General features: G+C 37.0%; 3 protein-coding genes across 3 annotated transcripts; 2 read left to right on the plus strand and 1 right to left on the minus strand.

Annotated features, from left to right (window-relative positions):
* The first annotated feature begins 16,781 nt into the window (after window positions 1-16,781).
* LOC145057352 (sterol 3-beta-glucosyltransferase UGT80B1-like) lies at window positions 16,782-22,149 on the plus strand. The gene is made up of 14 exons (XM_079005168.1): window positions 16,782-17,833; window positions 18,069-18,229; window positions 18,358-18,600; window positions 18,739-18,850; window positions 19,627-19,797; window positions 19,902-19,965; window positions 20,099-20,156; window positions 20,241-20,415; window positions 20,534-20,664; window positions 20,782-20,884; window positions 20,961-21,037; window positions 21,149-21,196; window positions 21,329-21,478; window positions 21,652-22,149. The coding sequence occupies exons 1-14, from the start codon at window positions 17,623-17,625 to the stop codon at window positions 21,877-21,879; spliced, it is 1,932 nt and encodes a 643-aa protein (XP_078861294.1). The 5' UTR covers window positions 16,782-17,622; the 3' UTR covers window positions 21,880-22,149.
* A 4,460-nt stretch (window positions 22,150-26,609) lies between these two features.
* LOC145060405 (citrate-binding protein-like) lies at window positions 26,610-28,039 on the minus strand. Its single transcript, XM_079008078.1, has 2 exons — window positions 27,767-28,039; window positions 26,610-26,993 (listed from the first exon to the last, which is right to left on the minus strand). Exons 1-2 carry the CDS (start codon window positions 28,037-28,039, stop codon window positions 26,610-26,612), a joined length of 657 nt encoding a protein of 218 aa, XP_078864204.1.
* Window positions 28,040-62,625: 34,586 nt separating this feature from the next.
* Window positions 62,626-63,426, plus strand: LOC145060406 (uncharacterized). The gene has a single exon (XM_079008079.1). The coding sequence runs from the start codon at window positions 62,626-62,628 to the stop codon at window positions 63,424-63,426; it is 801 nt and encodes a 266-aa protein (XP_078864205.1).
* The last annotated feature ends 8,663 nt before the right edge of the window (window positions 63,427-72,089 follow it).

Below are 72,089 nucleotides of genomic sequence, written 5' to 3' on the forward strand. Positions count from 1 at the left end.
GGCGATTCATCCCATTGAGGCGGAAAAGGGGGAAGCCGGTGTAAGATGTGTTCCATGAAAGCATCATCCTCTCAGGTATGATAGAGGAACGTTAGCTGTCATGGACCTCTGTCCCTATCATACAATGAGAAGATGCGAGACCATCGACTGTGTTTGGAGCAAATAGGATTAGTCAATAATAGAAAGAAAAATAAAGATACAAGTGAAACATAAGGCGGTGATATGTGGCCGCAAGACGAAGCAAGATGTGGGCAGAAAGCGGAACGGGGTTGGAAAAGAGAGAGTGACTGACCTTTAGGCAGCTAATTGAGGTGGTGATGTAGTATACGTTAAAAGAATGGGCGACCAGAGCAAACCCACCTAGAAGCGCTCATATTTCTTCAGTTGAGCCTCAGATCTCCTCTTCGCTCAAAAGACCTGATCAGGGATTAACACACCAGGTCAAGAAATCCCGTTTGTTCGCTTTTATTCTTCTTCTTCTATCTTCTATTTTTCTTGTTGCCGACTAACTGATACATCATCGGAATCATCAAAAGCGTTATCCAAAAACTCATACCCAACATTGTAGTGAATGATCGTTCTAAATCAAAATGGAAGAGAATGTTGCTTAATTTTTGACTGATAACTATAAAGAAGAATATGACGAAGGCCCTAGGGCTTGGAAGAGGCGGGGGGTTTTAATTTTTGGGATTTAATAGGCGGGTGAAATCCCGCCTTAAAAACGCGTGTTTCATTAAAATTTTATAAAACTACACATTTAGAGGAGGCACGTTTTATGAAAGGCGCCCTCCGCATTTCATTTATTTTCTTTTCTGACGCTAATTTTAGGGCACGCACAAATGCGTATCCTCTATCCTTCAAATTTTGCAAAATTGACATTATTTTTTAGGGCACGTACAAATGCGCGTCCTTTATCAGCGAGTGTCATTGTTTGCGCGTCATTAAAGGGCTGTTTTCTAGTAGTGCAACAAAATCTATATGAACCCTAATATACTCAAAATACAATATAAGAATTAGAGTTACATACATTTGATTTGTTGTAGTAAATAAATCACTCCAAGCCCTTGTAGTTGTTGGTCTTGGAAAGCTTAGCACCAAAAGGGTGGTGCCTCTAATGGCTCACACTCAAACCCTAGAACTAGGAGACAATATAAGAGAGAAGAAGAAGGTATAATTTTCATTCACAACCTTTTAGGAAGTGAAAACCATGAATTGAAGTGCCTCAAGGGTCTTATTTATAGTTTAGGTAAGTTAAGGACAAAACAAGATTTGAATGATTAAATAATAGATTTAATCTCAGTTCAAATCTTTTCCTTATTTACTACCATGAAGCTTCTGGAAACCCTAAAAGAGCTCTCAAAACTGTCCATATGATGGTAGGTTCTAGAATTGTCTTTCCTTGCTCAACTATGAACAAATATAATTCACCCTTGCATATTTAGTTAATTCCAATTAATCCCAAATTAATTCCAGATTAATTCTGACTAATAATTAATTAATTCTCATTGATTTCATATTAATTTATTATCATATAAATTAACAAATCAATTATTTAAGAATTGATCTCATATTAATTTATTAATCACATAATAAATTAACAAATCAATTATATATTTCCAAGTAATATATTAATCATATAATATATTAACAAATCATTTCCTCATAATTTCCAATTAGTTTATTAATCATATAATAATTTAATAAATTATCATCTCTCAAAAAATGTCATTTTAACTAAGTTCTAGTTATGAGGGCAACTCAAAAAGGACTTTGCTTCTAATTACAAGAATATATCAATTTAGGTATGAGCTTATAATGGTTGAGTTCTATTTCTGAGACTAGATCTCTTAATAGAATTACAAAGTAAATATCAACATTTTATAAATAAAAATAAGTTCTATATGCAAGCACTTTTGACTTAAACTTGTTTTAACTTAAACTTATCCATGACATTGTTATCTTTATTGTATAAATGAAAACCACATATTCTAACTTCAAGAAATGGATCTTTGAAGACAAATAATGTAGTTTATTTGACATATGTGAATCTTATTTATATATACAAGATTCCTAATAATATTTTCACTAAAGTGTAGAGAAAATAATTAATAAGAAACTATACACTTTGGTGTATGACTTCCTTTCTAATGAATGTCTATGATTGAGCACAAGATACAACCCAGTAGTACCATCTAAAGCATTCGCCATAATAAAGGGTGAATTAAACTTTACTTGATATAGTTTAGTTTCTAATCGGTAGAAATGTCCTCCTTTTAACCTTTTTGGGATTATACTTCAATCACTATTAATTGTATATAGAATACAAACACCAATTAATTACATAATTGTAGAATATTCTAAAAAGGCATTTAGATTATTATATACAAACTCACCAAGAATAAGTTCATTTATTCCTCTGAAAGCTGAGTTAGCAGAAAACAAGTTTCTAATGACAAAGCAAGTGGGAGACGCGTGGAACTTGAAGCAGCTCAAGAACCATAGTCGGATGTAACAATTATTGGCGCTAGTTTCAATAAGGAATTGTTGAACATGAATAGTAGCTATTCATAAACACAAATTGTTTACAATAATGGTATAAATCATATATGACTTGAGAAATGTGGAATCTCTCATTGATGCATTCTTGATGGTTTCTAGTTAAACCATCAACTATCAAAATGTTATATCAGATCTTGGATTTGACAAATGACTTAGAGTCATAAACATTAAGATGTAATCCATGTTTAATAATCAAGTATGGGCTTGATTAATCTTCCTCTCTATAGCAAGGCTAGAAGGAGTAAGAGATTCTTCTAGAAAGAATATATACATGTGTATATATATATATATATATATATATATATATATATATATATATATATATACATTTAGTAATACTTGTTATATAAGGATTTTCTCATACTCATGTCATTGACTATAGTCCTTATCATACTCATGACATTGAATGTGATCAAACCTTTTCATAAGTAGCTATGATTAGATTAACAAGGATATTATTTACTATAACTTCATATTTTAATATGAGATATAGCAAATAGATTTCAAGAAAGACCGTTTTTCTAAATAGACATCTACTAGAAGATATCTATATAACTTAGCCTGAAGGTTTTCTTAATCCATGTTGTCATAACCAAATGTGTAACGCTTAAGATCCACTTGTGGATATAAAGCAAACATCTCAAGTTTGGAATGGACATTTTAATATAAAGATACAAGGTATGCTTTTATATCAAAATGAAAAAGAACGTGTGTATGTGTGTTTACTAAGAACTAGTGGGAGGATAGTTATATTCCTAATCTTGTATGAAAGAGACATACTTAATCATTTGAAATGACATTCCGCCTATGCAAGGTGGTTTTCACTTTGACTCGGAAAGTATTTATAAAATGAAAGACTTAGGAATGACAAGATACATTCTTGGAATGTAAAATCTATAAGAGATGGATAAAGATGAATGTTAAAGGTTTTTTAAATTCTTTTTGCATGAAATGACGATATCTTGAAAGAGGTCAAGATACAGGATTCCTTTGGATGACTCTTTGCATTGTTACATGACAACTTTTGAGTCTGTCTCAAAGGACCTAGCACATAGGTTGAGCTAGATGAAATGATTTATATTCTATTTGCTTGGCAAATGAGTCCATCATTTATTTCATATCATGAGATACAAAAATGAATACATGGTTAAGTCACTAGATGATTGTGAGAACATTCTAAGAGTACTTAAGAAGAGCTAAGAGAATGTATATGGGATAATTAGTTTAGAATAAAATCTTAATGTAAAGAGCTACATAGGATTTTGATTTCTAAGTAAATATGGATAATTATGAATTATAATTAGATTATGACTTAATTTTGGAATGAAGAGTAAGTTTAGTTGGAATGGGGTCCAAGCAAAACATAATGACACAGTCTACTACAAAATAAGAATACATAACTTTTAAAGTTAAAGTTAAATATGATTGGATGACTGAGTTCATTGAAAAACTATGTTGATTTCTGTCATTCAAGGATCACTTAGAAATCTTTGTGACTTCGAGAGTTGACTTATTCAAGGATCACCAATCATATATATATATATATATATATATATATATATATATATATATATATATATATATATATATGTTGGGAATTCTTTATAAATAAGATTGAATTTTTATAAAGATAATTTGTATGTATATATGAACTAGCCATGAGACAACTTTTGTCTTCTTTGTGCCTTGCCTTTTTTGAAAAATGAGAGGAGACCAAGCATGGTCTTCTTTTGAATTATTTAATCAATTTTACCATGCTTGTAAGAAACATGTCTCATGCTTTTGCTTTATGGTATCTTCTTGCTTTTTGGCCTTTGTATAAGGGAGAGCATGGAAGGTTAGAAAGGAGTTCTTGCAAGCATGATTCTTCTTCTTCTTATTTGGAGCCTAAAACCGAGAGCAATGTGCTCTCTATGGAGCTGCCATATTTTGGATGTTCAAGGCCCTTCTTCTTTTCCATTCTCTTGCATTTTGATGCTAGACAAAGTCCTTTTTTTGCTTCACCTTTGAACATATATTTTGGTATATATTTCAAAGGCTTATGAACAACAAATTACAAGTGTATACTAGCATGTTTTGATGGTTCTACTCTTGCTTGGTGGATACTTCTAGAGAACTCTTGTTTTAGAGTTTCATGCCACACTTCATCAACTTCCAACCTCCCATAAGGATTAAAGTCTTCAAAGGTTGTTATGCTTCCCTTCTATGGTTGTTTTAATCTTTCTAACTCTTGCAAAATGATCATTGGTGGGTAAAATAGTTTTAGTTTTATTCAACATTTTTAAAGATTCTGTAGTTATTTTTACCGGTTGTGAAGCCGAATTTTTAAATAAAAACCCAAGATATATATATACCGGGCAGGGCCTGATAACCGACAAATATGTATACCGAGTGGGGCTCGATGTCGAGGGGGGGGGGGGGTAATGGCGGGACCCATTAGATGTTTATTATGTATGGTATGTGGTATATTGGGGAACTCACTAAGCTGTGTGCTTACGGTTTTCAGTTTATATTTTCAGGTACGTCTGGTTCAAAGGAGAAGAGCCTAGGATGATTGCAGTGCACACACCACCTCGTTTCGCATTTTATGTTACTATGATGTATTGGGATGTTATTGATATACTTTGTTCGTTCACCATGATTTCTATGATAATGTTTTGGATAATAGCTTTATTAATTTATAAACGAAAATTTGTAATCTTAATTTTTGGGACGTTACAATAAGGTCGGTTAGGTAGACATGTTTCTTGAACGATTATGAACACCACAACCCCACAGTGGGCGCTAAATTGTTTTGGTCAAAAATTGACCAAGTGTAATTCGACCAAATTATATGAGAGACTGTGGTGTTAGTGCAATATAAGTGTAAAATAATGATCAAAGTGAGACAAGTGAGTTACAAGGAAAGCCTTTGATCGTTTATAGGATCTCCGACATAAAATATTGGGATGTCATAATGATCACCTGCCTTGATATGTTTAATTGATTTAAAACCGAAATAAAGATGATGAAGGTGATGTGAGTACAAGTGTAATGGTAGAGCTAATCGTATATATTGTGCTAAATACATGTGTTATTTATAGTCTAATGCTAGTAACAAGAAGTCCGAAATTTCTGGGATCCTCCTTGAACAGGTATTTGCATGTTGTAGGACTTAGTATCCCCAGGTTTTAAGCTTAGTTGAAGTGACTTTCCATTGAGAATGTGTTTTGTTTTGACTAGTTCTACACATGTGAGGAAAATAAATGAAAATATAGCCGTTATGCGTGTTAGAAATATAATGGTAATAATCAGGATCTGAGGCTTTAAAAATATTTTAGGATCCTAAATATGATTTTGGGATTCTGTCCCTAAGTGTAATTAAGCATGTTTATTTGAAAGTTTTGTTGATAATAAAGTTATATCAAAAAATTTGTTGTTGATTAAAGAAATTCATATTTAACATGTCTTCATTTTTGCCTATCACTTAGTATGACACATAATATGATCACAAGTGTATAGATCTAAATTTCTATTATTTTTTATTTCTTAAAATTTACTTTTTGTATTTTGTTTATACTATTTGAAGATAACATGAAATAAGATTTATGGTTATTTTGTTCAGTTCTATATGATTTGTGATTGATTTATCTTAAGATATAAAATCCATAATAATATGATATTTACATATTTGTATTATTATCAATGTTTTTTTATTTTCAGCGTAATAATCATAGATATTACTAAATGTGTTGTTGATGTGGTTATATTAACTTGTTGAACATATAATTATATTTGATGTTCGAGTTTTGTGATGGAAGTATAATTATTATTAGTTAATGTGCATTGTGATGATCATATATAATTTACAATTTGTTTTTCATATCATTATCATAGACTCATATATAATTTACAATTTGTTTTTCATATTATTTTAGTTTTGCGGAACGGCCGCGTATATCCTTACTATTTTATATAATAGGTTCAATAAAAACCAGTGAACAATTCGCCACTATCATCATTAGAGATATTGCATATTTTTGGGAATATGATGTATTAGAAATTTATTTTCTATATCGATATAAAAACAAATTTTGAGGCTGAAACACATGTTGTGTTAGGTATGGGCCGAAACACGAAATATTCAAATTTTAAACACAAAATGGAGACGATTTGTACGACATATTATATTTAAAGTGACAAGGAAAAAAATAAATTAAACAGCCTTTATTCATATTAATAAAAACTTTAACGTGAGTCACGATTAAATCAACTATGTGTCTAACAAATTACAAGCAATTGAAACGTGCCTTGTTCCAATTCGCTACAAATTGTATTTCATTCATGCTATAAACTAAACATAACTAATTAATAGGAGTATCTGAATTTTTGCTACCAAAACCAAGTTTGCAATTACTGCAACGAGATGTGTTTTGTAGTGAAAATAAATAAATAAAATCGAGGGATATCTTTAGAAGACGAGAAAGGGGAATGATCATCGTCTCCACAGAGGTGAGTTTTATATATTTGTGAAGATTGGATATATGTTAAACTTTTAACGTTTTACAGAATCATTCTTTGTATAAATTAATTTAATTATATATTTTTCCGCCGTTCAAAAAAATAACAATTATATATTTACTTGGTTTGTTTATATGCATGGTTTTACTGATACGTGCATGCGATGCGGAGTTGTCAAGTTGTAAAGAGATTTTATATTTCTTTTTTGAACATTGTGAACATATCACTGTTTTTGTGGTTATCTATACATGCCAAGGTTTTGATCAAATAATTGATTTGTGAATGAACATACATATCAAATATACCAAGACAAGGTATTAGCTGCTCATTAGAGCTTTGTACTATGGTCTATGAACAATAGAAACAAATTGATTTAGAGATCTTTTCCCTTGTTTATCAAAATTAGCCAACTACTTGACTAATGGGCTTAGATACATTTGCAAAATATAATAATCTTTAAAAGATAGGTCTTGTACCAAATTTAATTGTGTTTTATGAAGGGCTATATAAAGGTTGCAGTAGTGCCACTTTTGTTGTTGACAAAATACCTGAGTTCCCTTCCCTAGTTCTCTCATCGGTTTTAATGAAATCATAAACTGGACTTGCTAGAATTCAAGTTTTGATGCAAGAACTTAAATATTGATAGTTCATAGTTTCATCCTTAAGTCGGACGTTCGGAAACTATTGCATGTATAGGGAAGAAGGTCTATTAGATTTTTTTTTTCAAACGGATGAAGACTAATATATTGATCACAATTCTAGCAAATCGCTAGAAGAAAATAATCAGTTACAAAGGACTCAAAAGTCAAACATTCCAAAAAAACATCGGATTTGGAAGCTCGGGAACTTAACCAGAAAAAGACTCTATCAAACAAGTACTTCTCCTAATTTGAATCCCATCAAACACCACAAAATTTCAGAATCTCCAAATTATCCAACACGTAGATACGGCAATAAAGAAAACCTTTTCTTTTGAGAGATTACTTGGTCATCTACCCAAGAAAGCCATTCTTTAATCGATGAAGAGGACGGGAAAACTAACCAACACCACCGAGCAACAAGAGACCACAAAAACTCTGACACGTGACATGTGATAAAAAGATGGTCTAATGTTTCACCATTCAACCCACAACTTGGGCACATAATAGACTCCAAATCTACTCTTTTTTTTTTTTGATAAATTAAATTTCATAGGAAGTCTGTCAAGTAATAGCCTCCAAAAAAATGTTTACTTTTCTAGGAAGGGTATTAAACCATCTAGTAATTTGATCTCCACCCAACACAGACTTGTCGTGAATAGGCTCTCTTGTAGACTTGACCAAAAAGTCTATAACCGGATCCAACGACCACCAAAATCGATTAGGTGAGTCAGAAACAATACCCGTTAACTCTACCATCATCTGACTAAATTGTGTCTCTTCATAGCCACCTCTTATTTGTCTTATCCAATGCCATACCCAATTACCATCTTGCCATCTATCAGAAATGAAACATTCTTGATCAGTTTCTAGCCGCTATAATATGTGAAATATAAGCAGAAACTGTTGTTCTCCCAACCAAACATCACTCCAAAACTTTATCAGATTCCCTCTACCAAGTCGTCTTTTCTGGAGTGTTGCCATTGGAATGACATTAATAGTATCCATTTTGTGGATCGCAGCTACAATGTTTACCTAAATATATGGATTTCTTCATACACTATTGGCCATAACGCACCCCATCTTCTCCATGAATTGATTTCAACATTCTAGCCCATTTAGTATCGTCATCAACCATAAATCTCCAGTGCCATTTTTGTAATAATGCATTATTAAATGCCTTAAGACTGCCTAAACCAATGTCAACTTTTTCATGACTTGATAAAACTTGTTCTCATTTTACCCAAGCTAATTTACAGGTTTCACCCTCACCACCCCTAGAAAAAATGACTTCTCAATGCTTCAAGTTTTATATAACACCTTCAAGTAATTTAAATATCGACATATAATAGATACTAAAGGTGCGTTTAGTTGCGGAAAAATGAGCCGTTTTCCGGAAAAATTTTCCAAGAAAAATGAGAATTTTGAAAACACGTTTAGTTCGTCTATCTTTCTAAATTTTTCATGGAAAATGAAAATTTTCCGTTTTCTAAAATTACAAATAGGTTGGAAATTTTTGGAAAACTGATAATCATTGTTTTCTATATTTTTCTAATTAAAATTTTTTCTAAAATATAAACAGACACCCACTCCCACCCCATTCACCTCTACCTACCCCCACCTTAACACCCTTCACCCACACACACATACATACCCACCCCCACACACACCCACCTGCGCACACACACACACCAACCCACAAACACACACACATACATACCCACCCACACACTCACCCACCCGCACACACCAACCCACAAACACACACACACATACATACCCACCCACACACTCACCCACCCGCACACACCAACCCACAAACACACACACACATACATACCCACCCACACACACACACCCACCCGCGCGCACACACACACACACACTAACCCACAAACACACACACATACATACCCACCCACCCACACACCCACCCGCACACACACACACACCAACCCACAAACACACACACACACATACATACCCACCCACACACTCACCCACCCGCACACACCAACCCACAAACACACACACACATACATACCCACCCACACACACACCCACCCACGCGCACACACACACACACACACACCAACCCACAAACACACACATATGCATACCCACCCATCCACACACACACACACCAACCCACAAACACACACACACATATACATACCCACACACACACACACCCGCACACACACATACATACCCACCCACACACACACACCCACCCGCACACACACACACACATATATACATACCCACCCACCTACACACATACCCGCACACACACACATACATACCCACCCACCCACACACACACACCCGCACACACACACCAACCCACCTACATACACACACACCCTCCCGTACACACACACACACACATACATACCCACCAACGCAGCCACACACACACACAAACACACTCACACACATACCCACCCACACCCCTACAAACACACACCCCCACACACACAAACCCACACCTACCCCCACCCCCACCCCCACCCTCACAGACACACACCCATACACACACAAACCCACACGTACCCCCACAAACACACACATACACATACAAAAACACACACTCGCACCCCCAACCACCCAACACCACCACCACAATCACTGACCTACCACCACCACTACTAACCCGTCACTAGCACCACCACCACCGCTGCCGCCGCCATCACCACCATTACTGACATAATTGCCGCCGCCACCACCATCGCCTGTCATCACCACCACCGTCGTCGACCCGCTACCGTCACCGCCCCCACCCACACCCACATCCACACCCTACCACCGCTACCGTTTTCTAAAAATAAAAACCGATGGAAAAATACACATCTAAACATGTTTTCTAATTTTCTAAAACTGAAAATGAAAAACGAATAAGTTTAACTAAACGCGTTTTCTAAATTTTTCAATGAAAAATGAAAATCGAAAAGGGAAAACAAAAAACGGAAAATGAAAATTGTTTTTCCGTAACTAAACGCAACCTAAGGCTTCCAAGTACCGATTTTACTAGAGTAGATCTCCCACCTATCAACGAGCATCTAGCTTTCCAACCCGAAAGCCTTGACTGAAATTTATTTAGTCCACATCTATTATGTTTATATTTACTCCTAATGGAATGCCCAAATAAGTAAACAGTAGTTGACCTGCATTACATCCATAAGTATTTGCTACCTGTTTAACTCAATCCCACTCTACACTAACACCAAACAGAGTGGATTTTTGCATTACATCCATAAGTAAACGGTAGTTGACCCGCATTACATCCATAATAATGTCTATTAGAATATAATAGTATAATTTCCTTGTATCTCATATTTTCATATGTAATAGTTTTCTTATATCACTATAGATAAAAATCCTTATATTCGGTAGTTTACGCTTATAAATAGTTGCTTAGGGTTTCTTTGTACTGATAACCAGAACCATTATTCAAAGAAATATTTCATGTATTATCTTGTTTATAATATGGTCTACTTTGTCTGGTCCCCAATGTATGACTTGTTGGGATTAATGATACAAAAACAATTATGTAGTCATGCATGAAACAATTTGATAGTTTAAAATTCTATATTCTCAATAGATACGGATACAATTAGAACAAACTTAAATAAATAGATGGTAACCTTAGGATGTTAAAATTACCATCTAAAATATGTTGTTGTCTTTTACTGGCGAGCAATTATCAAGAACATGTAATGTAACATTCCAAAAATTAAGACCAAAAATTTCATTTTTAGTTTAATAATTCATAAAACCAATAATATAAAAACATCCCATGTCAAAATCAAAGCGTCAATAATCAAAAACATGTTATCATAAAACAATATCAGAGTGTAATCCAAAGATCTCATGTGCGGAAAACATAGTGTGATGCACTGCGATCACCGACTCCTTTCCTTTGAAAACGAAGTACCTGAAACCAAAATGAAAACCGTAAGCACGAAGCTTATTGAGTTCCCCAAATATCACATATCATACATATCAACATGCCACCTAGCATATTTGGATGTTGGCCTACCCCTTCGGTCTCTTTCAACCGGATACTACCATACATAACTGTGATCCATACAAAACAATCATATATCATAATCAAATAAAATGATATGTGCCAAAACATAGTTTTGCCATTATGCCATGGGCTGCAACGTGGTCTTTCGTGTCAGGCTGGGGGTCACTCCCTTTGGTCTTACAAACAAGTGCCAAGAGCCACCTCCTGGTCTTCCATGCAAGCATCACAAAGACAACTAGCATATATACTATTCTACTTAGCTAATCAGCATACAGTGTGTCAGGAGCCACCTCCTGGTCTTTCATACATATTACCTAGGGCTAACCCTCGAGTCTTCCTACAATACATAATAGCATACAGTGTGATAGGAGCCGCCTCCTGGTCTTTCATACATAATGCCTAGGGCTAACCCCAGGTCTTCCTACCATACATAAACTACATGGGTGGGAATTGGTGCCTTAGACTCATACAAACAGTGGGGAGACTCACCTCACACTGCTGAAGTCCCGCAAATAAATCCCTGGCTGCTGGCTGACAGATCCCCAAACTGGCAATCATCAAAACAGCATCCAATTAATGATTGGGTTCCAATGCATAACCATAAGTCCATACTTGGGGTAAAAATACCAATTTACCCCTAACCTAGTTTGGTCCAAAGCCAAGGCCCAAACTCAAACTCTAGAGGCCTAAAAGCCAAATAATCAACCAAGGCCCATTTATGGCCTAATTTTCCAAAATGGGCCCAAACCCCCTTACATGGGCCTTAGCCTAAAGCCCATTCAAAATCCTAGTCCATACACTTAGCATTTTCGATGGTCCAATATCTCATAATCATTAAGGCCCAATTATAGCCCATCTATGACCCAATTTTCCAAATTGGGTCCAAGCCTTTCCAATGGGCCTTATACTAAAGCCCGGAAACTTCCTTAATCCACAAACTTGTTCCCATTTAGCCCACGAAGGCCCACTACAACCTACTCCAAGAAATGGCCCATCAAGAACCCAAACCCAATTAGGGTTTTTCACATAAAATGAAAATTAGGGTTAAGTTTTCCTACTTAATCCATTAAGTCCATCATTCTACTAGGTAACTCATACGGTGTGGTCAAGTGTAATTCATTATTCAATTCTAATGGCCCAAAACGCAGGTCCTGATAATTCTAAACTAGCATATTCACAATTAGGGTTTTATAAACCCTAATTAGGGTTTCCAACCCAATTAAGTGCCAACAAAGTTCCAAATTAGGTTTTTAGTTTAATTAGGATTTCATTAGGCCGGACACCACCTATTGCCACCTCGGGCGGTGGTGGTCGGCTGCGGCTCACGGCGGTGGTGGTGGCGATTTTTGCCAAAAATCCATGCACTAACCCTACATGAGTAATCCCACACCAAAGCACACACATATAAATGCACACAACCACCTAATGCGGTGGTTGGCGGTGGCAGGAGGCGGCAGCCACCGCCTCACGACGGTGGTGATGGTTTTTCTTGATTTTTCGGCCGAGACACACCCACACAACGAACAACAACATCAGATTATACACATACATGCGACCCAAAAGCTGAAATGTCCACTGCAACCTCCCTCAGGGCGGTGGATGTTGGTCGGAGCAACAGGAACAAGCCCTACAGGCGGCGGTTGTCGTGACTGTGGCGCAACACCAGAGCAATGGAGGGGAAGTGTTGAGACCGCGCTAATAACAGCAACAACAGCGGCAGAAAAGGGCCCCACTCGGTGTTTGTTGACGGCAACGGAAGCATCCGACGTTGCTGGGAACGACAGTCGCGACGTCCGGTGGTGGTTCCATCTTCACGGAACAGTTTAGCGGCGATAGCATTCCGGTCGTTCATGACCCATGCATCAACGTCTACGTTTCCATCTCTGGCTTCGGTGGTTCTCTCTCTCCGCTGGTCACGACATCACCAACAATGGTTGTGGCGGTGACGCTCGACGGCAAAGCTGAGGGCAAAGGAACGGCGGCTGAACTTATCATTGTGGCGGCGACGACTGGAGATAGGAGTAGGGTGGCGGCTGGAGAAGAGCTCAAAGTGGCGGCTAGCAAGATTTTAGGGTTAGGATTCAACGATGTGGAAGGCACAGGTTTGATCCCGTGTTCCAAATGAAACATTGAAGCATTATTACAAGTTTGGCCCCTGATCCATAAAATCTTCTCAACTTTAATCCAATATTTACCATTCAGCTCCTAGCTTCCAAAAGTCTTTTCAATTTAAATCCAGAATTTACTCTTTAGCCCTTGCTTCCATATTTCCTTTCATAATAAGTCCTAATAATTACCAAGCAGCCCCTGTCTTCAAAAATCCTTTCAATTTAAACCCATAATTTACCAAACAGCCCTCAACCCTCAAAATTCTTTACAAATTAATCCGGAATTTACATTTTAACCCTCAACTTCTAAAATTATGACAGTTAACTCCTCAAACCAACACCTTGCTAAATTATTATTGATTTTAGGGCTACTATTCATTCATTACTTTGTCTATTTATTTATTTAATAAACGGCGTGTTATATGTAACCTTATATATGATCCAAATAGAACAGGAACAATAGTTGCTAGATTGACTCACAAATGAACACCAATCCTCCTTTGACAAACAAATAAGAGGGAAGGACAGGTTAACGGCGCCCCATGTAGGGAAAAGAATGGGGAAATAATTTTATACACTAGAAACACTATGAATACTATTACAACATGATATAAGGACAAATATCAAAGATTAAGTCTAAGCAATTTTATAGTAGTTAGACATAATTCGATCAAGAATACTACATGTATCATTATGTATCAATTCCAAAAGAATCATTGGTGTTTCTTCTAACAATATGGAGAATGCATGAATCAACCTTTCATAGAGCATGTAAATCAAAACAAGTATGAGTTGGATGATGTCAAGTTCTTTCCCACTATAAAAACTTGTTAGATGTTTATGTATTAATGGTGATTATGTCACAAATCAAAGAAGTGGTTCTGAAACCTTGCCATGTACATACGTCACAAGGATTACCACAAAAAAGACATTCGAGCGAAAGGGACATTTAATGAAAATGGATTATCAACCAATCTATAATCCATATGAAAAGTGTACATAATAAAGTAATGGTTTTCCAACCAAATGATGTCTTAAAACACGATTGGCATATGGAAAACACTAATTCTAAATTAAATGAGATAAAATTGATCATCACGAGTAACTCCAAGTCATGATGAGCTTCCTTTAACCCTTTTATGTTCCTACACATAACAAGATATGTTAATATCTTATACCCATAAATTTTGAAAATAAAAATCCTATCATATTGTTATACTTAACGGGATTTGTCTCACTGGCCTTTCATTTCTTCATCTTAGCTAGATAGGCAAACAATTTCTCTTTCAATTCCTTTTCCCTATCTGGTAGTAATCAACATCTTTCATAGAGTGTTTATTCTTCTTTGATTGAGTAGCAACCTCTTAGGCAACTCTTTTTTCCTGTGCCTTTCTTCTTTCCATGTGATATCTTCTTCGCTATTCCTTCCCTGATGATTAGTACTGAGGAAGTCTTAAGGATGTTCCTATTGGTAGTTTTAAGCATCACATACAACTACGAGATAGATTTCTCACATCCATTTATATTATAGTTGATTATATGACTTGGGAAAAGTATCCAAAATTAGTATGAATACTAATTTTGTGCCTATAGGAGACCATAACTCCTTAATTAGGTCAATGTACGTCTTCATTTTGAAAACATGAGTGTTAACATATTGACCTCCCTCAATCTTGCATGTGTGGAACAATTTAACTATCTCATACAATCCATGTTTATCTTGTTGTAGAAACATGTTTTTTTAGCTCGTTAAGAATCTCAAATATTGCATAGTTCTTCATATCCTTATGAAGGTCTACAGTCATTCATAAGGGCAAGCATTAGGCATATGACTTCATTATGCTCGTTGAACTTCCTAGTCCAAACATTTTGAGAAGTGGTAGGAGCATTTTAAGAGGTGCATCTTGAAAAGTATTTTCAATGACGTGTATCTTCTTTTCGTGTTTGATAACAATCCTCAAGTTACAAGTTTGAGCTAGACCTTGCTCGGACCGCACTATAATAGCCTTGGAACACGGACCGCTCATATCCTTGGCTGTCTATGTTTCGTTAGTTCCTATTAACAACACATGTGGTCCTTGAGCCTTGCTTCCTTATAACATTTATAAGGCTTTATATTGGTCGTGGTAATCAACCTATTTGTTCACTACTCACCCTAATTGTGCGACCCAATAAGCTAAATTGATGGTGGTAATAACATAAACACGTCATGCATATGAGCATATATACATACTCCAACATGTCTATCATGATTCTTACTTTGCCATGTCTTGTTTACATGGGATACATATCAATTTCCATCTCTTACAAACTCTCCTTTTTCATTAACATCAACAACACATGGATCAATACATAGTCTACTTGAAACTTTTTTTTTTTAAATAACTTACACACATCCACTAATCAACTCATAAATTTACATCTTCTGTCAACAATGAAAAATGAACCTGTAACCTTTGATTGATGAACACCTATCCATCAATTCCTGATACTGTTAAATCAAACACTTTTTGGTTTATTTCCTCTATAGGTATATGTATTGAACATCTTTATGGCATGAGCATGATAGATTTTGATGCCAGCTGGTGTAAGAGCTCCATCACATTTTCTACCACTTTTTTTTTTTTAACTTTGGCTCACTTTTTCATTAATTAGTCGTTAATATATCATAGGGTATTGATAATAGGCTTGTACCTCTTTATCAACTAAAGCTCTATTTAATGAAATAATGCAAATGTAATAAACAGTGCACAATTAAGAACAATAATATCGTAAAAGCTATCTATAGAGTATATGGCTACTCATTTAACAAAACTTTTATAAAAACAAGATCCATAATTTTCTATATATCATAGTTCTCCAAATTTACCCTACACGATATTACCTTTTTGCCCCTGCGACCATCATCGTTCAAAAGACCAAATATAGTATTATGTGGACCAGAAAAGAAAATGAAAATGCCCAAGAAGCAAGAGGTCCAGTTCATCACAAACACAACAGAGAAGAATAATTTCTATTGGTCAAATTTACTAAAAAACCCAACAAACAAATTTCCAGTCACATGTTCCTCGACAAACGCAGGAAGCAGAATTATAGCAATTCTCATATGTATCGCCATACCCACCATTCATTGAAGCTCAATCTTGTGGAACACCTTCAAGTCCTTTTCTTGATCTTATTTTATTATTAATTTTATTTTATTTTTTAATTATATGAATTAGTCGCACCTTAATTGACGGAGTAGTGGTCAATCGTTAATCGATATAATAGTTTTCTTGTATGGGTCTCTCCGAGTCCTCTGTTTTGTGTGTTTGTCGTCAGAAAAATTGCGTCTTGAATCTTTTCGCAAACAAGAGCGGGTCTGCTGATACACGCAATTGAAAATCTTCAAAAAGAAGGAAAGAAATTCAATTTGTGGGATTCTTAAATCGAGTTAGCTTGTTTTTCTTGCGTTGTTCATCCCGTTAAGTCCGCTGGGTTGCGTTTTGTTTAATAATTGTTGAATCTGATTCGAGAAGGCTCCAGCTTTGCGAATCTGCTACAACTCAGATTCGAAGGAAGCGTTTTCTTGAAGGGTTTTGGTGGGTTTTTGTTGACTTTTCATCCTTTTCGAGTATTAGGTCTACTGAGATTCCAATTCCTTCAAGGGTTTTGCTGGGGTTTCCTTAATTAAGCTCGTCGCATCAATTTGGGAATTGGGAATTCCAAATTCCTAGTTTCGTTGTATCGGAGCATTAGCCATTAGGTCAGAAATTATCTGTGTTCTTGAAGTCTATCAAATGAAATGGATAGTGATGTGATTGGGGAGAATTTAAGTACAGAAAATTTCGAAGTTAGAGATGAAGAATCTTATGTTGCTAGCACTTCTAATGAGATTGAAAACCTTAGTACAAGTTCAAGTAGTTCGCCAATGAGACATACAGATGTTTCATCACCTAAAGAGATCTTTAAATCCAAGGAATTGAGTCATAGTGCTCCACCACATCCTAGAAAGGGTTTGTTCCCAAAATCTAGTATTACATTTCATACCTTTTTGCTACTTGTTTATAATTTAACTTACATAATCTTGTTTTGAATCAATCCCACAACATTTCAAACCATTTTTTTGCATTATAGTTTATGCAAAATGGTTAATCTTTCGATGCATGTCAAAATCAGTACAATCTGTCAATCATGTCTTGTCTTTCATGAGTACTATTTCACTTACATAATCTTTAATCCTTTTTGAAGCCTTGGATCATAGTTCAACAGCACCTTCAACAATACGTAGAAATCTATTCCCTGAAAACAAGGAGGCTGCATATTCAAGGTCTATGACCGAAAAATGGTGGACACAATCATGGATTCCAAGACATGAACTTAAATTAGATCGATTGTCTGAACGTGAAAAGGTAAGCATTGAATTCAAAAGTTCAAAGAAACTTGATGTTAAACCACTATACTTGAGAACAAAATCAATTATCATTTTGTAAATGTTTGTATAATTTATATTTGGGTTCTTTTTCATAATTTGTTTCAGCAAAAGCTTATTGTGGAACTTGTGAAAATTCAAAGTGATGGAACAGTGGAGGTGGATCTATCCAAGAGTGCACCAGTAGCTTCAGAGTTATTTGAGTATCAAACAATTGAAGGGTTTCATCCAGACATGGAATTCATTGTCACTGATTCCAATAAATCGATTCCTAAATTAAACATTGCAGTTCTTGTAGTTGGAACAAGAGGAGATGTTCAACCTTTTCTTGCTATGTCAAAACGACTTCAGGCATGTCTTTTTTGCAAAAAGAGAACAATTTATTCTTTTTGGAAAATGTCATTTTCTATTTTTCATTGCCAAATAACATATATTTTTTTTGTTATTTATGATAATAAAAGGTTTTATAATATATATATTTATTTGCAGGAGTTTGGTCATCATGTTAGGCTCGCAACACATGCAAACTTCCGGTCTTTTGTAGAGTCGGCTGGTGTTGACTTTTATCCTTTGGGCGGTGATCCTCGTATTTTGGCCGGATGTAAGAGGTCTTTTTCATTATACAAATTGGGCCCCACTTATATACATGAGATCATGACATGACATGTCATGTCATTGTACCGTGTGTTCTGTCATGTCATGTCATTGTACATGACATGTCTGTCATGTCTTGTTCTTACATGACATGACATAACAAGTTTTTTGGTATGACAGAACAAGTTGTAATGTCATATCATTGTTCTTGTCATTGTACTGTGTTCTGCATGTGAGAACATACATGACATGACAGAACGCATGACAATTTGTTTTGTCATGTCATTGTACTGTGTTCAGTCATGTCAGAACAAAGCATACATGACATGGCAGAACAAGTTGTCCTGTGTTCTGTCATGTCATTGTATTGTGTTCTGTCATGTCAGAACAAAACATACATGACATGACATAACAAGTTGTCATTTGTTCTGTCATGTCAATGTATTGTGTTCTGTCATTGTTCTGACATGACAGAACAAGATTTGTTCTGTCACGTCACTGTTCTGACGTGATATGTGATGTCAGAACAAGTTGTACTGTATCCTGACATGGCATTGTACTAGTACCAATATCAGTGAGACGAAAACTACAATTTTTTTGTCCCACCGAAAAAGGTGGGACATAGACCCGCACTCGATCGTTCATCTGTGCAAAAGACATAAATGCCCTCCGTATATATAAAATGTATTTCGACTTGCTTTCAATGTAATCACAATTCACAAAGCAAGATATTTTTTTGGTGTCATTAGTTTAAGACATTGTTGTATTTATTAAAAACTTCAGATATGGCAAGGAATAAAGGTCTTATTCCATCAGCACCTGGTGAAATAATCATTCAAAGAAAACAACTAAAAGCAATTATCGAATCTCTTCTTCCTGCATGCACACAACCAGATTTAAAAACGGGTCAACCTTTTCGAGCTCAAGCAATCATTGCAAATCCTCCTGCTTATGGTCACTTCATATTCATATTTTCATATTATTATTCTTTTTTCTGATTATTATAATAATATTTCGGTGTCTAAATCAATAAAATGGTGAAAATATACTTTTGACAGGACATGCACATGTTGCTGAAGCTCTTGGTGTTCCTCTTCACATGTTCTTTACAATGCCATGGACGTAAGTTTTGATTAAATTTGTATCAAATACAACATTTTTGATGGATAATAATAATAATATAATTATATTTTAGTTTTTTTAATAATAAAGAAAAAAAAAATTCTTAGTTCTTACATCTCCTTTGTATAGGCAGGCCGACATCTGAGTTTCCTTCCCCCTTAGCACGGGTCCCACAAAGTGCTGGTAATTGGGTACGTTTTTTTTTTTTTTTTTTTTTTTCGTTTCTCCAAAATAATAATAAATTTATAACTATCTAATTTTTTTTGGGTATCTAGCTTTCATATATAGTTGTAGATCTTCTAATTTGGTGGGGAATAAGAGGATATATAAACGACTTTAGAAGAAAGTTAAATCTTGCTCCAATTGCTTACTTTAGCATGTATCGAGGCTCAATTTCTCATTTCCCAACTGGGTATATGTGGAGTCCTCATGTTGTATCTAAACCTAAAGGTATATACATTATACATAATTTATAATTATAATTACGTGTTGTATTTTAGGGTATTGTTTATATGATATGAGAAGAATTGAAGATGTAATTTTGTGGGTCCCATTTACTTGTATTCAGATTGGGGTCCACTGGTTGATGTTGTTGGTTATTGCTTCTTGAATCTTGCTTCCAAGTATCAACCACCCGAAGAGTTTATTCAATGGATTGGAAAAGGATCAAGTCCGATATATATTGGATTTGGAAGCATGGTATGTCGACTAAATTTAAATAAGTACAATTTTGACTTTTGAAGTCAAAATTGAGTAATTTTTTGATATTGAATTGTTGGTTGTAATGTTGTGTAAATTATTTTGTTTATTTTTAAGCCTCTTGAAGATTCAACGAAGACTACAAATATCATTTTGGAAGCTTTAAGAAGGACAGGTCAAAGGGGGATAATTGACCGAGGTTGGGGAGATCTTGGGACTTGTAAGTTTCTTCTCAATTAAAAATTAAATTAAATTGATTGTTTTTTTTTTATTGTTGGGTAAAATTGGAATTTCAGTTCCCGAAATCCCGGATGATGTTTTTCTTCTAGTGGATTGTCCTCATGATTGGTTGTTCCCTCAATGTGCAGCTGTGGTGAGTTATATGTTAACACGAATTTTAATACTGTTCTTGTTACTGATACTGATACTGAACATGATACTGATACTGATGATACTGATAAATTGAAATTTTTTGAATTTGTAGGTTCATCATGGTGGTGCTGGAACGACTGCAACAGGATTGCGGGCCGGGGTAATATTTAAATCTTGTAACATTTTTTCTAAGAAAAAGTTCAGTAGCTAAATTAATAAACTACTAAATTAATAAAATGGTGAAAATTACAAGTTTGTTTTTTCTTAATATGTTTGTAATATGAAAATGCAGTGTCCTACAACTATTGTTCCTTTCTTTGGAGATCAATATTTTTGGGGGGATAGAATATATAATAGAGGACTGGGGCCCACTCCAATTCCAATATCTCAACTTACAGTTGAAGCACTTTCAGATGCGATAAATTTCATGCTACAACCCGAGGCAAGTAAAATTATTAGTTTTTATTTTCTATTTTTTTAGTCATAAATCAACTTTTATTTTCAAACCATTTTAAATATGTTCGTATGCAATTAATTTGCAATATATGTTATTTGATTAAAGTTTGTTTTTATAAAATAACGTGTTTTCTTTATTTGTGGTTGGATTTTAAATAGGTGAAAACTCGAGTAATGGATTTGGCAAAGCTAATAGAGAATGAAGATGGTGTTGCTAATGCAGTCAATGCATTCCACCGCCACCTGCCGCCAGATATGCCGCTGTCACCACCGCCATCTTCAAAGCGACATGATGATGATGATGGGTATGATCATGATGATCATCCGACTCTTTTACAATGGTTCTTTACTCAGATCGGATTACATTGTGGCTGTGGTTCATCTTGAAAATAGAAGACGATTTCAAATCCCCTATTTTTTTACAACTTAATTATTGATTTCTTTGGGTTTTGGGTATTTTTTAAAATTTGGTATTTCATTCAATTTGTTCATGGTTTTTGAGCACCAACGAATAAGGGTTTATCTACATATGGTGATGGTTTGTAACGAGATTTGTTTTGTTATGTTTTTCTAGGGTTGTGTCAGTTGTACATGGTGCATGGACAGTTGTACATTTGTGTAGAAATGGTTTATTTTATTCAGTTTTGTTTTTCTTTACTCTTAGTAAACAAGTTTTTTCAAATAAGTTTTTGACTACTTTGTTAAATACGATATATTTTAAACGATATATTCTTATATCAAGCTTATTATTTGGTAGTATATCTTCACTTTAGTAAAATATTTTATAGATGATAATTTTGTCTGTATTTCTCAATGTATTTTTGAAGATCATAATGTTGTCTATATGTATCAAACTTATTTGGTAGTATAATCTTGTCCAAAACTCATTGAGCTTTTATAAGATTTAAACAAAATTAAGGGTTTTTTTTTCAATAACCATCAATATTGCAGGTTTTATTTGCAAATTTGGCACAACTTTACAAAATCATCAAAACGACTTTAAAAAAAAATCGTACGTTTTACTTGTGAATAAGCAAAAAGCTTTTTGTTACTTTTTTATTTTTATTTATTTATTTATTTATTTTGTGGTAGAATTCTTTAAAGACAATTTATACGTCAAGAAAGAGCTTTCAAAATGAAGTGGTATATTGAGAAAGGTTTCAACAAAAATATGGTATACAAATGAATAAAAAATTTATTAGGTCACTCGGCCAATAAGGCCCATTTTGAAGCCTACTATTTAGTATTTCTCAAAGAAAAAACACACCCTTTTTTTTTTCGAACTCTTGTAAACACCTTACTATATTAGAATAAACTAGATTATGACCCGCGTTTAACGCGGGAGCACATAAATAAAATACAAATTTATATAGATATTATAAAATAATTATAAAAAAAGTAGGATTATTGGTATTATTGAAATGTATAGAAATTACACTAAAATAGGTAAATATGTATAGCGTTGAAGGACCTCTTTATAGACAACATTTTTTGTTTTATTAGTTCTATGACATTGCTTGCCACATATAAGTATCTTCAAACATTTTTTACTTGTGACACGGAAAACAACTATATATAGTCAACCATGCGTGAAAATGGGTCTACACAAGTATAATCCAACATTTGACAATGTACTTTCAAAATACATTGTTATTTTATGGCTATATTGCGAAATATAACTATTTATTTCAAAAAATAGCAACTTATTTATGTTCTTTCAAAATGAACCAGATAAAACCCCCCACAATATTAAATATAAAGAAACTATAACCAATAAATCTGCAACGAAGCTAATTATCTCCTCCACTTCATCTCTAATATCAGGTCTTTTTTTTCCTTAATCTAAGTTATTGTCACTATCATCGGCAATGTTAAGATTTATTGATGGCTTCTTTTTTATTTTAGGGATAATATGACAGAAATCATTTATCAGGTCCATCATTTATGTTTATATCTTCGTTTTTTTTTTTTTTTTTTTTTGTTGATTTTGATATGCCTTCTTTGGTTTACCACCATTTTTTTCAGGCTCCTTTTTTATGAAATAACATTTTTTTTTGTGAAATTCGTTCTCTGGTTTTGAGTATGTGCAGGTACATTGATTTTTTTGAAGTAAAGAAAGTAAGGTTTTTGTTCGATGTTGGTTCCTAGGTTTGGTTCTTATTTTTTTGTGATTTCTCATAATCCATTGTGTTTTATTTTCCATCTTTATCTACAATCTTTATGTATAAAACACTTTATCCATATAGTCCTTCACTACAGGGTTTAATGAAGGAAAAAAGAAACACCCCCTTAGTTTTATTTACTTTGCAGATTATCGAGCCTCCATGCAAAGCTTACAACATAATGAAAAAAAAACAAAAAACTCTTATGAGGTAAATGCCAGTTACGATTCTACCCCTTTTCCTCTTGTAACAATTATCTCAATTCAAAACATCTGTTTTTGTGTTTCAACATATTATTGATAGCATGAAAGATCCAAGCATTGTTGCATTTTGGTTATTCAAAATACCTCAAATTATGGGAGGATTTAAATATGATGATGAGATCAAACATAAAATATGGTGGTAATACAAGGTTCTTCTTCTTCTTTATTATTTATTTACTTATTTTTTAATTCAACTTTATTACGAAAGTAAATAACTTCTTTTGTTGATATTAGTGTTTCTTATTTAGAAAAATATGTGATTTGATCAACTTCGTGATGCTATAGCAATGAGAAAACTTGGATGAGTAGGAAGTGAGATAAATTTATAATTTATTAACTTCAATGAGAAATTAATTAATTACAAATTTGTTATTGAATTTGAAATACAACAAGGATTATATCAATGGATCATGAACATGCAAGAAATGATCCAGTTGTAGTAAAGAACATTCCTTACTATAAAGCAAAGTGCAAGTTAGAGGCAGAAGTGACGAAGCTCAGTCCACCACCATGACCTCAAAACTGAGGGGGGGGGGGGGGGGGGAGGATCAGTATAAGCAAAAGTTTTTTCATTTATCTTTAGTAATTTACATATTTGGTCCTTGTATTTAGTTGATTTTTTTCGTTTTGGTCCCTAAAAGAATGAGGTTGTAGTTTTTGGACCTTGTTTCACTGTTTCATAAAACTTTTATGATTGTCTAAGTTAACAGCCTAACTATTAGTTTTTTTTTTTAAATGACCATTTTGCCTTTGAACCAAAACTAAAAAGCATATAGCATAACAACAAAATTTATATTTTTCTTTTTTTTTTTTATCTTTTTTTTTTACTTAAGTTTAGAGTAGATTACATTTTTGGTCCTTGAGTATACCTGATTTTTTTTTTCTAGAAGGTTCTGAGGGGCGTTTTTTGGTATTTCAGGGTCAAATGTTGACTCTAGTTGAGTACACACTTCTGTTATATCGTGCATTCTTACCTGCCCATGTATGGTACCAATTCTTTTTGAACACAGAATATGGGAGCCTATTTTCATCTTTCACAATATGACTATATTTAACTTTAAATCTCACATCAATTGTTAAGAAAGTATATTTCTTATTCTTATTTTGTTACTACCGGAGACATAAGAAAACTTTCTAATGAGGGCGTTCATGTCTTTTGTACAACCCGTCTGTTATATTATGTCATGTCATCTCTTTTCTTATCAATTGATTTTTTACAAAGGTATACACACACATGTAACATCATAATTTCATTTTATATAACATCCAATTTTAACATTGAGTTTACTGTTCCCGAAAATAGGATCATAGTTACCGATTAAAAAGATGGAACCAAGAACCAAGCACGACATCAATTTTTTTTTTTTCAAAAACAACATTATACATCCAAATTATAAGTATTCAATAAAGAACCATACGAATGAGTAAAAACATATAAATTCGAAAACAATATCAAACTTACAGATTAAAAAGATTTAAGGAAGAAGTACATACATTTATTCAACTAATTAGACTGATGGGAAGGTTGAAGTTTTTTTTGCATTTGTTTTCTGCGGAGGAATTATGACATAATGTTTGTGTAAATCGATTATTAAAAAGGTTTGAAATATATATACAAGTAAATATGATGAAAATTAGCAGATAATCAATTGAAATCCTATTTAAACTTAAAATAGAAGATATCATGCTTGAAAATGTATTGGTTCATAATAATATCGGAAACTTTTGAAATTTGAAATTAATAGTTTCCGAGATTTTAACATATAATATATTTGGAAATCAATTTTGAATGGAAATAGAGCTTAAATTTAAGGTTTACATTAATAAGGAACCAATTTTGTAGTTGTAAGTTTGGAAATAATTCAAGTATCATTTTCATTCAATTCCTACATTTAATTTCCTAATATAACGTGTTGACTTCTTGTTTGATCAAGGTGACGTAAGCAAATTGATCTAAGGGTGTAAAACATATAAAGAAAACACAATCAACGGTTCAGATTGTTTTAAATGATGTCATAAGGTTTCTCTTTTAATAATATTTAAAGATTATATTTCTCTACATATATTTGGTTTTACGAGTATACATGATAATAATAATGATTTTTTTTCATCCATTTGTCCATTATAAACCTTGGTGATTCCTTCTATAAAATAAATAAAACAATTAAAATCGTCTTTTACACAAATACCTTATACTAGTTAAGTTCAAATGACATGGACTCTAATAGAAACCCTAACCCATGGTATGTAATCTTGACAAAATTAGTCGGTAGCTTCTATATAGATAGCAAGATGCTGAAGGTTGTAGCTTCTGTATGGGCATAATTGTTCGGAAAATATAGCCTTAAGCTTTTGAAAGGTGTTAAATGATATAAATCATAAAAGCTAGAAGCTATCTGGAATAAACTTTTAGTTCATGAGTTTTTTGTTTAAAATAAAAGTTTTAAGGTTATTCTCAGGAACACAACTTTTTCTTTAAATCATTTTTTTGTTATAAGCTACAACTTTTTCAAAAACATCATGTTAAGACCAATGGGCGAGGCAACATGAAACCGTTACAAACACAATTTACCTTTTTTTTTACATACACGTTCAACTTCAATAAAATATCATGTACAATAATACTTTCATAATATATATAGATCACATATACAACATCTAAATTCTTCTTATATACATATCATATACATGTCTATGACTTCTTGTATATTTTGATGTCTCTCCACCTCGATTCCATATATCGACTCGTGTCACTCGGTGCACCATAAACACCACACTTAAAATACAAGTCTCCGGGACCTTCATCATGTGATTCAAACTTCTTCACGTCATTGATGTAAACCATTATTTTTCCTTCATCAACATTGTGAATTAAATTCACCTTGAACCATTTATCATATAAATTAGTAGCAATTACTTCCCCATTGTAATACCTCATGTCTCCATTATAGATCCTTAGTAATATTGTTGTGTTACCTTCGGCTGCACCATGGATTTGCACAATCGTAGCACCCGAAGTTCCATGTGGTATGAATGCATAGCCTTCGAATTGCCAAATCCCCGAAGTGTAGTCTGGCTGCATAGTAAAACATCAAAAACCCGTATTAGCAACAACTTTATTCCACTATAAATATAATACAGGTAAAAAAAATTCAACTACGAATCACTTTTGTTATCCAATTTGTCACGGGAAAATCACAAAAATAGCAAAAGGGGGGAAGAGTTTTTACAAAATTACCATCTTTTTAATAAGATGACTGCGAAATTGTTCTTTTAATGACATAACAAGTATAAAATAAGCAAATTCATTGGAAATTTATGTGTTTTACAAAGATATGAAGAATTTCACAATAATATGATTTTTTATTTTGTGTTCTATTGTGAAATTGATAGTTTTATTTACAAAGAATGTCGTATAATCTTATATGAATGATACCTTTCAATAAAATTTTCAAGCGTTTTTTAAACCAAAAAGTTCTTTAAAGTTGAAAAAACTATCGAAGGAGCTTCTCAAACCAAAAAGTTTTCAAAGAACTTGTTAATTAACAAATATTTACCAAGAGTTTTTTCACTGATCAAGCGAGTGTCATATGTTTTCAACCAATTATAAATAGACAATTTATTGTGGGTTTTATTGTTTGTAAATTGAAGAGCTCACTTATTCCAAATATAAAAGAGAGTTTTTCCAATTGTTATTTATGAAAAAGCCATTCTAGTTTGAATGCTCTAAGGATTTTAATAAAAAAAATCTTTGGTTATATGACATGTATTGATTACTTGTACCGTACAAGCAAACAATGCATATCCTTCATATCCCATGTTAGAAAAATTTGATTAAAAAAAGCTTACTTTTATTTGAACTTCGGTTCTGGGTCGTGTGTTGCTTCCACGCTCGAATGGCTTATCGTTTGAATAGACCCAAAACCGACGAATACCGTTATGGAAACTGTATCTGTCTGTGAGTGGGACGTTGTACGGTTTCTGGTATATGAAGCTACTTGGTGTCAAGGGGACATTGGTAAACCCTTGTGTGGGATCAATAGCAAACACCTTTAAACCATCATTTAGTAAACTCAAATGTACAACTAAGAGAAGCAGGCTGCAACCACAAACTCTCTTCATTTTCTCTCTAGGGTTTGCTTGATGTACAAGTGTTGTTGATACATAGGGCAAAGTTAATCATGGTTTATAGGAGGACAGGGAGAGAAAGGTGAATTGTTTTTATGGGTATTGTACAAAAGTAGGGCAAGAGAATTTGAAGGTTGTTTGGTCTGATTCTTCCTTTTGTTTGGTCTGATTCTTCCTTTTGTTTTATTTCAATGATTATTTCTGTATAAAATAATATTTGAAATACAAAGTAATTTATGTTAACAATAACTAATCATATGTGTAATTTATAGAAAAAAAAAATAAGAAACAGTAACGCAATTTAAAAAGCCGATATTATAAAATAACAGTTAAATTATGAAAAATATAATAAATTTAGAAAAAGTATACATGCATACATATATACAAACACATCATATCATATCTATTGTAATTAACTATTGGCATTATATTTTGATAATAAATTAATAATGTACTAAAAATGGAGAAAATCACAAAAATCATATGTAATATAACAAAATATGTAATATACCAAAGGATTTTGGCCTACCGACATCAAATGTTGTTGCCTAGTTGGATTGTTGCTCCCCAACCAAATATTGAAGTTCAAGTCTTGCTGAAGACAATAGATGTAGATTTCGGAATAGGATGGTCGGTATGTAACAGTTCAAAAAAAATGTTATATAACAAAATAAAAATCTTAATAAATGTTATCACAAAACCATCACACTCCTAAAAAAAATGAATCACCAACAACATTTTTTTGTTTTTTTAAGATCGAGTGACCATGGATAAAAAAGCTCTTAAAATCGTTTGAAATCTTTGGTATTATTGTTGGGTAATGCTGAAATTTGATATGATTAACTAAATCGTTGAAAAATCTTTGATTTTTTTTTGGCTTGATTACACACTAGTAGTGTACCCAACTATAAGATCTTGAACTCGGAGTCCGGGCTAAGGCGCAAACTTTTCTAGCATGAACATATTACCGTGTCTCACCCACTATATGAAACAAGCACATCAGACAAAACCTTCAAAAGAGACAGTGTATCTTTAGATAATATGTAGACCTTATCTCCCATAAAAAAACCACTATAAATACTACCCTCATGGGAAGGTATAAGCAACATCATGCTCTCTCAACTCTCGTAATATTTTGAGTAATCACCCTCTAACTTGGGTGTCGAAGTGTAATAATGTATCCATCTTGGATTACGATCGACCATAGCCTCTCATTTGTGATCAACAGGTTAGGAGAATCATGTAGACACATCATCCTTTATACTCAACTATCCATTAGATACCCTCTCCCGGACACAATTGCTACACACATCTCCACAATGTCTTTGATAACAGTAGTTTGCATCAAACATTATAATCTTTCACTTGTTTAGATTTGTACAGATAATTATTGTTATACATCATGTAGACAATTTAGTTTTGACTGAATTATTTCATATATATTCTTGATAAACATTAAAATATGATGATATCCAGATAGCACAAATTTGACTTATTGAGCCGGGTACGAATCAACTTTTTATATTACAACAGGCTATTAATGGTGACCATGTTCTTCAGAGTCATAATTTTTGTTTTGTTTTGTTTTTTTTTATTTATTTTATTTTATGAAGTTTTAGTTTTGAAACACATTTATTATTAGCATGCAGGTAATATGTTAATCAATAATCAAATCGAAAAAACAAGTTAACCAAAATCATATTTTTCGTTTAGATTTAGGTTTAAAAAGTTAATGAACCATTCTTCTCGGTTAACCATCCGTAATGCAATTTTAGTTTGGTTAATCATCTATGAATGTCCCTTGATAGAACTATCGAACTTAGAAATGCCCAACATCCTTTTATGTCATTTAGTTATGTTATGTCTCGCTTAATACGAAAGTGTGTCTCGCTTAATATGAGAGTGTAAATGTAACCCATTTTACAATGTATAAGTTGCTTATAAATTTAAATTACGATCACATGATTTAATTAGCCGATACTTTAATTTAATAATACATACTTACCAAATTCTTATAAAATTAATGAATTAAGAATGTATATAATTATGTCATTGATTATATAAAGTATAAACCAAGTAATTATTAATAAATCTATGCCCCTAATCGGAATGGATAAATGGTTCGATTATATAAAGTACAAACCAATTATTTGAATATGATATATACATGTCATTTGTAATGTAGATATAAAGCTTACATATATCTAGCATAATTAAACATATATTCATATCTTATCATATATGATTTACTTTATTCATATATATAAATACATATCGCACAATAATTATGTCACTTCGTAATACATATCGCACAATAACTATGTCACTTCGTATATCCCCATTGCTTTTCGTCGACCGAACACTTATGTGTATTCAAAGTTTTTTGACAACTCAGCATATAAAATCAAAGTGAAGTAAGAAGAAAACCATAAAACAAATTACGAAATCCATATGTATATAAGCAATTTTAGGGAGTCAAAAAAGCATACGGAGAAGGATTATAATCGAGATGAGTTCTTGTTGCCAATAGTTAAATGATGGTATCAATATGTTGACCCACTTCAAATGAGGTTGCTTTGTTTATTTCATATTAAATTGAAATAATAGAAATTTGTATAAAATTAAGAGTTATGTATGAAAATTTATTAAATGTAAGTTATGTTGGGATACTCTTTAGCATGATAAAAAGTAGAAATGTTAACGGGGGCAAACAAGACGGGAAGTGCATCCCTTGCTCCCATCCCTGAAATTTCCCTGTTCCTCCGCTCTCAAATTTATTTTGGGCTGCATTTTTTAGGCTAAAAGAGATTGTTTGAGCTAAAAGAAACTATTTATAGATAACAAATATTTATTTATAGAAAAATTTTACGTGTTAAAAACAAAAAAACAAAAGTTATGGTATTTTAAAACATTATACTAACAACTTAAAAACATGTTTTCTGTTGCCTCCGCCTCCATCCCCATCCCTTAATTTTTTTTAATAAATACCACCAAACAGGACCCTTGTCTCATCGAACTTTTTGACATCCCTAATAAAAAGAGTGTCTAGGATGTTTAGATAGCCAATGAAAGATGAATGCCATAAAATTAACTAGTTAACGAATGACGTGAAACAATTTTTTTTTTTTAATAATTATCGGAATTTCATGTATGAGAAAATTAGGATTAGAAACATCCAAAATCTCCATCAAAGTTTCATATAATCAGCTATGGAGAAAACTGATGATGAAGTGATGTTTTAAAGATGTGGTAATAATTAAAACTTCATTGAGCCATTTAGAAAAACCATAAATTTTAGATTTGACTCAACCTCCAAACCCTAGATAATGGAAATGAAAGAATTATGAGAGAAAACTATATTAACTCACTAGAAGATAGAGATACAATGATTAGTTGTTCAGTACTTCAACTTATCAAATCCACCATTCAAGAATGAAATTACCATTTCTAGAGCTCCAAGCTCTCGTTAAATTCAATTGAATGAAAACGAGTGAAATGGAAAAAGAGTTGGATTATATTTATACTAGGTGTGAGATCCATGTATTACAAGAGTTTATTTAATATATATATATATATATATATATATATATATATATATATATATATATATATATATATATATATATGAAATTTTAACAATTTGAAAAGTTTGAATTTGTAAGAAAAATGAGAATTTTTTTGAATTATTAAAATTAATGAGGCTTTAATGTATTGAATACATTACATATATACACCATTTTTAATAAATTCCTTACATATATATTACCTTACACATTAAATGTGGAATTTTAATTTAATAAAATGAAAAATACAATAAAATAACAAGTGGAAAACAGAAAATTTAAAAATTCTACAAAATGTCATGTGTCCAAATAAATGAGAAGATGACATGTGGCAAAAAAATCTTCATTTATTAAAGTAGATACTTATACATATTAAACTACTAGCTATGAAACCCGTATATTATACAAGTTGATTATAACAAAATGTTTAATTAGGGCTGGCAATTCTCGACACGACACGCGACACGACCCGCGACACGACACGAAATAAATGGGTTTGGGTTGAGTTTTTCAACCCGCCAACACGCTAACCCGCCAACCCGCCAACCTGTTTATTAAACGGGTCATATATGGGTTTCTCAAAAAATAAACGGGTTAACCCACCAACCCGTTTATATTCTTAATAAAAAAAATTATTTTATTTTTAAATTTATTTATGTATCAAGTATGAATATTTAATAAGTATTATATAATATATACCATTGATTCATAGACCATTTGACTGTTTTGACATTTTGACTCGTGGTGGATGGTCTAAGGTCGTAAGTCGTAACCTATTAGGCTAAGTCTGTAACATGTTTCTATGAATGTTTTTCATTTTTATTTGGATGTTTAAGACTTAAATGTCTAAAATTCGGACCCACGAACCAAAATCTGACCCACAAACCAGCCAACCTGTAAACCCGTATAAATAAATGGGTTGGCGGGTCATATATGGGTTTATGTTCCAAACCCGCCAACACGTGACCCGCCAACCCGTGACCTGTATATTTAAATGGGTCGTGTTTGGGTTGGCATATTTTGACCCGCCAACCCGCCAACCCGCGACACGCCAACCCGAACACGACACGATTGCCAGGCCTATGTTTAATACGAATGATTAAACGGGAAGTTTATATGAATTTGAAATTTGAAATAAATGAAAATTATAAGAAAAAAAAACATGCCAAAAGAAATTTAAAATTAAGTGTTTAGTTGTCAGACCTGTTACTAAACGAGTTAATTATAACAAAATATTAAATATGAATGTTTAAACTTTAAATTTATTTAAAATTATTATAGTCTTTATGGGATGTTTAATTTACTAAACTAAATTAATAATATATTAAAAAATAAAAAATAAAATAAATAACAAATAAAAAATAAATATTTCAAAATAATAACAAAATAAAATATTACAAATTGAATGAAAAAACAATATCAACAAAACAGATCTTTATTTATTAATTTATTAGTATAGATAACCCCATTTTAAATCTCTCATTTTAATCTTCAAGCCACAAGACTTTTAATGTAAATATATAATCTAGACCTTTATTAACTTATCTACTTATCTTCTTTTAATTCTATTACTTTGTAAATTATTTATTTATTTTATTTTATTTTCAAAAAAATAATAATTTCATCAAAATGCAAAAACTAGGCTCCACTTGAAGATGTTATAATTATCCATCACTTATGGTGCATGGTATATACTTCTTCGAATCCACTCAACATACTTATCACATTAACTCCACATCAACTCTAAGCTTTATGTCATCTCTCATATTTTTTATAGCTTTTCCAGCCCACTACATATTGAAACTCATATTTCCTATCTTTTTCAACTCATTCAACCTATTTGTAAAAAAAAACACAATTAAAGAAAAAAACACAATTAGAATCCTAAAATGATAATTTAAATTAACTAGCAAAGTAATATCAGATTAGTAGTTCATCAATCTTTATACGATCTCTTTGGATTGTGTTTCTTGTATAAATATTGCTTGAGTTGACATTATTCTGAAACAAAACATGTGCAGTACGAGATAATACAACTACCAAATTAGTGTTGGCAGGTCCATTGTCGGATGAAGATGAACTGTTTACGATGCTTTTCATTACTATTTTTCGGATGTTTTGAATTCATTTTGTTAAAAGGTCAGAGAAAAAGAGTGTAAGTAAAGAATGTTGGAATGAAATTAAGAGAAAATAAAATGAAATTGAGATAGAGTGAAATTGAATTTGATTGAGGGTTTGATGGGTATATATAGGTAAAAAAATTAGAAAAATTATTTTCTTTGACCTGTCAACGTCAAAGAATGGGAAATAAAAGAAAATTCCAGCAAAAGCCAGCCAAAGTCACGAGTTTAACAACCCGTAAATTGCTTCATCCTCGGGACCGATTTATGGTCGAATCAAACCATCGGTGGTACCGCCAACCCAAATCTTGAAGCCGTTGTTAACACCCTCGACCCTTAGGAATAATTTTGTCCTCAGAATCATTAGGGAAGCTAAAGGTAATCATTTTTCTAGCTTAGATAAAATAAATACAAAATTACATAAATGGTCAATTTGGTTTACTAAAGGTCACATACTCAACCATTGCTATTTTTTTTATAAACATGGTCCATGTGGTTTCCGAAACTTGCGTGAATGATCATTTTTGCTAAAACCGTTAGTTTTCGTCCATTAGTGTGAGGGTAATTTTGTCTTTTCACGTAGCAGGGACTGAGTTTGTGACCATGGGTATAATAAATGACCATTTATGTAATTTCTTCTATATTTTATGTTTATAAGTTTGTGGCTTGTCCACCCTTTTATTTTTTAAATGTCACTTTGACCCCTTCAATTTGAACTTTGTAAAATGTTATTTTCACCCCACGATTTTTTAAACTTTCGTATTTTTCTCTCGTAGTATAATTTGATTTTAACAACCCGATGATGAGGTATTTTCAATTTTAACCCTAAGCTTATTTGCATTTTAGCCCTTGTGTACGAGAAGTGTTGTAAGATGGCCTATAGTGGCATTTTTGTAAATTATGGGCGGAGCTCACGTACGCTAGGCATACATAGCATATGTTGGGCGTACGTGCCAGAACCTCATCCTTAATTTTTAGGGTTTGGACCCTATTTAGGTATCCTTAAGTCCTCAACCTTCCTTCTTTCATTAGCATCCAACCCACTTTATCCCCAAGAAAACCCTAATCCATTTTAGAGCACTCTTGAGCATTTTGTGTGTGTTTTGGTAACCTTGAAGGAGAAAAGAAGAAGAGAATATCACATTGGAGGAGTAGAACTCTTTAGATCCATAATAACATCATCATTTGGCATCATTTGGAGGTAAAAAGCTCTAAACTTGATTTAGAGTTTTTTAGATCTTGTTTAGTTATGAAATGGTGTTCTTTTGGTGTAACACCATGTTTCGAGTCGTTCCATAATTTGGGGCCGTAACCCGAAGATCAAGTATCATAAGGCTTCGAGCTTTAGGAAAGAGAGGTTTAGACCCATTTGGATGTGGGTAATGTAGATTATGTGATCCAAAAGTTTGGTTTGTGCTTTTGAGTTAAAGGGTAAAATGGGAAAAGTAGTGTTTCAGAATTCTCTTATAAATTAAGGGTTTTAGTTCGATGTATTTTAAATCAAAAGTAGTTAGATAGGGTTGTAGATCTCCTCAATACCTTTTCGTAGATACAAAGATCGTCGAAAACGGAGTTGGAATGAAGAAGTTATGACCATTATAAGTTAGGAAGGTTTTGGACTTAGTCTAGTACATTGGGCGTACAAGAAGTACGTTGGGTGTACTAAGGCATCCTTGGTACATTGGGCGTACGCAATCAGTGCCCAAACCCTATTTTCGTGGTTTGAGCCTTATTTACCTCCTTAACTTCCCCAACCCCATTTCATTCTCAGCCTCCACCTCTCCAACACCCTCCCTTTCAAAACCTAACCCTAGTTTGAGCCTTTTGAGCAAAAGAAGGTGTTCTTGAGTGCTTTGGAGTGTTCTTGGTGCGTCTTGGAGAAGAATGATCTCTTTGGAGAAGTGTTGGATGCATTGGAACTTGTAGATCAAGACTTTGTTCACTTTGATCTTTCTTATTGAGGTATAAAGCTTGAATCTTAGTCATAGTCTTTCACTACATCCAACCACCTCCTCTGTCTCATATTCAGGTTGGGCTGATCCATAGGGTACTTCAGGCTCTTATGGTCTGTGTATATGGTACATCGGACACCATAAAGATAGTGGCACCAAATCTTTTGGGCGAATACCACCGCCCCCAGCTCCAAATCATGGGTGGGATACCTCGGCTCGTGAGGCTTCATCTGCCTCGACGCATATGCTATCACGTGTGCCCTCTGCATCAACACGACACACATCCCAGATATGGATGCATCACAATAGACTACAAAGTCTTCTACTCCCTCCGGAAGAGCTAACACTAGGGCTTCGCACAATCTTTGGTGAAGAGTCTCGAATGAAGCCTGCTGCTTGGGCCCCCAAACAAAAGTATCACCCTTCATGGTTAATCTGGTGACAGGAACGACAATCTTGGAGAAATCTCTGATAAACCTCCGATAGTAGCTTGCCATGCTCATAAAACTCATGATCTCGGATGGGGATCTCGACACCTCCCATCGCATAATTTCCTCAATCGTGGCCGGGTCGACCAAAATCCCATTATGGTTAATAAGGTGTCCCACAAACTGGACCTCTCATAACCAGAAATCACACTTGGAGAATTTGGAATAAACTCTCTCCATCCTCAACACTCGAAGAATCTCCCGCAAATGCTCCTCGTGTTGTTCCCTAGACCTTGAGTACACCAAAATGTCATTGATGAACAAAATCATCGGCCGATCCAACATGGGCCTGCACACCCGGTTCATGGGGTCCATGAACGTTGTCGGTGCATTGGTGAGCCCGAAAGGCATCACCACAAACTCATAATGCCCATAACGAGTCCGAAAGGCCGTCTTCTGAATATCCTCCTCGTAAAATCTCATCTGATGATACCGAAATCTTAAATAAATCTTGGAAAACCAAGACGCCCCCTGCAACTGATCAAACAAATTGTATATCCTCGATAGTGGATAATGGTTCTTGATTGTTAGCTTGTTCAACTACCGGTAGTCGATGCACATTCGGTGTAAACAGCACGACAAACTACTCGGTCTAATGAAACCCTTCCCCAGTAGCTCCTGGAGCTGCGAGGATAACTCCTACATCTCGGGCGGCGCAAGGCGATAAGGTGCCTTGGCAATAGGCACTGCACCCAGAATCAGATCAATTCGGAACTCCACCTGTCTCTCAAGAGGCACACCCGGAAATTCCTCAGGGAAAACATACGGGAACTCATATACTACTGGAACACCGGAAATAGAACTTGGCCTCTCAGTGGCAACTCACGTATGCTAAAAAGCCCATGCACCCTAGCTGTAGACTCTGCCTCGCCCTGGCTGTAGAGCAGAAAGCTGATCCCGATCTAGTTTCCTCACTATACAAAGTAAGTACTCCCCCACTAGGGTCTCGTATGGTCACCATATGACACTTACAGTCAATCACGGCTCCAAACTGGCTCAACCAATCCATGCCCACTATCATACATACATCACCATCGCTATCAGCATCAAATCTATCGGAAACTCAACACCGAAAATCTCTAATACACATTCCTGGAATATATCAGTGGAAAAAACCGCATGCTCATCAGCTATAAAAACCCTCAATGGTCGACTCAACGCCTCGCGTCTAACACTAATATGACGGCTAAAGGATAAGGACACAAAAGATCGACTCGCACCCGAGTCAAATAACACCAAGGTAGGCACAAAATTCACAAGAAAAGTACCTATATGAAACACAGTATAAGCATAAACAAAAGACCAATTTGTTTATGCTTTATAAAAATCATAGTACTTCTTTTGATAAAAATGTTGCGGAATTGGTTCCCAATAAAACATGATAAATACGTTATCAAAGCATTTATGAAAAAATGTATTTTTATTCATTTTAAAACATTTGGGATGTCATTGTCAATACAGAACCATAAGCATAAACAAAACTTACATTCATTTACACTAGTGATCTATACCTCTTTAATCTCTTAGTGTAATGTAACTTCGTATCGGCACCTGTGATTCAAATAAGCTTGAGTGGGTCAGGTTGGGAAACCTGGTGAGTACATAGGGTTTTCAACCCTTAATAATATAATTGTTATGTTTAAACATCAAACAATCAACCTAATTACCCATCCACATTATCTTCTTTACTCTTAAGGATCTACCCTAAGAATCAGCTATTCCTCGTTCATTTATTCCTAAGGATCTTCCTAAGGAATTGGCACAAAGTCCATCGTTGCCACGGTTTACACAACATGCACTAAGTCTGCATAGTCACCAGGGCTTAGGCACTAAGTCTGCATAGTCACCAGGGCTTAGGCACTAAGTCTGCATAGTCGCCAGGGTTTAGGAATCAAGTCTGCATGATCACCAGGGTTTAGGCATCAAGTGTCACACCCCAAAAACCGAAGGCGGAAACATTTCCGAGGTTGACTCCACGTTGAGTATCAAATCCAATGCACATAGTAAGTAAAGTAAAACAACCATTACATTACATTATAAAGTTTTACAGTTGTTTCAAAAGTAAAGTTTATACAGTTGTAATACATAGTATATATAGACAAAATGAAACGGGTCTTCATGTACTCCATCTTCTGATCAAAAGAAAACTTCGGGTACCTGTTCTAACGCTGACCTGAGAACACAAGCGGTTTGAAAATCAGCATAAAGCTGGTGAGTTCATAAGCGGTTTTGTTTGTGAACATGATTCGAGTTTCCTTTCTGTTTCTGAAATGTCGAATGTACCAAGAGAATCCCATATTTTTTTAATAGTTAGTTATTAATTCACAAATGAAAGGTATGATAAGTTTGTACATTGAAAATATGTTTATTCATGTGAAAATGTATAGCTGGTTATCTGACTGATTAAACTGATCTGTTTGCTTATCATGTGTTACCAGGAAAGTCCCATACTTTCCTTATTGTATATTACAAATTGTAAAAGATGTAATGTTATCCAGTTTGTTACTCTTTCTAGTTAGGTAAGTGTTACCCAGAAAAGCCCCATGCTTTCCTGCATGTTGGTTTCAAATGTAAACGATGAAAAGATGTAAAAGATGTAATAGTGATTGGTTTCCATGTTTTCCCCAGGAAAGTCCCGTACTTTCCTGAATGTTGGTTACAGTGTTACGAAAGATGGGAAGGATGTAAAAGATGTACAAAGTGATTTATTATTACTATAAGTAAATCTCTGTCATCCCAATTGCGAGTTCCATAACCATACAATAGACTAAAACCTGTGGCAATAAGTAGTCCACATGTGGCAATAAGTCGTCCACATACTTATGACTTTCGTCACCCTTGAACCATTTCGGTTCGGCTGTAGCTAGCAGCCAGGTGTGGGGTAGTCAGCCCCGTATAGATCTATACACTCAAGTCACGCTCTCTAAATACCAGAGATTCTGGTTATGGGTGTAGTCCTCCACTCGCGTACCTTGGTGGAGTGTTCTCCAAGGACGTGTCTCCAATTATACAGGATTAACAAATTTACTAGTAATAATATGATAGTCCTCCACTCGCGTATATGTGTGGAGTGTTACCGAGGACAAAACAGTGTACAGGTATTATATTCAAATGTCTTATGTAATGCTTTTAACTGATAAAATATGGAAAAATCATTTGTGAAATATATGTAAAACATAACAGTTTAAAGACCTATTTCACAAATATATGTTAAATGATCTGCATGTTCAAATGGTTATCAGTTGTGGTAATCAGTAACAAAAGCATATGAATTAATAAACACACATCTGAAAACATGTTTTGAGTACAAGAATTTCCTTGTACTTTGCTTGTGTTCCCCCCTAAAAACAGTGAAAACAGTGAAAAGGGTAGGGGTATGAACTCACCGGACTCGGGAACGTGTCGGTTTTGAATGCTAGTCGTTGGTTCGGGGTTTGATTACTCACGATGACCCTATGTAAAATGAAATAATGTCCATATATACAATTAGGGATATATTCACTAATCATATGGAACATTACATTCCAATGTGATTAAACACCTTAAAATGAGCGTTTGGATTGACCCGGGTGGCGATTAAGGACTTGCAAAGGCACTAGGGACTTGGGACTTGAGTTTACTCTCCATAAGTAAACATTTAATGAGTTTACAACCACAAAACACACACATACATGAGTTTACGGCCGTAAACTCATGTGGGTGTGGTTTTGGGTGTTTAAATGGCTTAAATGGCTTACATGGACATGGGAAATGATTCTAGGCTTTGATCTAAATGCATGGAATGGATTAAAATCACCAAAATGATTAATTTATGGGAGTTTACGGCCTAGCATAGGCTCCTGGCCGTAAACTCCTTAATCCTTATGAAAATGATGCTAAATGGTGCTATAACAAATCACATGTGATTGGTAAAATTAATCCAAGGCCTAACATGAGTTTGTAGAGGATTTTTTGGGGGATTTATGGAGTTTACGGCCCATGAAACCCCCTTCATGGCCGTAAACTCTTGTGTGTGGTGTTCCAAGGTGTTTCAAGGTCTAGAACATGCATGAAAAGACTTCTAAAATTCATCTAAGGGCCTTAGGGGTGTGTAGTTTGCATTCTAACACCAAAAATTTTGGAGTTTACGGCCCAAGAACAGGTCTTGGCCGTAAACTCTTAGAAACCCCATAAATGTTGTGTTTTAGGCCCTCAAAGTATTTTTGGTTGGTCCCTTGATTTATTCCAAGGCTTTTGGTGGTGTTGGATGGCTTTCTAACAACTTAGAATGAGATTTATGCCAAGTTTTGTGGAGTTTACGGCCCAAGAACTCTCCTTGGCCGTAAACTCATCTAAGTCCCTCAAAATTAATGTTTCAAGTGTCCAAATGCAAGAATCAAAGTCCTATAATTCATATCTAAGCTGTAGGGGTGATTTGGAAGGGTTTAAAGGCATGAAAAACACCATTTTCATGAGTTTACGGCCCAAGCTTATGCCTTGGCCGTAAACTCCTTCAAAGTCCACAAAATCAAAGATTTACATGTTCTAAGTCCATAACTTGAAGTCCCTTAGCCATATCTAAAGTCCAATTGAGTTTTGGAAGGAGTTTAAGAGCTTAAAACCCCATAAAATGGAGTTTACGGCCCAAGCTTGCTCCTTGGCCGTAAACTCATGTTCTTGACCCTAAAACTCAATTAATTCATCAATTTGAAGGCTAAAGATGTTGAATAACATGCTAGAGAGGTTACCTTAAAGATTTGAAGCCTTAAACTTGAAATTTGGACCTTAATTCTAACTTGGAGGAGAGAGGTTGTAAGAGTTTAGTGTGAATTTGGCCAAAGGCTTCAGATTGAGTCTAAATCATGTTTATATAGTGTTCGGGAATTGGACACGATAGAATTCTACCCGATACCAACGTTAAATGAGGTTTTTGGTCGTACCCGATTGAGTTACCGTAGCCCGATACGGTAATTTCTAGAATTATTCTGATCACTAAAGTTGGGTGTAAAAATGATTTCTAAATGTATTAAGACACCCATTAAGTCATTTTAAATCAATATAAATTAATGACTTAATAAAATGGCGAATATTGGAAACTAAATTGGGAATGACGTTTGGTTGATCGGATCAAATTACAAGTTGTGGTACAGGATTTGACATGAAATTTCGGGTTGTTACATTATCCCCTCGTTAGAGGGAATTTCGTCCCGAAATTCAAAGTTTAAAACAAAAGACAAGATACAAATCATGGATTAGAAAAGAGTTGTGGATATTTTTGTTTAATCGAATCTTCTCGCTCCCAAGTGAACTCCGGTCCTCGCTTGGCATTCCAGCGAACTTTCACCAATGGGATGCGACTCTGTTTCGTACGTTTGATTTCTCGATCCATGATTTCGATTGGTTCCTCCACAAAGTTAAGGTTTTCATTGATTTCAATCTCGTCTAATGGAATCGCTAGGGTTTCATCGGATAGGCACTTTTTGAGATTTGAAACATGGAAGACAGGATGAATGTTACTGAGTTCGTGAGGTAGCTGAAGTTTGTAAGCAACTGGACCGATCCTAGAGAGGATCTCAAAGGGTCCAATGTACCTTGGATTAAGTTTCCCACGCTTACCAAAACATACAGTGCCTTTCCAGGGCGAGACTTTTAACAGAACCCGATCTCCAACCTGGAATTCAAGGGGTTTCCGACGATTATCAGCGTAACTCTTTTGACGATCACGTGAGGCTTTCAGTCGGTTACGGATTTGAATGATCTTTTCGGTGGTTTCGCGGATGATTTCAGGTCCAGTGAGAGCACTGTCGGGAACTCGACTTCTGGCTAACTGTGTATCCCCCACTTCGGCCCATCACAGAGGGGATCTGCACTTACGACCGTATAAGGCTTCGAATGGAGCAGCCCTAATGCTGGTGTGGTAACTGTTATTGTACGAAAATTCGATCAAGGATAGATGAGTGTCCCACGATTTTCCAAAGTCAATGACACATGCCCTAAGCATGTCTTCCAGGGTTTGAATTGTTCTTTCACTTTGTCCATCGGTCTGAGGATGATATGCCGTGCTCATATCTAGTTTGGTTCCAAGGGCTTTCTGAAGGGATTGCCAGAATCTGGAGGTAAACCTGCTATCTCGATCAGAGATAATGGATACAGGTACACCGTGTAGACGTACTACCTCCTGGATGTAGATTCGCGCAAGTCTTTCCATTTTGTATGATTCTTTAATTGGAATGAAGTGATCGGATTTTGTCAAACGATCGACAATTACCCAAATGGTATCGTACCCACTAGAACACTTGGGTAGTTTGGTGATGAAGTCCATGGTAATCATCTCCCATTTCCACTCGGGAATCTCAGGTTGTTGAAGTAGACCTGAAGGTTTCTGATGTTCGACTTTGACTTTGGCGCAAGTCAAGCACTTGCCCACGAACGTAGCTATCTCAGCTTTCATGTTTGGCCACCAATATTGTTTCTTGAGATCCAAGTACATCTTATCAGAACCTGGGTGAACAGAGTATTTAGTTTTGTGTGCTTCTTCCATGACTATTTCTCTGAATCCTCCGGACTTGGGGATCCAGATTCGATTCATGAAACAGTGAACTCCGTCACCTCTGATCTTAAGTTTCTTTTCCATTCCTCTCAAAGCTTCCGCTGGCACATTCTCAGGTTTCAGAGCATCTAACTGAGCTTCTCGGATTTGCTTGGGTAGGTTGGAATGGATGGTCATCGTCTGGTTTCTCACTTTGTGGTCTGCACTATCCTTTCGGCTAAGGGCATCTGCTACCACGTTGGCTTTGCCGGGGTGGTAACGGATTTCACACTCATAATCACTGAGTAATTCAACCCATCGCCGTTGCCTCATATTTAAGTCTTTTTGATTAAAGATGTGTTGTAGGCTCTTGTGATCAGTGAAGATTGTGCACTTGGTTCCGTAGAGATAATGTCTCCAAATCTTTAATGCAAAGACTACGGCTCCTAGTTCCAAGTCGTGTGTAGTATAGTTGACCTCGTGTGCTTTCAACTGCCTGGAGGCGTAAGCAATCACCTTTCCTCTTTGCATAAGCACACAGCCTAAACCTTGATTAGACGCATCGCAGTAGACGACGAAATCCTCTGTCCCTTCAGGCAGAGACAGAACAGGTGCGCTACATAAGGCTTTCTTCAACGTTTGGAATGCAGTTTCTTGCTTATCATTCCAACAAAAGGGTACACCTTTCTGTGTTAGAGTGGTTAAAGGTTTGGCGATTTTGGAAAAATTCTGAATGAATCGTCGATAGTAGCCGGCGAGACCCAAGAATTGACGAATCTCTGTGGGTGTTTTTGGTGCCGACCAATTCTCTATTGCTTTGATCTTGGAAGGATCTACATGAATACCTTCCCCACTCACCACGTGGCCGAGGAAAGTTACCTTCCGTATCCAGAATTCACATTTGGAAAATTTCGCGTATAGTTTTTCGGATCTAAGGGTCTCCAACACTAGCCTCAAGTGTTGTTTGTGGTCTTCTTCGCTTCGGGAGTAAACGAGGATGTCGTCAATGAACACGATGACGAATTTGTCTAAGAAGGGACGGCACACCCGGTTCATAAGGTCCATGAACACAGCTGGTGCATTGGTTAGACCGAAGGGCATCACTACGAACTCGTAGTGTCCATACCGAGTCCTAAAAGCTGTTTTGGGCACATCACTTTCATGAACTCGCAACTGATGGTACCCTGACCGAAGGTCTATCTTAGAAAAGTAGCTGGCTCCCTGAAGTTGGTCGAAGAGGTCATCTATACGTGGAAGAGGGTATCGGTTCTTAACGGTCAATTTGTTCAGTTCACGATAGTCAATACACATTCGAAAGGATCCATCTTTCTTCTTGACAAACAGAACCGGAGCTCCCCAGGGTGAGGAACTCGGCCTAATGAATCCCTTACTGAGCAACTCATTGAGTTGACTGGATAACTCCTGCATTTCTGCCGGAGCTAGTCGATACGGAGATTTTGCTACAGGAGTAGCTCCAGGAATTAGGTCAATACGGAACTCGACCTGACGTTCGGGAGGAATTCCTGGAAGCTCTTCAGGGAACACATCGGGAAAATTGCAGACCTCGGGGATGTTCGCGAGGTCTTTAACTTCTTGATTCTTGTTGATCACATGAGCTAAGAATGCAATGCACTCCTTTCGAAGGAGCTTTCGAGCTTTGATGCAAGAGATGATATGAAGATTGGAACTGGGTTTATCGCCATAGATTACCAGAGTTTGATCCGAAGGAAAATTGAGACGGATAGCTTTTTCGTAACAAAGAATGTCAGCATGATTGGGACTCAACCAATCCATGCCAATGATAACATCAAAGCTCTTAATGGAGACGGGCATGAGATCTATAGGAAATGAGTGATCGTTTAAGGTAAGCGTACAGCCTATGAATATATCGTTAGCGCGTTCTTTCTCACCGTTAGCCATCTCGATGGTAAACGTTTCAGTTAATGGTTGAGGATTTGGTTTTAGATTATGTTTGAATGCATGACTAACAAAACTCCTTTCAGCACCCGAATCGAAAAGTATACTAGCATATGAGTTGTCGAGAAGGAACGTACCCGAAACAACAGTGGGATCAGCAACCGCTTCCTCTCGTCCCATGGTTAGAATCCTTCTAGTGTTATCAGCAGTTGACTTCTTGGGACAGTTCCTTTTAAAATGCCCAACTTCTCCACAGTTGTAGCAGGTTTGACTAACACCTGCTCCCGATGATTGGTTGGCTGATTGGGTAGGAGTTCTGCAGAATCGAACTGTGTGCCCTTTCTTACCACAGCTGGTGCAAGACAATTCTCGGCAAGGACCAGGATGATGATGGTATTTACACTTGTCACACAGGGGAAGGTTACCAGCATATTTACTGGTAGGAGTTGAAGCTGTGGATCCTATAACAGAAACTGTAGTGACAGGAGTAACAGTAGCAGCATGGACTGTTACTGTCTGATGTTTCTTGGAAGATCCTTGAGAAGATTGACCCTTCTTCTTTTTCCAGAATTTCCTCTTTTCACCACTCCTTTGAGTCGGTTCAGAAGTGGTAGTGATTTCCTTAACGTCGTCGCTGTGATCAATCAGAATTTGAGCCAAAGTCTTGGCACTATCATAAGTATTCGGACGAGCAGCCAAAACATGACTCTTTGTCGGTTGAGATAACCCCCAAATGAACCTTTCGATCTTTTTGTTTTCAGGGGTGACTAATCCCGGGCAGAGAAGTGCAAGGTCATCAAATCGGGAAGTATACACAACAATGTCAGAACCTTTCATCTTCAAGTTCCAAAGCTCGTGTTCTAATTTTTGCATTTCGCCACGGGGGCAGTACTCAGCAATGAGAAGTTCTTTCATGGCCTCCCAGCCCATGGCATTGGCTACAGGTAAGGTCAGAGATTTGACTCGGCCATTCCACCAAGTCAAAGCTTTATCCTCGAAGGTACAAGCCGCGAATTTAACTTTATCAGACTCTGCACAAGCACAGATTTCGAAGATGGATTCGATTTTCTCGAACCATCTGGATAAGGATATGACACCTCCAGTGCCATTAAAGGAAGTTGGTTTCGCGTTCATGAAATCCTTATAAGAATTTCCTCTTTGATGCCCCTGACTACTTTCAGGGTTTTGAGATTGGGAACCACCTCCTGAATTATTAGAGTTCATTTGCGACATAGCTGCTACCATTGCAGCTGTCATCATCGTCTGGAGTGTTGCTAGGTCAAACTGGGGAGGGGGTGGCGGTGAAGAGGGATTATCGTTGTTCTTTGAGCTGGGTCTTTTTCTTGGAGGCATCTTGATCTAAAAAGATCAGGAAAGAGAGGATCATAAGTCCTCTAAATTGAATCAAGAGATATGGGACAGGAGATATCTCATCAAGGCAATTATAGCATCATACTAAACGAATAAGCAGAAAGGAGTTATATATATAGAACATTTTATCGCAAGAGTAATAATCTAGGATTAACGCGTATACAAGAATTTCTACAAAGGAACGACTCAAGAAATACTCCCATAGTATTTCATGGTTTACTGCAGTGACGATTTGTTGTTCGGGATATTGGGTAAGTTTTAGGCATGCCGCATATTACAGTCACTCCCAAGCACATGTTGGCCGTGTCTCGAATGAATATAGTTGGCCAGGCTATATTGACCCTAGACACGACTACATAACTGCCCAGGTTTAACCATAATACACAACACCCAATTATTTATGTTTGGTTCTACTTGTAGTTACGGATAGCGACGATTCGGTATACTTGTATACTTTTTGAAAATACTTGTAGTTTGAAGATACTTTTAATTCAGAGCACTTAGGCCCTTTTAGTGTTTATAGTTTTATACCATGTAAGGTTTGGTATACTTTATTCACTATAAACAAAGGCTCTGATACCAATCTGTCACACCCCGAAAACCGAAGGCGGAAACATTTCCGAGGTTGACTCCACGTTGAGTATCAAATCCAATGCACATAGTAAGTAAAGTAAAACAACCATTACATTACATTATAAAGTTTTACAGTTGTTTCAAAAGTAAAGTTTATACAGTTGTAATACATAGTATATATAGACAAAATGAAACGGGTCTTCATGTACTCCATCTTCTGATCAAAAGAAAACTTCGGGTACCTGTTCTAACGCTGACCTGAGAACACAAGCGGTTTGAAAATCAGCATAAAGCTGGTGAGTTCATAAGCGGTTTTGTTTGTGAACATGATTCGAGTTTCCTTTCTGTTTCTGAAATGTCGAATGTACCAAGAAAATCCCATATTTTTTTAATAGTTAGTTATTAATTCACAAATGAAAGGTATGATAAGTTTGTACATTGAAAATATGTTTATTCATGTGAAAATGTATAGCTAGTTATCTGACTGATTAAACTGATCTGTTTGCTTATCATGTGTTACCAGGAAAGTCCCATACTTTCCTTATTGTATATTACAAATTGTAAAAGATGTAATGTTATCCAGTTTGTTACTCTTTCTAGTTAGGTAAGTGTTACCCAGAAAAGCCCCATGCTTTCCTGCATGTTGGTTTCAAATGTAAACGATGAAAAGATGTAAAAGATGTAATAGTGATTGGTTTCCATGTTTTCCCCAGGAAAGTCCCGTACTTTCCTGAATGTTGGTTACAGTGTTACGAAAGATGGGAAGGATGTAAAAGATGTATAAAGTGATTTATTATTACTATAAGTAAATCTCTGTCATCCCAATTGCGAGTTCCATAACCATACAATAGACTAAAACCTGTGGCAATAAGTAGTCCACATGTGGCAATAAGTCGTCCACATACTTATGACCTTCGTCACCCTTGAACCATTTCGGTTTGGCTGTAGCTAGCAGCCAGGTGTGGGGTAGTCAGCCCCGTATAGATCTATACACTCAAGTCACGCTCTCTAAATACCAGAGATTCTGGTTATGGGTGTAGTCCTCCACTCGCGTACCTTGGTGGAGTGTTCTCCAAGGACGTGTCTCCAATTATACAGGATTAACAAATTTACTAGTAATAATATGATAGTCCTCCACTCGCGTATATGTGTGGAGTGTTACCGAGGACAAAACAGTGTACAGGTATTATATTCAAATGTCTTATGTAATGCTTTTAACTGATAAAATATGGAAAAATCATTTGTGAAATATATGTAAAACATAACAGTTTAAAGACCTATTTCACAAATATATGTTAAATGATCTGCATGTTCAAATGGTTATCAGTTGTGGTAATCAGTAACAAAAGCATATGAATTAATAAACACACATCTGAAAACATGTTTTGAGTACAAGAATTTCCTTGTACTTTGCTTGTGTTCCCCCCTAAAAACAGTGAAAACAGTGAAAAAGGGTAGGGGTATGAACTCACCGGACTCGGGAACGTGTCGGTTTTGAATGCTAGTCGTTGGTTCGGGGTTTGATTACTCGCGATGACCCTATGTAAAATGAAATAATGTCCATATATATACAATTAGGGATATATTCACTAATCATATGGAACATTACATTCCAATGTGATTAAACACCTTAAAATGAGCGTTTGGATTGACCCAGGTGGCGATTAAGGACTTGCAAAGGCACTAGGGACTTGGGACTTGAGTTTACTCTCCATAAGTAAACATTTAATGAGTTTACAACCACAAAACACACACATACATGAGTTTACGGCCGTAAACTCATGTGGGTGTGGTTTTGGGTGTTTAAATGGCTTAAATGGCTTACATGGACATGGGAAATGATTCTAGGCTTTGATCTAAATGCATGGAATGGATTAAAATCACCAAAATGATTAATTTATGGGAGTTTACGGCCTAGCATAGGCTCCTGGCCGTAAACTCCTTAATCCTTATGAAAATGATGCTAAATGGTGCTATAACAAATCACATGTGATTGGTAAAATTAATCCAAGGCCTAACATGAGTTTGTAGAGGATTTTTTGGGGGATTTATGGAGTTTACGGCCCATGAAACCCCCTTCATGGCCGTAAACTCTTGTGTGTGGTGTTCCAAGGTGTTTCAAGGTCTAGAACATGCATGAAAAGACTTCTAAAATTCATCTAAGGGCCTTAGGGGTGTGTAGTTTGCATTCTAACACCAAAAATTTTGGAGTTTACGGCCCAAGAACAGGTCTTGGCCATAAACTCTTAGAAACCCCATAAATGTTGTGTTTTAGGCCCTCAAAGTATTTTTGGTTGGTCCCTTGATTTATTCCAAGGCTTTTGGTGGTGTTGGATGGCTTTCTAACAACTTAGAATGAGATTTATGCCAAGTTTTGTGGAGTTTACGGCCCAAGAACTCTCCTTGGCCGTAAACTCATCTAAGTCCCTCAAAATTAATGTTTCAAGTGTCCAAATGCAAGAATCAAAGTCCTATAATTCATATCTAAGCTGTAGGGGTGATTTGGAAGGGTTTAAAGGCATGAAAAACACCATTTTCATGAGTTTACGGCCCAAGCTTATGCCTTGGCCATAAACTCCTTCAAAGTCCACAAAATCAAAGATTTACATGTTCTAAGTCCATAACTTGAAGTCCCTTAGCCATATCTAAAGTCCAATTGAGTTTTGGAAGGAGTTTAAGAGCTTAAAACCCCATAAAATGGAGTTTACGGCCCAAGCTTGCTCCTTGGCCGTAAACTCATGTTCTTGACCCTAAAACTCAATTAATTCATCAATTTGAAGGCTAAAGATGTTGAATAACATGCTAGAGAGGTTACCTTAAAGATTTGAAGCCTTAAACTTGAAATTTGGACCTTAATTCTAACTTGGAGGAGAGAGGTTGTAAGAGTTTAGTGTGAATTTGGCCAAAGGCTTCAGATTGAGTCTAAATCATGTTTATATAGTGTTCGGGAATTGGACACGATAGAATTCTACCCGATACCAACGTTAAATGAGGTTTTTGGTCGTACCCGATTGAGTTACCGTAGCCCGATACGGTAATTTCTAGAATTATTCTGATCACTAAAGTTGGGTGTAAAAATGATTTCTAAATGTATTAAGACACCCATTAAGTCATTTTAAATCAATATAAATTAATGACTTAATAAAATGGCGAATATTGGAAACTAAATTGGGAATGACGTTTGGTTGATCGGATCAAATTACAAGTTGTGGTACAGGATTTGACATGAAATTTCGGGTTGTTACATCAAGTCTGCATGATCGCTAGGGTTTAGGCATCAAGTCTGCATGATGGCCAAGGTTTAGGCATCAAGTCTGCATGATCGCCAAGGTTTAGGCACCAAGTCTGCATGATCGCCAGGGTTTAGAGTATACCGGGTGAACACATCGTTCACAACACCTACAGGTTGCGAGCCTGCTAGTGTTCCACTGGACTGTCTAGAATACTCCGTGGTTGTCATCCATACTCTGCTAGATGACGGGGCATCACTTGGGAAAGGCTTCTCACATCGTCCACCTCTCACCCTTACATCATGGTCTACATCACCTCTCAACTCATCATCCAACTCATATTCCATTTATTACATCTACCTATGTTTTACCCAATATATTATCATAGATATAAAATACATATATAGTTTAAATCATTTAAAACATGTATAAAATCGTTCATCCAGCATAAATATCAATTATACAGATAATATGCACACATAACACGTAGTTTATATAAAATACTTCATATCGATGTGTAAGATGAAAGGAACCATGCACTCACCTGATTAGGTGGTGATTCTCTCTTCAAACAACGCTTCGTTATCTCAAAACAATTATCCCTCGATAAAACCTAGTATTAATGTCACTAGGGTTTAGTCTAACGTTAACCGTGACTAATTAATAGTCTAGCTATTATTACTATTATATAAGCGTTAAACAATACTTATATAACCCATAATAAAGCTCAAGTACTGATTATAAGTTCCTAATAACGTTACTATAATTAAATAAAAGCTATATTAAAAATAGCGTAGGCGTAGCTCACTTACATCGGGTTTTAAAGAAAACATGGCTTTGCTCGGAGCAGCGTTTATAAACTGAAAGACCCTTTTTCTCGGGACTCCGGGAGCCTTGGGGCTTCCTTCGAGTGCTAGGGGGTTTACCTAGGCTTAGGAGGGGGTTAGAAACCCTAGAGAGAGAAAGTAGTGAGAGAAGGAATGAGTTTTGGTGTGAAAATCTTGGTTGCCTTTGCAGCTCTATTTATAGGTGCGAGGCCTTGCAGGTATGCGCTGCGTTCCCTTTGTCTACGCGGGGCGTAGCTTTGGTCGTACAGCATGTGTCGTGGAGCTGCTGGGGCGACGTGGACCTCCTCGGATCGCATGAAGGATACGAAGTACGCGTAGCATTCCCTGCGGACGCAAGGCGTTCTTCGGACGCGCTGTGTTCTTCTTGTACGCCCTGCGTAGCGAGCTAGCTGTCACCCATCCGAAGCGAGTCCGTGGTCAGGAAGCAACGCCTGAGATGCGGCCACGTCATTACCCCCCTCGCAGATTCGCAACTTTCCTTCCCGACTTCAAAAATTCATATCTTTCACATACGAGCTCCATTTTCGACGTTCTTTATATCCACGCGTAGGCGGGAACGTACTCTATAACTTTTGTATAGACTATGTTGGCTAATTTTAGCTTTATTTTAAATTTTATATTTTTAACAGGCCGGGACAAGATTGGTCCGTTAAAAATCCATAACTTCTTCATCCGGCGTCCCTTTTTGTCTGTCTTTTTACCATTACGCTACTATTAACGAGATCTTCGATTGTCGTTTAGGCTGTGTTGGCTAGAAACCGCTCGATCTAATATTCGAACTTCAGGTTGTACACCGCTAAGCCGAAACTTCGAAAAATCATAACTTCCTCATACGAAGTCAGATTTGGGCGTTCTTTTTATGGACGCTCTTGGTTTAACGTATTCTATGAATTTCATTTAAATTGCTAATGCTAAAAGTCACTTTATCATAAATTCACTATTTATGCTTCCCGGTATCGTGTCGGTTCCATCGCGAAACTACGACGGGTCATAACTTCTTCTTTATAACTCGGATTTTGACATTCTTTATATCATCGGAATCCTTGTTTTGACCACTAAAACTTTATGTAAAGATATCAGGCTTATCTCACACTTTAATTTTGACGCTCATTGTCTCTAAATTGACTATTCCAGATCTACGAGCATTACAGGTGCTGCGCGGACCTCCTCAGCAGTCAGTTGGGATGCTCTTCCACAAGCTCTTGGAGCCTCGGCCTTCCCCGACCGACCATCAGTAACGCGTAAAGCAGTTGGAGCAGAAGCCTGGGCTGATCCCTGAGTGAGCTGAGGACACTTGGCCTTCCGGTGGCCAGTCTGGTTGTCATTAGAGCAAACCGAAAATCCCTTGGGGAAATTGTAACATCCTAAAAACACAGTCCAAAAATTTCATTTTTAAATCATTAAACAAACCATAATTATCAAATAATTTCTTTCATAAACATAAGTTGTTTTCTCAAAACAGAGTATTAATTCAAAACATGCTTATTTTATCAGAGCAAAACATTCCAGGCTAAACTTCTTGGTGTGTGCGATGCAGTCATCCCGAGCTCATCCCTCTGCTACTGGAAATACCTGAAACCAAAACTAAAACCCGTAAGCACGAAGCTTAGTGAGTTCCCCAAACAACCACATACCATACACATAATCACGCACTGGGCCCCCGCCCGCTGCATTGGGACTTGCCCGATATCAGACTTGCTTCGGCATCGGGCCCCGCCTGGCATTGAGCCTCGCTCGGTATACTGATCTGTCTCTCTTAGGCCTCGCCTGTCGTTGGGCCTCGCCCTCCATACATATACGATCATAACAACATACTAATACATAAAAAACATACTCTACTTTACTCCTGATCTAAGGCCTCGCCTAACTTAGGCCCTGCCCTTGGTCTGCTACTAATGAGTTATGGAACCCTGTCCACACTCCTGCTGATAGTGAGATACGGGCCCCCGCCCACACTCACTTCTCTCCTATCACAGGCCTCGCCCCTACTCTGGTATTATTGAGATATGGAACCCTATCCATACTCAGCTAGTGATGAGATATGGGACCTCGCCCACACTCACCTTCCTACCAGGCATATGCAAGTATCATAAAGACAACAACTATAATATAACATGAACATATAAATCTTCCTCGGGCTTGCCCCGACATCAGACCCCATCCCAAAACATATTGCCATACAAACGTACTTCAGGCTTGCCCCGACATCGGACCTTGGTCCGAAACCTATCGTACTGACACATGCAAGAATCACAAAGACCTCTAGCATACCAACATTCCTCGGGCCTCGCCCGACATGGGATCGTCATCCGAAACATATAACATACAATGCCTAGGGCTACCCCCAGGTCTTCCTACTATACACAAACATAATGGGTGGGAATTGTAGCCTTAGACCCATGTACACAGTTAGGAGACTCACCTTGTACTACTGAAGTCGTGCTGATACTTCTCTGGCTGCTAACTGGCAATTCCTCGAACTACTGCTCCTTCGGCTCCCCGAACTATCAGCAACAACATGACACTTAGTCCTAGAATGTCCTCAAATTCAGACTAGGTCAACCTTGGTCAAAGTCAAAGTCGACGGTCAAAGTCAACACTCCGAGTTGACTCAACTCGCCAAGTTCTAGTAATCAGAATCCTAAAATCGCGATCCAACTCGTCGAGTCACCCCCTTGACTCGCCGAGTTCGCTGGCTACTCATGGCCGCTATTTATTTAATCAAACCGTCGAGTCAGTCCTCAGACTCCCCGAATTCTAGCATGAATAGAAATGGGACAACTCGCTTCGACTCGTCGAGTCCCTTCCTGGACTCGCCGAGTCCCTCAATCTGTTTGGGCCATCTTAACAGATTAAGCCCCTACACTTCAGATCCAGACCCTAAACTTCGTCTACATGTTGGAAATGATCCCTTAAGGGTAAATTTTCCAACTTTACCCACTCCTAATCCTTCTTAATGGGTTCAACCAAAATCCTAGCCCCCTTAAGACATAAATCTATGACCAAAATCCTTATTACTCCAATCCACAACAGGGAAACCAAGATCTAGACCCTAGTCACCCAATAAACACAGAAAGTCCTGAACTTTACTTCCATGCATGGCCCTTTTAGGGCTTAAAAGGCAATAGAGATGCACAAAACCCGAATCCGATCGGATCCGATCCGGTTTCACTTACGTCATCAAAAATTCGATCCGGTTCCAACAAAAATCCGAATCCGATTCTAATCCGATTTGAAACCGGTTTAAACCGATTTTAGTGGGTTTTAATTAGATTTTGGGGCGGATTTGGATCCGGTTTTTAGCGAATCTGGTTTACGATCCGGTATTAAATTCGATTTGGAATATAGGATTAGGATCCGATTGAAAATCCGGTTTTAAATCCGATCCGATCCGGTTTGGTCAAAACCGGTTTTGACCCAATCCGGTTTCAGATTGGTCCGGTTTTGAATAGTGAAACCAGTTTTTTTGTGCATCTCTAAAAGGCAATACTAGCATCCTTAGGGTTTGCATGAGACTCTAATGAAACTACAAGGCAAGTTAGGACATCCTAAACCCATGAATCATACTTCTTGGACAACCCCCCCCCCCCCCCCCTTTATAAAAGGGACCATAAAGAGATCTAAGAAACTACAAGGCAAGTTAGGAGCTTGATTACCAGAAAGTGATGAGATTAGAATGAAATCCATGGATCCACAACCTTCTCCTTGAACCTTCAAGCTTCCTCTTCTTCTTCTAGCCTTCAATAACATACAAAACACTCAAGGATGGCTCACACACTCTCAAAAGGATCTATGGTTTCGTGGGTTAAGTTCTGGACAATGGGAGATGTGAATGGAACCAAGAGGAGGAGAATAAGATGTTTAAATAGGGCACCAAGTCCTGGATTTTGGGTTTCCCAAACCCTGAACAACTCGCCGAGTAGGTCACTTATCCCGCGACCCAAAATATGCTCCTACTCGTCGATTCATCCCACCAACTCGACGAGTTGCCTTCTGATCTTCAAGTTTTCCTTTCCTTTCTAGTTCCTCTGAATTCAGGGCGTTATAACTCTACCCCACTAAAACTATACTTCGTCCTCGAAGTCCGCTTCGGCTAACTACCCTGCAACCTCTCACGACATTCCTAATCATCGCATACCTTGTCAGCTTGGTCCACTCCTTGAAGGTATCATCTTGAGAACAATTCAATCACTAAAACCCTCAAGTATAACACTCTTTCTCCACCGATAATCCTGACATCTAAGGGGTTCACTCCTTTACCCTGCGCTTTCACTGTCCTTCCCAAGGAAGCTTTCATAAGCAACAAACCTTCTTATCTCTATGCAAAACAACCCATTTGCTGTAACTAAATCCCCAGCCACTCCCAGTGTTGGTTCCTTTGTTGTCACCTACCGAATGCTTCCTCTTATCATGCCTTGGTGTTGAACACCCAACCCAACGAATGGATTAGATAATCCTTCGAGTGAAAGATTCGTCCCCTGCAATGGTTAGACTTAGACGAGAGCTACACAACATAATAAAATCCTTCCCTCTAAGATTATTTAACCCAACTGTGAGTGGCGTAGCACCTCTCGGTCAACTGGTTGCTTCGCGCAAGAATTCCCCCATTATTGCATGTCTGTAGACCTTGCTACCTCTGATCCGCTTCGAGAATGATTCGACACCACCATGGTCCCAACTACTCTATTACTATCTAGGTTATTGGACCCAAGCTCGATCTCTTAGTTGTTCCCAACGACTCCCAAAGAAAAATTTAGCTACCTGAAACTACTCTATCTACTTAGCCATTCTGGCTCTAGAAATCCTGGGATTCCTCGATCCCATACCTTGACCTAAAGGTCTCTACCAGGTCCCACCTACATTTCTATAAGTACACGAGCCTCGTCGACGGGTCTCACCCAAACTATATCTCGGAGCGGTCTTTCCCACAAGTCTCACCTATTTAGGGCTACATGGGACCAACTCCATCCTGAATCCCATCGAACCATCCTCTCCTGATCCCTATCACGCTAACTAGGAGATTCGGGCCTCACCCACACTCCGCTACTAGGAGATACGGGCCCCCGCCCACACTCCACTAACTAGGAGATACGACCCCCTACCCACACTTCTATAACTAAACTGCTAATGAATGCTATGGCTATCTCACAATCTTACAACACCTTCCTACACTGTCTAACTGCCGGCTACCAGCCTGAGAACATCAAACAACATGCACTCCACAATCTAACATCCTGACTAACTCGCGAGATACCGGGAGAAACCCCAAACTTATTTCCAAAACCAATCATCAACTACTGTGAATACATGAATCCAATGTTGGGAAGTTTTCCAAACTCCCGAATTCCACGCTGCTCTATCCAGACAGCCTCCTAGGTTGCTTTCCTTCTCAACAAAAATGCGAACACATCCTATTCAGCTCCTGATTACTAGGTGATTCCCCCCCCCCCACTTCGATCCAATTAGCTCCTTACATCTCACAGCTTGAAAAGAAATCATAATTCTTCTTACCATCCTCTGAGAATTCGGTTGTCATCCTACGCTTACTATTGCTAGTGATCTCACTGACCAATAACAAAACAATACCTTCCCTGAAAAACTAGCAGAACACTCCCGAGTTCCAAATATACATGCTACAATTACCGCATCCTGAGTAACCTGCTCTAAAGAGGAATGACCTCGAACTACTACTCTAAAATCTATGGTATGCAGATGGCATATAACTCAATCACAAGCATGCCACAAAATTCTGAAATAATCTTACCAATATCGATGCAGTACCATAACAATAAAATCTTAAACATAAGTTGTCACACCCCCAAACCAGAATGGCGGAAACATTCAAGGGTGGATGACTTCATGTAGTATCATAACAATTGAATATTTGTAAAGAAAGTAACCCAACCACCATAAATATAATAAAAGTTACATCGTTGCATGTAATACATGTTTCAAAAAAATATTACAAATATGATGATTAAAAATGTTTTGATAAAAGACGCCTTAGCGTTCTTTCTCCAAAAGCTGATGGTTACCTGTATTACCGATTCCTTGAGAAATACAAGTAGTTTTGAAAACGTGTCAACAATTAAGTTGATGAGTTTATAAGCGTTTTTGTACTAAAATTTGTATGTCTTCCGGTAAAAATAACTGAACGAGTTTTCCAGAAAATCCAATATTTTTCTATGTATGTGTGATAGTTTTAAAAAAAAGTACCATATCTTTCATGCTAAAATGGTGAAAGTGAATTTATACATATATAATGTACATTGAATGCATTTAAGAGTCTCGTAAATCAAAATATTTTGATATTCCACGTGAGATTTATAACCATGCTATTGACCCAGAATGCCTGTAACAACGTTCTTCAGGCATTGCATTGTTATGACGTTTGTCACCCCAGACCTGCCGGTCTAACTGTAGCTAACATTTTAGGTGCGAGATTGTCAATCCCGTATAGATCTATACACAAGTATCACGCTCTCGCTACAAGAGATTATGGTTTATAATACAGGACTTGAAATGCGTACTTGAGAGTACGGTGAATCCGGATGTCTCACAAAACTTAGTATCACTAGATTTACGGAATGAAAAGTCCACATTTCTTGTAAATGAAAGTATTTCCTTTTTATAGTGTTTATGTAAAGATGTCATGAATAACTTGTAAACTATAACCATTATAGTTTTTCAAAAGTATGTTCCATTTAGTGGTAAAACTTGATGTAATAACAACTTTGCATGAATGTTAGTATTAATGTTGTTTAACAATTATAGCAGGATGTAAGTAAAATATTCGCAACCATATGTTGCGGTGCGTATTTGAACATAAGTTTTTCTCGTGTTTCACTTGTATCCCCCCAACCTAAAACATGAAAAAGACATGAAAATGTAGGGGTATGAACTCACCTGGAAAGTGTGATGATTTGATGAAAACGAGACTTTACTCGGGTAGCGCTTCGACCGGGAAGTGGTAAGTTTCTTGGGATTCTCGGAGCTTCGGACCTTTGTCGGAACTTGGATATGTAACTGGAGTTTCGAGGTTGTCTCTGGATGCTAAACGTAGAGTAGAAGTGAGAGAGAAAAGAGAAATGAGTAAGGAAAGTCGGAACCCTCGCACCCTTTATATAGGGGCTGGTCATGGTGCGAACGCGAAGCGTTCCTGCTGGGTACGCAAGGCGTTCCCTTGAACGCAGCGCGTTCCGAAGCTAAATTATGTCATTGCTTACGAACCTCGGATGGGATGGCGAAGAGTCAGGTCTGCGAGCACGAACGCGACGTGTTCCCTCGGAATGCAGGGTGTTCCCTTCGGATAAGCCTCGATGTGTGTGCCAAAAACTTAAAAAAATGCATAACTTTCGCATACGAGCTCCGTTTTTGACGTTCTTTATATCCACGCGTATGTGAGAATATACACTACAACTTTCATTTTGACTCCGTCGGCTAATTTTGACTTTATTTTTAATTATATTTTATTTAATAGGCCGGGACAGGATAATTCCGTTAAAAATCCATAACTTCGTCATCCGATGTCTGTTTTTGTCTGTCTTTTTACCGTTGTACTACTATTGTCGAGATCTTCAAGTCTCGTTTAGGTTGCGTTGGCTAAAAATCGCTCGCTCTTTAATTCGAATTTTTAGCTGTCTGCTGTTGTTCTAAAATTTAGAAAAATCATAACTTCCACATACGAAGTCAGATTTGGGCGTTCTTTTTATGTATACCCACGGTTTAACATAATCTATGACTTTCGTTTAGAAACTTAAGGCTAAAAAGTATTTTATTGAAATTTCACTTTTTACGCTTAACAGTGTTTTACCGGTTGTGTTGCGGATTTTCGATTGGTCATAACTTCTTTGTTATAACTCGGATTTGGGTGTTCTTTATATATTTGGAAACCTTGACAATATATCTAACATTTTATGCAACCCAAATGAGACTTTAGAACACTTCATTTCTGACGCCATCTTATTACATCAATAATTGTTTAATATTATTTGACTTTTTGAACATTACATTGACTCGAAATATCGGGTTGTCACAGAAGCTGACAAAAAAAGTGAAAGATACACACCTTCCACATCAGGGGCTACTCATGTCTCCTCTGAAATCAACTTGAATGCCCCGCTCCTTTTCGTAGGTGCCTTTGCCCGGACCTAACGGCCGTCGGTAATCCTGAAAGTTGCAGGGGCAGGTGTTATCACCTATCCCGCTGAAAGCAAACTCAGACACTAGGCCTTCTTGTGGCCCCGTTGACTGCAATGGAAGCATATTAGGTATGATCCCTTGGTGGTGGTAGTCGTACAATCTCTACTAAAGTGACCGATCCAGCCGCACTTGAAACAACCCGCATCACCACCGCTGCCGCTCCTACACGCACCCTTGTGCGTCCTGCTGCACTTGCCACAATGGCTACGGTCCTGATGAACTCTCGATCTAGCATCTGATGTCTTGGGCCACTTGCCTGAAACCGTAGATACCTGAATCTCATCTGGCTTCCTCTTCCTTTCTGACTCCAAGTCAATTTATCCCGCTCTCTCTCTGGCTCGAGCGATCATGTCTTCTAGAGCCTTGCAGCCGGACCACCTTACAAACTATCTGATATCACTCCTCAGCATCTCCTGATACCGAGCCTTCTTTATCTCCTCGTCCTCAACATACTGCGAAACCAGAAGGGCTCTCTCTCTGAACTTGGTGGTGATCTCTGCCACTGTCTCTGTAGTCTGTCGGAGGTCCTGGAACTCCTGTGCTAACTGTTACACCTTAATCACTGGTGCAAACTCGGCCTTGAATCTGGCCGAGAAGTCACTCCATTTCATCGCGTCCAACGTGACATCATCTCCAATAGCATGTCCAACCTTTCCCACCAATCATGCACTCTGTTCTTCAAGAGACAGGAGGCGAGTCGAACCTTGTCCCCCTCGACACACCGGCTAGTGCGAAAAGCGTTGGCGACATCTGCCAACCATCTACTACTAGCAATGGGGTCCCTAGTCCCATGATAATCCGGAGCCCCACAAGCTCTGAATTCCCCGAGCTACTCGACTCCTTAACCTGAGCCTGATCCCTCATCGACACCTGAGTTGCCCACAGATAGTTTATTTTATTTACTTCTTTTTATAGTTTATTTTAGAATTTTTAGATGTTTTTATTATTAATGCGTTGTATATTCTTTATTTTCTTTATTATGGATTGTATCGGGTGCTTTTTATTTTGCATAAGGTATTTTGCAGGTTTTTGGTGTTCGTTGCGGTTGCGGGTTCATTGGAGATGGGCTTAATGGGCTCTCGAGGCATTGTTGGGCTTGGCGGATCCATAAAAGAAGATTTGGGCTTAAAAATCTAAAGGCTTGGATGAAGTGGGCTTGTGAAGATGGATCTTGGACTTTTATTTTGGGCTTGTAGCATCGACATTTGAAGCAAAATGATGATTGGTTGGTTTAAATCACATGGATATGGAGGGGACCAAAGGAATCTTTGGTAGTGGAAGGGTGGAGTGGAGGAATGAGGAGCCAATAACATTATAGCAACACTTGCGCGGGTGGAATTTCTGTCACGCGGGTACCCGTGCAACTGCCCAGTTTGGGCATTTTGGTCATTTGGCACACCATAACCTTGGGGGATCAGATCCATCAGCTACATTCTTGATTTTTCACCATTGGAGACCTGGAGGAGGCGATTTTGAAGCTCAAGACTCATTTCTTTTCATCTTTCCAAGATATTAGTAGTCTCTTTATGCAATTAGACTTTGGTGATTGTTATTTTGTTGCCATGAGTGGCTAATTTCTCTATATTGGTTAACTTTGGTTAAAACCTTTGAATGTTTGTGGGTTTTTGAAGGATTCATGTTAGATTATCAATTATCTTATGTTTATGGTTCTAGATCATATTTCTTATGCTTGTTTAATTCTTTGATCATGAGCTTGGCACTTGAATGATGCCAATACACCACCCCATCAACCAAGACAACAACCTCAAGAACCTCTCATTGATATGCCACCTTGGAATCAAGCCCTTCCTCAAAACCAACCCAATTATCAACCACCACCACAACCACAAAACCAACACTTCCACCAAAACAACCAATCTCAAAACAATGCTTTTCAAGTTCAACAAGTACATTACCCATATCAACCCAATTACCAACACCCTCCAATGTACCAAAACCCAATATACCCACAACAACGACCTCTCTACAACCAATATCCTAACTACCAACCTTATCCACCACCAATCTACAATCCCCAACAATACCCATACCCACCTTACCAACAACATCCCAATTACTTGAAACAATATCCAACAACCCCAATCCACCCAATCCCCCTCAAGAGTTGACACTTAGACAAATGATGGAAACGGATGTTACCCATACACCTCTTGCTATTGTTTATCCTGCAAACCGCCGAGGAATTGAATTGAAGTCAAGTTTCTTACATCAACTTACCAAGTTCCATGGATTGGATAGAGAAGATCCTCAAAAGCATTTGAAGTCATTTCATATGATATGTGTTAGCATGTTGCCCGAAAATGTGACATTCGATGATTTGAAGCTAACCGCCTTCCCTCTCACCTTGGAAAATAAAGCTAGAGAGTGGTTATTCAACTTACCACCGAGATATATTCACACATGGGAAGAATTACTCAAAGCCTTCAATAGCAAGTTCTATCCGATATCCCGAATATCAAGCCAAAGAAGTGACATTTTGGGGATTCGTCAAGGGGAGAATGAGACATTTCATGATTTTCGGGAGCGATTCAACAACTTATGTACAAGTTGTCCTCAACACAACATACCCGAACAACTACTTCTTCAAAATTTTTATGAGGGTATGAATGAAAAAGATCGAAGGATGATTGATGCTTCAAGTGGTGGTGACATCTTCAATAAGACACCTCATGAAATCCGATCACTTTTTGGCACCATTTCTCAAAATCAAAGGAACTTTGGGACTCGAAATGAAATGAAGAGAAGTTCTCCACAAGTGGTTGGTGAAGTTAGCAACACTCAACACTTAGAATCAAAGCTCTTGGATTTTACTAATGTGCTTAGTCAAATGGTGGTGGGAAGTGGTCAACAATTGATGGTGTGTGGCACTTGTGCAATGACGGGTCATTATACGGATAAGTGTCCCTCACTTAGTAATGAACCGGAAGATGTGAATGTAATGGGAGGATATCAAGGTCAACCAAGACCCATGGGATTTCAAAACAATTTCAACCCAAATTGGAGGAATAACCCAAACAACCCATACCCACCAAAGCAAAATCCACCAAACATTTTGATGAGACCTCAACATCCACAATACCCCTCTCAAAAACCTCCATATCCACAAACGTCTTTTAACCCTCCAAATTACCAACAACCTCCACAACAAGGCCAATCAAGTGGTAACCATCAAATGAGCCTTCAAGAACTCATTACTTCTCTTTCTCAAAGCCAAAACCAATTTTAACAAGAGACCAAGAACACCTTCTCAAACATTCAAGCACAAATTCGAGACTTGGCTACCGCTCTTAACAAGATGGAACAAAGGGGCAAACTTCCATCTCAAACTGAGAAGAACCCCAATGTGAGTGAAATAACTTTGAGAAGTGGGAAAACACTTGGAGAAAGAAACCCTAAAATAGTTTCAAGAGAAGAAGAAGATAAAGTCATCATTGTTGAACCTTCAAAAGTTGTAGCTCCCCAAAAGGAACCGGTTGTGCCAAACGTTGATCAACCCAAATCTTCCAACAAACCCATCAAACCATTGGTCATACCGCCACCTTTTCCATCCCGGTTGGCTTCTTCAAAGAAACAAGAGGAAGAAAAAGAATTTCTTGAGACTTTCCGCAAAGTTCAAATCAACATTTCACTATTGGATGCCATAAAGCAAATTCCGCGCTATGCTAAATTTCTTAAGGATTTGTGCACCAATAAGAGAAAGTTTAAGGCAAATGAAAAGATCTAAGTCAATGCAAATGTGTCCGTGGTTATCCAAAAGAAATTACCACCTAAGTGCAAGGACCCAGGCATGTTGGCAATCCCTTGTAGCATTGGTGATTTGCATGTCGAAAGTGCAATGCTAGATCTTGGAGCCTCAATCAATGTCATGCCATACTCGATTTTTCAATCTCTCAATGTTGGACCTTTGGAAGAAATCGGAGTCATCATTCAATTAGCGGACAAGTCAAGTGTATTTCCAAGGGGCGTGTTGGAAGATGTACTAGTGCAAGTTAATCAACTAGTATTTCCCGCGGACTTCTATGTCATTGACCTTGATGAGAAGACCCCTTCCAAGTCTTCCATGATCCTTCTTGGAAGACCTTTTATGAATACTGCTCACACGATAATCGATGTCCATAATGGGAAGATCACCATGGAGTTCGATGGAGAGACCATTCACTTCAAGATCTTTGAAGCAATGAGGTATCCTAGCAATATTTCTCCATTTTATCAGGTCGATGTGATTGAACCAATCACCCAAGAACTATTCAAGTTATCACATGGAGATATTTTGAAAATGGTGCTCAACTTGAGTCTTGATTGTGAAAGTTTGAAGAAAGAATTGGATATGTACATATTGGACTCCGAAGTTGAAGAGATTGTGAAGACTTTAGAAGTTAACAATTCCACAAAGAAGGATGTTTCTCAAGTTTCCTTATCTCATTCTCCAAACAAGACGCCCCCTTCAATAATCCAACCACCCATACTTGAATTGAAAGTCTTTCCTAGTCATTTGAAGTACGTTTATCTAGGTCAAGACGAAACTCTTCTGGTGATCCTCTCATCTCAATTGAAAGACTTTGAAGAAATCAATTGGTTGAAGTATTGAAAGAACATAAAGAGGCAATGGGATGGATGATAGCGGATATCAAGGGGATAAGTCCTAATATATGCACTCACAAGATCCTCATGGAAGATGATTGTAAACCTAGAAGAGAAGCTTAAAGAAGATTAAATCCTCCCATGATGGAAGTTGTTAAGAAAGTAATAATCAAATTCCTTGATGCGACATGATTTACCCGATTTCCGACTTCAAATGAGTTAGTCCGGTCAAAGTGGTTCCCAAGAAAACAGGAATCACAGTTGTTGAGAATAACAAAGGAGTAATGGTACCCACTCGAGTTCAAAATGGATGGAGGGTATGCATTGATTATAGAAAGTTAAATTCAAGCACACGAAAAGATCATTTCCCTCTTCCTTTCATCGACCAAATGCTCGAGAGATTGGTGGGAAAATTGCATTATTGTTGCCTCGATGGATACTCGGGTTTTCATCAAATATCCGTTTCCCCCGAAGATCAAGACAAAATGACCTTCACATGCCCCTTTGGAACATTTGCCTACAAGCAGATGCCATTTGGATTATGCAATGCCCCCGCCACATTCCAAAGATGCATGGTGAGCATTTTCTCTGAGTATGTTGAGAATATAATCGAAGTATTCATGGATGACTTCACAGTGTATGGCAATTCGTTTGACGAATGCTTGGATAATCTTAAGAAGATTTTGAAAAGGTGCATTGAGAAAAAGTTAGTGTTAAACTTTGAGAACTGTCACTTTATGGTCAATCAAGGCATCATCTTGGGTCACATTGTCTCCAAAAAAGAAATTGAAGTTGATAAAGACAAAAGTGATGTCATCCAAACCCTTCCTTACCCAACATGTGTTAGAGAAGTGTGATCTTTCTTAGGCCATGCGGGATTCTATATAAGATTTATTAAAGATTTCTCGAAGATCACGCGACCGATGTGTCTCTTTCTCCAAATGGATGTTGATTTTGACTTCAATGTTGCATGCCATGAAGCCTTTGACAAACTCAAAAGACTTGCTCACGCTCCAATAATCCAACGTCCAAATTGGGAACTTCCTTTTGAAATTATGCATGATGCAAGCAATTTTGCCATTGGAGTGGTTTTAGGTCAAAAGGAGGGAAAAGCATCACAAGTTATCTACTACGCCTCCAAAACCTTGGATAATGCTCAAGCCAATTATTTCACCACCGAGAAAGAACTTCTAGCTATTGTATTCGCATTGGAGAAATTCCGGCAATACCTTCTCGGGACAAAAGTGATTGTGTACTCCGAACATGCCGCCTTGAAATATCTCATGACCAAGAAAGATGCCAAGCCACGGTTGATTTGGTGGATTATTCTCTTACAAGAATTCGATCTTGAGATAAAGGAAAAAAGTGATGCCAAAAATCTAGTTGCGGATCACTTAAGTCGGTTGAATATTGGTGATTCTTCTTCTCCCATCCTTGATGAATTCTCGGATGAACACCTCCTCTACATTTCAAACACTATTCCTTGGTATTTGGATATTGTGAATTACTTAGTTATGAAAGAAATTCCTCACACGTTTACCAAGCACCAAAAGGCCAAGTTGAAGAATGATTCCAAATACTACGTATGGGACGACCCTTATCTTTGGAAACTGTTAGAACAAAGTTCTAGTAGGATCGATAGATTCTAAGCAAATAAACAATTAAAGACGTAATGGCGAACACAGGAATGGTTTAACTGATGTCGAATGATTAAACATTAACACCTCAGAAGAGCTCGATTAAGAACTTTGACTGTAGAGGTGTTTAGGGTTACAAAAACAATAAATGATAATCACCGCTTCTTTTAATGCATACATGCTTGCATTATATATACAGTAAAAGCCTACTAGATAATCACAGATGGACAGGCCCAATCCGGATACAAAACATAAGCCCATGACGCAACATAACTAGACTCTACAATCTCCCCCTTTGCGTTAATGGAGCCGAAAGCTCACTTTGGTTGAGCTGCAGAAGACTTCTTGATTTTCTTGAACACCCCCGGTATGATTGCCAAAAGCTGATGACGAAAAGTAATGTACCACCAAAGCATGTCCGTGAAGTTCTTATTGTCTGCTTCTGAGTTTCGCTTACACCGATGAATAATATTGATAATGTACTCCAAGCAGTCAGTTGAGAATATGTGTTTATCAGCAAGAGCAAATAGAAAGCGGTTGCCTTCGCCTCTTGTGAACATCACATTAAGATATGTAGTATCTATTTGGCCCATCTTCATTTTGTCCACATCACTTGGTTTCGGTGTAGGCTTGATAGTTGGTTTCTTGTTCATCACTTTCGATATCTCCTGATCCATAATAGCAACCCCATGGATGTAAGAGCCCAACATCCTCTTCAAATGATCCAGTATCGGCTCATATTCTTTTGGATTTGTGAGCAGAATGTTAAACAATAGAATCCAATCATGAGGATTTAGATTTGGAAGATCTGCCAGGGAAATAATCGACACCGATTTTGCTGAGCCTCATGTGATTTTAAAATTAACATTTGCAAATTTCCTAGCAGGTGTAGGTTTCAGTACCTTGACAGTAACTATCTTCTGTGCGCTCCAGGTCAATTATTGTGGTTGACCATACTGAAGGTAAAAGTCGAAAAGCTCTCGATCAACTTCTGGATGAGGGAAAGGAACTTCAACAGTTGAATCAAAGCAATGAAATGTGTACGCCTTTCGTGTTATCGGCATGTCAAACTATGAATCCTTGGAATTGTCACAATCAAAAGAAGCGACAGGTTCCAACCAGTAAATGCTTGGAAACTCTATAGCCTCATTGATAAGTGCTTCTCTAGTCCAGAGGGGAAACAAGGCCTTCTTGTAGTTTAAGGCTTCTTCTTCTTCCTTGTTCCTCCTTTCCATTTCCTCAGCCTCCTTAGCAGCCTGAAGAGTTTCATCTATCTCCTCATTCTTTTTCTTCCTGTTAAGGATCTCAGAGATAGTTTCTTGATCTTCATCATCCTCATCATTTTCTCCAATAAGACGTTTTTTCCTTTCTTTGAAACCAAAACCCGAAGCTAAATTATCCTTTGGTTCAGTTGTAACTTCGACTTTCGACTGAGGAGATTCAAATTCAGTCTTTACAGTAACCTTTGGTTGAACATCCTCTCCCCTTTATTTTGGAGATATGAACTTTTGCGAAACACCCTTCATCTCGTGTAACAATGCAAGGGTAGGAAGAAGTTTTGAAGTAAGATGATTCCTGATTGTTAAAGTGAGGATAGGATCATGAGCACCAAGGAGACTGGTCAGCATATCCTTGACATCCCCATCACAGCTTCGAAACACAGCTCTCTTCGTCTTCAACAAGGAAATCTACTTTTCTGCTTGAGCTAGCTGTACCTTCTCAACTTCAATAGTGGAGGCTTGGCGTGCAATTTCTTCCTTTAGAGCACCCTCCTTAGCTAAATCAGCATGAAGAGAGTCAAGCCGAGAAGTCACAGAACTGATAAGTGAGGTGTTCTCGGCTTGTATTGAAGAATGAACAGCTTCAAATTTTGTATGCTTTTCTTGAACAGACTTGGATAAGGAATCCACAGAGGCATTCACCTTGGCTACATTGGAATCAACATGCCCTTTGAGTGACTTAAGAAAAATCTGAGTTCTTTGAATGATTTCTTCAACTGCAGTAGTGGCCTTCTTGTAGGAAGAAGTAGACTCATTAAAAGCCTTGGTAGATTTGTCAATAGAGTCGGTGTATTGTTCAAGAGTAGAATCCAGGAAAGCTTTGAGAACAACTTCACTGTAGGACTTGTTGGCGTTAAGTAGGTTGTCGAGTTTCTCGTCAATGCTCTGCAAGTGTTTGCGTGCTACTGGAGCATCATCATCATCATCTGTAGGAAGTCGATAGGGATTGTAGAAGATGGAATCAAACTCGTCATTAGTACCACCGAGAGTAGCACCAGAATCTATTGAAGGTGAGGGTGAAAGTGGTTTAGAAGTAACTGGAGGTTCTGTTTCGGTAGTCGCCCCCGTATCAGATACATTGACTCCTACTATCGGTTGTAGGATAGTTGTGGAAGTTGATTGGGAAAAATGGGAGTAGGGATTGGTGTTGTAGAAATGGGAATAGTAGAAACTGGAGGCAGTGGTGGAACATAAGTTTTTTGTTGAGATGTAATAGGTGGTGGAACAGGAGCAACCGAAATACGAACGGTCTGTTTCAGTGATGGAGGTGGTGTTGGAAGTTTGTCATGAAGAGGTTCGCTTGGAGAGGGGGATCGGGGAGGAGTGTTGCCTCTTGGTGATACATGGTGAACTTCATCTTTAGCATCCTCCTCATCATTTTCTGAACTGGAAGGAGAAGGACTCTTGGACTTTTTCGCCATCTTCTTGATCTTCTTTGACTTAGAAGAATCCCCTTTCTCAGATTTATGCTTCTTCGACTTTGACTTATCATCCTCTCCTGCCCCTTTCTTGGTTGTAGCCCTTTTCCCTCGGTTTCCAGGCTTATCGACAGCTGTTCGGTGTTAGTATACTACAACATCCTATGGTGCACATACAACCCTAAATACATTGGATCTATGTTTTCTCTATTATACATTCAAATAAGAACTTTCCAAGGCTTTAATCCTAACTAGCATATAATGAAGCTCTTATACTACAAAGTACTAGTTAGATGACATACCTTTTGATGTAGCTTGATCTCTTCAAGATTTAAGAGCTTAGCCCCAATAGTGTGGAAGCCTCAAGTGGAATCACAAATCACCAAAACACCTTGGAAGACTTTGAGAATAAGAATACTTTGGTTCTCTCTAGTGAAATTGGCTAGCCCTCTTAGTGTACCCACACTAGTGCCAATTTCACCAACCAAGGACATCTTTATATAGTATGGAGACTAGGGTTAAACCCATGACCTTTCATTTCATATGATCCATGGGTTAAACAGTCCATGGATTATCCATGAAAGCTTAGCCCAACCTAAATGAACTTGGCCCATTCCATATATATAAGAGTCTATATTTAATTAGTTCATTTTGATCACTTAATTAATTATAAATTAATTCTTGATCAATACTAATTAAATAATATGATTATGTATTAATATATTAGAACTTATAATATATTAATATAAATCATAAATACACTATTCTCAAAAGACTATCCATATAAATTGTGTCGGTGAAGTGCAACCCAAATGGACCATGTTGGGTTGGGTCAAGTACATGCCAAATATAGTTATGGAATTAGACATTAATCCAACAACAACATCCAAAGCAGTCTATTGATCAGAAGATAAAACTCTTGGTGCCTTGGGAGGAATTTTGCGATATTCAGCAATGAGCTTACTCTCAGCTGAAACACACCTGTACATGGTCTCAGGAATAGAGCCATTGTGAGGGAACTTCGTAGGATCAGAAATTATGATCTTCTTGGTGTGAAACGTAGTGACAGAAGCTACTAAGGCATCCTTCATAACCGGGAATTGCAGAGTATCAATTGCCCTGCGTGTAATGATAGTCCAGAATCTACCACATGAAACTTCTGAGTGCCTCGTTGAAGTGTTGAGACTTTGCACCACCTGTGACCAGATAATCGACCCATATTCGAGATTGATACCATTATAAAGGCCATATAAAAGAGTCAGAAAACCCTTGCTAGTACCATTAGACCCACCACTCCTCTCCGCCAAACTTTTGATGAAAAGAGTAAGCTACCCATTCCACTTGGGCGGCAAGCATGACTTTTTGACCTTTGTAATAGTGGTAAGTACGTCAGTGTAGCCCATCTCGTAGAGCATTGAGAACAGTTGGGTAGTGGTGATGAAGTCTGGTGAGATCACAGACGAATCCACAACAAGTTGCAATAGAGAAAAAATCTCCCTTTAGAAATCGAAGCCTTGTGAGAGAAGATTTGGAAGTAGATTCTCTCCTTGTTCTTATCATATGAGGCGGTAGTATAGACTTGAGATAGGAGGGACATTGAAACGGACTCCACCTGTGTTAGGGCTAGAACCAGAGGTGAATACTTCAAGCACTCACCCACTTGCAGCATATACGAATCATACATAAAAGGGTTGAGTTAAATGATCATGTTTTGGTTTGGCTTGATAGAGATCAATGTGGACGAAGCAGTTTGATCGTGAGCCGATGATGAAGTCGCCATTGTTGAGTGAAGAATGAAGATGAACAATTGCAAATCGCCGTGTATATATAGAGAGTTTGTTGCAGGTAAAAGAGACAAATAGAATTCGAAACCCTTTATATATCGTTGCCAACAGAGAGAAAGAATCATCATGATATTGATGAGATCACTGAAACGTCGCCTGAAAAAGTGCAAAGTGACAGGGTGGTATCTCCTAGGTATACTTCAGCACACGTGGATTTAGGAACCATTCAAATTCACGCGCCCAAAAGCTTATCCTTAATTTGTCGTTTGAAATTCAATGTCGATCCAAAATTTAGGATAATATTTGTTGCTCCATGAGATAAACAACAATCGAACCAATATCAACCAGAATGTTAGAAAATAACAAAATTTCGTGCAATAGGGTGACAAAAGATAAAGAAATAAAGCAAAATGTGTATAAGATGTGAGTGATGTCTATTGGAAGACATAAAGCAGATGATTCCGGGCAAAAAACGCTTCCTTCAAAGTCAAGAGACACTTAAAGTGCTTGTGTGGTTTCCCATGAAAATACGATCAATTGTTTGTAGAGAAACATTGAAAGGCTTCTTTTTAAATTATAGGCTAAGGGTAGCTTATCTTCAACCGAACATCCATTCTTAACATAAGAGCAAACGTTGGAAGAAGTACTTATGAGACCATTATGATCTGTTAAACAAGTAGGTTGGATATAATTTATAGTGACTTAAGATGTGACAGAAATCTCAAAAACAAAAATAAGCTGGATCTTTTTAGGAAGAAAAGCCTTGGTGTTAGACATTTTCATAAAAGACCACTAAAAAATAAATAGAGATTTCATTAGATATCAAGTAAGATCTTGAATATAATGATTCACCGTCAATTCTTTGTAGTTGTTGGGTTTTAGGTTTCACTTAGCACGTGGTGTACGTATCTAAGATCACAAACACAGATGTTGTGCAACCATAAACCTCAGTGGTAAAGAACGAGAGTCTCGAGGGTTAAAATGGTGAACTGAAAGATAATGGAGAATGTAAGGAGGAGGGTTAAAGAACCGAAAGTACCTCTGCTATATTATCATGACCAAGCAGAAAACTCTTAACTCATTTGAGAAGAGTAAGGTAGCTCTGAACTTTAATTAATTTTATCAGCCTGGTTGGGAAGAAATGATAGGTAAAGATCGAATCATTAAGGCCTTGATCTTAGTCGCAGAGGCTTTGGTCAACATGCAACAGCATGCTGCTAGGGACCCTTAACTAGTTCAAATGAAAAATAATCATACCTTCTTTAGCTCCACATTTTATTGCACTGGTATACTTGGGACCTAATTAAACGAACAAGCAAACAAACACACCACATAAACAAAACAAACAAACAAAATTATTTTGTAGTTTTGAGATTTTCCAAAAAAAAAAAATAATAACAACAGAAAACGAAAACATTTTTGGATTTTTGAAGTTTTCTAAAAAGTAAGAAAACCATAAAAAGAAAATATTTTTGGATTTTGGAAGTTTTCTGAAAAGTACGAAAAACAGAAAAAGAAAATATTTTTGGATTTTTGAAGTTTTCTGAAAAGTAAGAAAAACAGAAAAAGAAAATAATGTAGCACAAGACACCAAAAAAAAAGTTAAAAGAATAAGCAAAATGTACAACCGAAACCTTATCTTAAAAGAATGAAGCGAAATATGTTGAGCGTTGGGTTTATTTCGGTTCCAAAAGTTCTAGAGCCAAAATGGACCGAGCGTTCGGTTCATTTCGGTTCCCGGAAATTACGGAGCCGAAATAGACAGAGCGTTCGGTTCATTTCGGTTCCCGGAAAATCCGGACCCAAAATAGACCGAGCGGTCGCTCTATTTTTACTTGTCTAATTTTTAGTGAGTAATATGAGGATTCGGTACCGACTCTGCTTCCATCATTCCCAAGCCTTGTAAAATTTTATTGAAGCTTGCTTCAGGTAATGCTTTAGTGAATATGTCAGCCATCTTCTACATGGTTCTTGATGAAATGATATCTAAGTGCAATATGCTTAGTTTTTGAGTGATGTACTGGATTGTGACATATTCTTATTGCACTTTCTGAATCACAGTAATGAGGAATTTTCTTCATACTCAGCCCATAATCTCTTAGTTGACTTTGTATCCATATTACTTGGAAAGTACAGGATGTTGCAGCTATATACTCAGCTTTGGCTGTTAAAAGTGACACACATGTTTGCTTCTTGGACTGCCAACTAACAAGTTTACCGTCAAGGAATTGGCATCCACCAGTTGTGCTCTTTCGGTCCAGACCACATCCTCCAAGATCAGCATCAGAAAAAAGCTTAAATAAAGAATCTAGATCTAGCAAGATACCAGAGACCGAGAGATGAGGTTTGCTTCAGGTAACGGAAAATATTTTTCACTGCCACCATGTGAGGTTCTCTTGGATTAACTTGAAACCTGGCACAATAACAAACTGAAAACATAATGTCTGGTCTACTAGCTGTTAGATACATAAGGGACCCTATCATTTGTCGATATAGTGTTATGTCAACAACAGGTTTTTCCAGAGAAGGTGTTAACTTAGTGCCAAATGCC

The sequence above is a fragment of the Lactuca serriola genome, chromosome 6 (genome assembly GCF_051521515.1).
Source record: "Lactuca serriola cultivar US96UC23 chromosome 6, Lser_US96UC23_V15, whole genome shotgun sequence".
Lineage (NCBI taxonomy): Eukaryota > Viridiplantae > Streptophyta > Magnoliopsida > Asterales > Asteraceae > Lactuca > Lactuca serriola.

Excerpts from the sequence above, each read along its gene's own strand:
- LOC145057352 (XM_079005168.1), top strand. The coding sequence starts at position 17,623 with ATGGATAGTGATGTGATTGGGGAGAATTTAAGTACAGAAAATTTCGAA. Across the intron at positions 20,885-20,960 it reads TTGGGGAGATCTTGGGACTT|TTCCCGAAATCCCGGATGAT; the intron begins GTAAGTTTCTTC and ends TTGGAATTTCAG. Across the intron at positions 21,038-21,148 it reads TCCCTCAATGTGCAGCTGTG|GTTCATCATGGTGGTGCTGG; the intron begins GTGAGTTATATG and ends TTGAATTTGTAG.
- LOC145060406 (XM_079008079.1), top strand. The coding sequence starts at position 62,626 with ATGTTGGCAATCCCTTGTAGCATTGGTGATTTGCATGTCGAAAGTGCA.
- LOC145060405 (XM_079008078.1), bottom strand. The coding sequence starts at position 28,039 with ATGAAGAGAGTTTGTGGTTGCAGCCTGCTTCTCTTAGTTGTACATTTG. Across the intron at positions 26,994-27,766 it reads GAACCGAAGTTCAAATAAAA|CCAGACTACACTTCGGGGAT; the intron begins GTAAGCTTTTTT and ends TTTACTATGCAG.